Here is a 70,908-nt window from a genome sequence, read left to right on the forward strand (position 1 = left end):
ATAATGAGTAACATTACATGGACAGGGGGATCTGAACCTAGATCTGCACTACTACTCTGAGAGGATTTATGAATACAGGCCCTACTCTTTAAATATTGATGATGACGAGCAACACATGCCAGTAACGCTACACTAAGCTTCACAAGGCGCTTAGTGTCATTTTGTCATCAGATATGTTTTTCTCTTTCTCTCAATGGGGCTGTCCCACAATGAGTTTTCCAACAGGCAGAACAAGTATTACACAGTAGATAAAAGGACGTAAAGACAAAAGCAAGAAGGTGTTACAGTGGTGTAAAGATTTTTATTTAATTTTATTAACCTTTATTTAACTAGGCAAGTCAGTTAAGAACAAATTATTATTTACAATGACGGCCTACCAAAAGGCAAAAGGCCTCCTAAATACAATATAAATATAGGACAAAACACACATCACAACAAGAGAGACAACACAACACTACATAGAGACCTAAGACAACAACATAGCCAGGCAGCAACACATGACAACACAGCATGGTAGCAACACAACATCACAACAACATGGTAGCACCACAACATGGTAGCAGCACAAAACATGGTACAAACGTTATTGGGCACAGCAACAGCACAAAGGGCAAGAAGGTAGAGACAACAATACATCACACAAAGCAGCCACAACTGTCAGTAAGAGTGTCCATGATTGAGTCTTTGAATGAAGAGATTGAGATAAAACTGTCCAGTTTGAGTGTTTGCAGCTTGTTCTAGCCGCACGAACTGAAAAGAACTGCCACGAACTGAAAAGAGGAGTGACCCAGGAATGTGTGTGTTTTGGGGACCTTTAACAGAATGTGACTGGCAGAACAGGTGTTGTATGTGGAGGATGAGGGCTGCAGTAGATATCTCAGATAGGAGGGAGTGAGGCCTAAGAGGGTTTAATAAATAAGCATCAACCAGTGGGTTTTTTGACGGGTATACAGAGATGACGAGTTTACAGAGGAGTATAGCATGCAGTGATGTGTCCTATAAGGAGCATTGGTGGAGAATCTGATGGCCGAATGGTTAAGAACATCTAGCCGCTCAAGAGCACCCTTACCTGCCGATCTATAAATTACGTCTCCGTAGTCTAGCATGGGTATGATGGTCATCTGGATCAGGGTTAGTTTGGCAGCTGGGGTGAAAGAGGAGCGATTATGATAGAGGAAACCAAGTCTAGATTTAACTTTAGCAGCTTTGATATGTGCTTAGAGAAGGACAGTGCACCAACTAGCCATACTCCCAAGTACTTGTATGAGGTGACTACCTCAAGCTCTAAACCCTCATAGGTAGTAATAACACCTGTGGGTTCTTCTTACCAAACCACATGACCTTTGTTTTGGAGGTGTTCAGAACAAGGTTAAGGACAGAAAGCTTGTTGGACACTATGAAAGCTTTTTGTAGAGCATTTAACACCAAATCCGGGGAGGGGATAGCTGAGTATAAGACTTTATCATCTGCATATAAATGGATGAGAGAGCTTCCTACTGCTTGAGCTATGTTGTTGATGTAAATTGAGAAGAGTATGGGGCCTAGGATCGATCCTTGGGGTACTCCCTTGGTGACAGGCAGTGGCTGAGACAGCAGATTTTCTGACTTTATACACTGCAGAGGTGGTTAGCAAACCAGGCCAAAGACCCCTCAGAGACACCACAACTCCATAGCAGGCCCACAAGTATGGAATGGTCCACTGTATCAAATGCTTTGGCCAAGTCAATAGAAATAGCAGCACAATATTGCTTAGAATCAAGGGCAATGGTGACATCATTGAGGACCTTTAAGGTTGCAGTGACACATCCATAACCTGAGCGGAAACCAGATTGCATACCCGAGAGAATACTATAGACATCAAGAAACCCAGTCGGTTGATTATTGACAAGTTTTTCCAACACTTTTGATAAACAGGGCAAAATAGAAATTGACATCAGCTTGATCTCCCCCTTTAAATAAAGGGCGAACTGTGGCTGCCTTCCAATCAATGGGAACCTCCCCAGAAAGGAGAGACAGGTTAAAAAGGTTGTAGATAGGCTTGGCAATGATAGGGGGAAGCAAACTTAAAGAAGAAAGGGTCTAACCCATCTGACACAGATGTTTTTTTGGGGTCAAGTTTAAGGAGCTCCTTTAGTACCTCGGACTCAGTTACTGCCTGCAGGGAGAAACATTGTAACGGGGCGGTGGAAAAAGAGGGAGAAGCATCGGGGATAGTCGCATTAGAAGGAATGGGAGATGAGGAAATATTGGACGGGCAAGGAGGCATGGCTGAGTCAAATAGGAATCCTGACTTAATGAAGTGGTGATTAAAGAGCTCAGCCATGTGCTTCTTGTCAGTAACAACCACATCATCAACATTATTAAGGGACATGGGCAGCTGTGAGGAGTAGTGTTTATTCTCTAGGTATTTAACTATTTTCCAGAACTTCTTGGGCTTAGACCCACAGAGAGAGAACTGCTCCTTAAAGTAACTAACTTTGGCCTTCCGGATAGCCTGAGTGCACTTATTTCTCATTTGCCTGAACAATAGCCACTCAGCCTGATTATGCGTGTGCCGAGCATTTCGCCAAATGCAATTCTTGAGGTGGAGTAACTCTGCGAGATCATGGTCGAACCAGGGGCTGAACCTGTTGTTAATTCTCATTTTCTTTATTGGGGGCGTGTTTGTTAACAATATCACTGAAAATATTTAAAAAAAGAAGGTCCAAGCGTCTTCGACAGAGGGGATCCAGCTGATTCTATACCATTTTTAAAAAGTAACCCTTCCACAAGCTTCCCACTATGAGTTGGGTGAATTTTGGCCCATTTCTCCTGACAGAGCTGGTGCTGGTCAGAGCTTTATGATGGCCACTCAAATACCTTGACTTTGTTGTCCTGAAGCCATTTTGCCACAACTTTGGAAGCATGCTTGGGGTCATTGTCCATTTGGAAGACCCATTTGCGACCAAGCTTTCACTTCCTGACTGATGTCTTGAGATGTTGCTTCAATATATCCACATAATTTTCCTCCTCCCTCATGATGCCATCTATTTTGTGAAGTGCAACAGTCCCTCCTGCAGCAAAGCACCCCCACAACATGATGCTGCCACCCCCGTGCTTCACGGTTGGGATGGTGTTCTTCGGCTTGCAAGCCTCCCCCTTTTTCTTCCTAACATAACGATGGCCATTATTTCCAAACAGTTCCATTTTTGTTTCATCAGACCAGAGGACATTTCTCCAAAAAGTACAATCTTTGTCTCCATATGCTTCTTTATGGCGGTTTTGGAGCAGTGGCTTCTTCCTTGCTGAGCGGCCTGTCAGGTTATGTCGATATAGGACTCGTTTTACTGTGGATATAGATACTTTTGTATCTTTTTCCTCCAGCATCTTCACAAGTTCCTTTGCTGTTGTTCTGGGATTGCTTTGCACTTTTCGCACCGAAGTACGTTCATCTCTAAGAGACAGAACTCATCTCCTTCCTGAGCGGTATGACGGCTTCGTGGTCCCATGGTGTTTATACTTGCGTACCATTGTTTGTACAGGTGAATGTGGTACCTTCAGGTGTTTGGAAATTGCTCCCAAGGATGTACCAGACTTGTGGAGGTTTAAAAAAATTCTGAGGTCTTGGCTGATTTCTTTTGATTTTCCTTTGATGTCAAGCAAAGAGGCAGTGAGTTTGAAGGTAGGCCTTGAAATACATACACAGGTACACCTCCAATTGACTCAAATGATGTCAATTTGCCTATCAGAAGCTTCTAAAGCCATTACATAATTTTCTGGAATTTCTCAAGCTGTTTAAAGGCACAGTCAACTTAGTGTATGTAAACTTATGACCAACTGGAATTGTGATACAGTGAATTATAAGTGAAATAATCTGCCTGTAAACAATTGTTGGAAAAATTACTTGTGTCATGCACAAAGTAGATCTCTGAAACGACTTGCCAAAACTATAGTTTGTTAACAAGAAATTTGTGGAGTGGTTGAAAAATTAGTTTTAATGACTCCAACCTAAGTGCATGTAAACTTCCGACTTCAACTATAAATAACATTTCAAATATTTAGCAGGACAGGAAAATGGCCCAGTTCTCACACTTATCAGTGTGAGAGTACATGTGTGACATGGTGAGGTTAGACCCAGGTTCAGAGAAGAGTCCAGACAAGGAATCAGCGGTTAAGGATAAACATAACACTTTACTGAGAAACGGTAACGGAAGGATCACAGTATCACTGGGAAAACAACAAATATGAAGTTTCGAAAACTCACTCAGTAGACAAACGCACACGGCACACAATTCAAGCTTCAGCAAAGGACAACCGAAAACACACTTCTTTTAACAGGGAAATAATAACAAGTAAATAGGACACACCTGAGTGTCGTTAATGTCTCTAGGACGGTCTCTGGCGCCCTCTGGTGACATGTGGAACCATGACAACATGTGTTCATCCCTACTGCCTCTGATCTGGCGGACTCAATAACACAAATACTTTGTTTTTAAATGATGTCTGAGTGTTGGAGTATGCCCCTGGCTATCCGTCAATTGAAAAAACAAGAACACTGTGCCGTCTGGTTTGTTTAATATAGCATAAACTTTTGCTTTTGATACTTAAGTGTATTTGAGCAATTCAATGTAGTTTTTATACTTATCTTTAAAACCAAAATATTGTATTACTTTTACTCAAGTAGTATTTTACCGGGTGATTTTCACTTTTACTTGAGTCATTTTTTATTATTATTAATGTATCTTTACTTTTGCTCAGGTATGACAATTGGGTACTTATTCCACCACTAGCTAGTTACTATTTGGGTATTGTCTTCTAGTTGTGTCTACGCAAGGGGTACTTTAGGTTACTTGTGGGCAAGGGAAAATGATCACTATGTACATTCTATCTGGTCTATGTCAAGATAAAAAGCAAAGTCAATATAAGTCAATATAAGTCAATATAAGTCAATAGTTGGGGTTGTGATTCTTGCAATTTGAATGGTCTCAATACCACTCAACAGAACTTTGCCTAAGGGCTTGTTTGTTCACTGTTTTTCGAGACTACGTTAGTTTGATACATCCTAACATATGTGCCAATATTTGCCTTGCAATTACACAGCTCAAGGCAATGTCACTGTAACCCCAGGACCTGAACTGTCAGTGCATCCAGTTGGTCCAAGCACTCAGGTCTGTTGATAAATAAATATGTTGAGCACGTATGGTAGATATTGAATTATTTGTGCAAGGTTCATGCCACCATCATCATTTCAGTCTCCATCGCTCTGGTATATCTTAATCAAGACTAATGATGTTTCCTCCTGTCCAATTTATGCCAGGACAGAAATAACTTGCTGTAGTATAGCAACAAATTATGGAACATGTCTATAAGACCTCTCGCCTGCCTTATACTGTGTATGCAGCGTACATGACCAATGACATTTCTGCAGAAGCGCTGTAGTGACTGCAAAAATGTAACAATTGTGGTGGACTTTGTTACAGTATAAGTAGGAAACATTTTGCTAGTGTAACTATACTGAACAAAAATATATACGCAACATGTAGCAATTTCAAAGATTTTGCTGAGTTTTACAGTTCATGTAAGGAAATCAGTCAATTTAAATACTGTATATTCATTAGGCCCTAATCTATGGATTTCAAATGACTGGGAATACAGATATGCATCTTTTGGTCACATATATCTTTCAAAAAAGGTAGGGGCGTGGATCAGAAAACCAGTCAGTATCTGGTGTGACCACCATTTGCCTCATGCAGCACAACACATCTCCTTCGCATAGAGTTGATCAGGCTGTTAATTGTGGCCTGTGGAATATTGTCCCATTCCCTTTCAATGGATGTGCGAAGTTGGCGGGAACTGGAACATGCTGTCGTACACGTCGATCCAGAGCATCCCAAACGTGCTCAATGGGTGACATGTCTGGTGAGTATGCAGGCCATGGAAGAACTGGGACATTTGTGTACTGATCCTTACGACATGGGACCGTGCATTATTATGCTGAAACATGAGGTGATGGCGGCGGATGAATGGCACGACAATGGGCCTCAGCATCTTGTCACGGTATCTCTGTGCATTCAAATTTCCCACGATAAAATGCACTAGTTGTAACGCTCTTCTACTTCGTCCTCCTCCTCAGACGAGGAGAGGCGAGAAGGATCGGAGGACCAATTTGCAGCGTAGTAATTTGACATGATATTTATTAAAGAATAAAGACAAATACGAAAAACACTTGAGAATTTACAAAATAATAAACGGAGTCAACAGACCTGAACAAACGAACTTACATAACACGAAGAACGCACAAACAGGAAAATAGACTACACAAAAACCGAACGAACAAAACGAAACAGTCCCTGTGGTGCAAACAGACACAGACACAGACACAGACACAGACACAGACACAGACACAGACACAGACACAGACACAGACACAGACACAGACACAGACACAGACACAGACACAGACACAGACACAGACACAGACACAGAAGACAACCACCCACAACAAACAATGTGAAACCACCTACCTTAATATGGTTCTCAATCAGAGGAGATGAAAACCACCTGCCTCTAATTGAGAACCATATCAGGTCACCCATTAACCAACATAGAAACACATAACATAGAATGCCCACCCACACTCACACCCTGACCATAACCCCACCAGCCACCATGGGGCACTCTGTTCACAACGTTGACAACGGCAAACCACTCGCCCACACGACGCCATAAACGTGGTCTGCGGTTGTGAGGCCGGTTGGATGTACTGCCAAATTCTAAAATAACGTCTTATGGTAGAGAAATGAACATTCAATTATCTGGCAACAGCTCTGGTGGACATTCCTGCAGTCAGCATACCAATTGCACACTCCCTCAAAACTTGAGACATCTGTGGCATTGTGTCCCCAGCGAGAAGTGCACTTGTGTAATGCTCATGCTGTTTAATCAGCTTCTTGATATGCCACACCTGTCAAGTGGATGGATTATTTTGGCAACGGATAAATGCTCCCTAACAGGGATGTAAACAAATTTGTGCACAATATTTGAGTGAAAATAAGCTCTCTTTTTTTGCATACGGAACATTTCTGGAATATTTTATTTCAGCTCATGTAACATGGGACCAACACTTTACAAGTCGCATTTACATTTTTGTTCTGTGTACGTTTGACCGGGGGATACCAGGAAGGAAATTCGACCTGTGTGCGCACTGAGCACTAGTCACACCCCCTGCTGCGCTGCGAAGGAAGGCTCTACTGTAGCCAGTACTATAGCTTCAGATTGTATGCGTTCTCGGAGAATTTCTCCACTTTGAATTCATTCCTAGTGAGCGCACAGTGCAGTGTCGCGTTACAACTGCTCTAGCTATTTAATGTGACATGAATACGAAACGGACCTGATGAAAGGCTTGTTGAACGAGCTGATAAACGTCATTCCCGCACATTTTTCGGTCAATACGATGCTTGACACACAGTAGTCAAAGTTAGCTCAACTGGCCTGTTTATTCGGATTGCAACCTATCATCTAAAATTATTTGGTTGACAGTGTGACAGCAACGGATCCTCCGCCTGCTGTCACCCAAGAAGCTATACGACCCGGACCCGCCAGAGGAGCGTGAAAAAAAACAGAAACATCGGAGGTAAGCTATAGCCTGTCTGTCCTTGCTCTAGTATGTCCTTGTATCCCCACCAGCTACTATATATGCTATACTGTATCACATGTGAGGTTATTCTCATGGCATGATACAGTGTAGTTACTATTATATAGACTAACGTTTCGGTAGCAATGTTATGTTTGCATTTCTCTGGGATTTCTTTGGCACCATATCTCAAGCGACAGAAAGTCGAAAGCTCGATGTCACTTTAAATGCATTCCTTGTTGTCGATTGATTGATCAGCAATGCTCGAGCTTCAGTTCAGTCAGCCAGTGAGGTATCCAGCTTTCTTCATAAACGCATCAGTTACATAGTGCAAACCCCATTCATTGTTCACCCCTCCAATTATAATTTCAAAGGATTTATGAGCAAAAAAATGGGACAGGGTTGATTGTGCCTCCCTTTGCATAAATAATCATTACATCATATCATATATCCTGTTGCAGTGTGCTCTAGGATCCTGGCTTATTGTTCTCTTAGCGCAAATAATATCTGTTCAAATGTACACAGATAAGAAAGGCGTAACCACATTCCCACTGGTATCCTGGCACGGGTCCTTATAACAAAGAAGCTGTACTGTACTGTCACTTTTGTTTTTTTACTAAGAATAACTTTTCTATTTGCTGTTCATGGGGATCATTGTAAAGCAATGGGATTGACAGTAATCGGCCTTGTGGTCTTTCACAGTATGTATGCTCTGTTGTTGACTAGCCTACAGTTGATGCTGTGTACATTTGAGGATCCTGACACTCCAGTGTCAGGGTGTTGTATTTACAGGGTGTTGTATTTACAGGGTGTTGTATTTACAGGGTGTTGTATCTACAGGGTGTTGTATCTACAGTGTGTTGTATCAACACTTGTCTCTTCACAGGATTCACAATTTACGTGACATTTCTTTTCAGACAGTCCACAATGTTCACAGGAGAAGTCGACAATTTGATATGGAGTTTTTGACACTGCCAACTCTGGGGTAACGCCACTTGTGTGTGAATGTAACGACTTTGGCCCTGGTAGAATGGCTACCACTGAAAGTTGACCAAATACACCGGATATCTACAGCTTTAGCCTACATTCGAATGAAAATGTCTGTCAATAGGCAAGACCTAACATATACATAATCTCACCACATTGCTGAAATAAGGAACAATAGCTTGTCATTTGCCATGCTGTTCACAACGGACCAAAATAGAGAGGACCTTTAGCTGTTGAGTTCCATCTTGATAGCAGCAAGTTAAGACGCATATCCTCACGATTTGAGGATGCCTCAGTCATTTTCTACTATGTATTTTCAGGACAACAGTTGTTGTGTAAATCAAAAGCTCACATAGCTACATATGAACTTTTCACCTATTTACAGCAGTCCAAGAAATAAACATACTGATTCTAGTGCTGACTGATGAGGTTTTGAAGAAGTCTCAAGTAGCAACAAAGATTATATGTACCGCACATGGATCCTACTCCGATAGTGGGAGTGGATGTGAACTCGCTGTGGCGTTTGTACCCAACAGAGGGACTGTCTCACGTAGACAGACACTGAGCTTTTAGTGAGAACACTGCTATGGGGCGCTGTATTTTCTCACTCTGAGAAAATGAAGCACATTACTTTTCTCAGCCTTTCAGTTATCGAGTGAGGTTTTTTTGTTTGGTTTTAGTGATTTATTGTTTCATTGTCCAATTCAACGTTGGTTTTTCAGCTTTGGTCAGTGTTGAGTTTGCTGCAGAAAATCACAATGACGCAGTCATGGTTGAAAGAATTCTTATCTGAGAGTGACATTATTAATAGGCCTAAATCAAGTTACAGTGGGCTTATTTGGTAATAAGACAACTTTAAGAAACAATAATTATCCTATGATGTCCATGGAACTGTATGGAAGGAAGCTACGCAGTGTATCTGGACTCCAGCAGCAGAGTCCGCTTGGCAATCCATGAACTGCCTCTATAAAGCCACGTCTTGAGGGAAAACTCTGACACCCTGACAATGATGCCCACATTTCTGGTCCATTTTGGTAACCAAAGACAACATCAGTGACAGTTGCTATGGCGAGTGTTATCTCAGTGGTCCATATAGATGCCAAATGTGATTCCAGCTGCTTCTGAGGCATCCAGGTCTTAAGGATAGTGTAGTTGATTGAGCGGAGTGTGTCTGTTTATACTCTTGCTGCTGTATCGAGTTGCCCAACCATTGTTCGCAACAACTTTTGCCCTTAAATAAACAGGTGACCGGGCTTGAGCAGCTGTCACTCTTTGCACCAGGGGCCCTTTGGGTGTGTTTGTGTGTCTGTCAGTAGAGGGTACATAATTAGTGTAGATGCTTGTCACAGCCTTTTGGATGTTTAAATCCTAGTGATTAGGCTGGGGAGCACACTCTGTCAGGAGGAGACAGGCAGCTGCCTCTGGTTATCAGTTGGAAGTGGGTCACTGTTCTCTGACTGAATGGACCCACGATTCATCACACTTTACAGACACTTATTACTTATTAAGTTACAGTTAACTACAACTGGAGTGGGCTACACATATCCTTGCCGTTTTACCAGTAGGATAAACCAGTCACACACAATTCAGGAGAGCATCTATTTAAGTTTAAGATGATGATACATGATACAATAGTTACCTAGTGAATGCCCAGTTTGCCCAGTTTTGGCCCCTGCAATGCGCTACACGGTTTTACCAGTAAGATAAACCAGTCACACAAAATTAAGTGAAGGAAGTGATTATACTCTAGTTACCTAGTGGATGAATGCAAAGGTTGTGGCCCTCATCCTGTTTAGTTTCATTTGACAGGCATTTGAGAACTTTCAGAAAGGTTTATTCTCAGCCATGTGAAACCAGTCCCGAGAAAAACAGATGTTTTTTTTGTTTGCTTAATTAGTTTTAAACAGATTCTTGGTATTACAGTATATGCAGTTATACAGCTACACAGCTATAGTCTACAGCTATTAAATCAACTGTGTATGACTAGGTGATAAAGGTCTTCTGCAGAGAGTACTTTGAAAAATGTCTAATTTCGTAATATGCCATACCATCTGTTGACCAGGGTTTAGTTTCCCTTTATTTTTCCAAATGTGGATACGGGAGCACGCTCTGAATGCCAGTCATGAAATGTGCCCGGTAAGCGAAAAAGTATATTCCAGTGCCTTCAGGAAATTAGCCCTGGAAGCCAAAAATAACAAGCGCAGTCTGCAATGAAGAAAAGCGAGGGAAGGAGCACCATAGAGGAGTAGCAGGAGGAGGGATCCATTTCAATACTCACCAAAATAGTAGCAGGGATATACTCTGCGACTAGCATGTGCTGCTTGATGCCGGTGCACCGTTTTTGAAGTCCTCCCAATGTTTAGTCTGCAATTTCCTCCTCATGACATGCTCCTCATCCTTCCTCCTCATGATGCTTTTCAAAATTAAAAATAAATGTTTTGATCCCTGCCCACTTAGACCGAAGATCATATGCCATGGAGAGTGTCCATAGACTGAATAACCTCATCTGCTGGATCATATGAATCATTCTCAGAATATAGCCAGAATCCCCTTAAGGAATCGTATTTACCCTCCACAGGGGTAAGGAACATGTTAGGCACTGATTGTGCTATTGAAGAATGGACATTCTCTGGCCACTGATTGACAGTTGCATTAGGCCCAATAATCAGATAATCTTCTCAACTCTCACGAGCCAATCCACTTGCTGGTCTGGCACCATATGATGTTATCCTTTCAATTAGTTTATTTCGAAGAGTGTTTTTCACACATAGTTGACATTCAAGGTGAGCCAGAGTGACCTCTTCTTTATTGGCAGCCCAGTTGTTCAGTCTGTGAATCTTATAAAGCTCTCCAGTAATATCTTGTAACTTTGTATAATCAAATCGAAGTGTATTGGTCGCGTACACATATTTGCAGATGTTATCTTAGGTGCAGCTCCAACAGTGCAGTAATAATACCTAGCAATATGAAACTATACGCACATAATCCAAAAAGTAAAATATTCTTTTTTTCTTCAATATCAGAATGAGCAATGTCAGAGTTATTGGGTACGCCCATCTAGTACTGGGTTGGATCCCTCTTTGCCTCCAGAACAGACTGCATTCTTCGGGGTTCAGACCCAGGGCCCTGACCTTAGTGATGAGCTTGGAGGGAACCATAGTGTTGAAGGCTGAGCTGTAGTCTACAAACAGCATTCCTTACATAGGTATTTCTCTTGTCCAGGTGGGATAGGGCAGTGTGCAGTGTAATGGCGATTTCGTCAGCCGTGGATCTGTTGGGGCGGTATGCGACTTTGTAGTGGGTCTAGATTGTTGGGCAAGGTGGAGGTGATATGGTCTATAACTAGCCTCTCAATGCACTTCATGATGACAGAAGTGAGTGCTACGGGGCGATAGTCATTTAGTTCAGTTACCTTTGCTTTCTTGGGTACAGGAACAATGGCGGACGTCTTGATGCAAGTGGGAACAACTGACTGAGATATGGAGAGATTGAATATGTCTGTGAACACTCCAGCCAGCTGGTCTGAGTACGTGGCTTGGGATGCTACCTGGGCCGGCAGCCTTGCGAGGGTTAACACGCTTAAATGACTCAATCACGTTGGCCACGGAGAGCGAGAGCACACAGTTCTCATGAGTGGAGGGGGTCTGTGTCGGTGTCTCAATGTTGTTTTCCTCCAAGCGGGCTTAGAAGGTGTTTAGCTTATCCGGGAGTGAGACGTTGTGTTTGACGTGGCTAGATTTCCCTTTATTATCCGTGATTGTTTGGGGTCTCTTCCACATATGTCTTGTGTCTAAGCCATTGAATTGCAACTCCACTTTGTCCCTGTACTGTCGAATATACACTGCAGTTATGATGACCAAATAAAATTATCTTGGGAGGTAATGTGGTCTGCATTTGATGGGGAGGTATTCCAGATCAGGAGAGCAAAAGGACTTGAGTTCATGTACAGTATGTTACCACAATCACACCATGAGTTGTTAATCATGAAACAAATCCCTCCGCCTTTCTTTTCCCCTGAGAGTTTTTTCTTCCTGTCTGCGCGATGGATGGAGAACCCCGCTGGCTGAATGGACGGGGACAATATATCCGGAGAGAGCCATGATTCCGTAAAACAGAGTATGTTACAGTCCCTGGGACTGAACGTTAGCAAGTAATATACTCAGAAGCGGTGGATGGTATTCACGCCGCTTGAGTCTGACTAGGGCCCCACTTCTTCCTCCACTTCTCTGGACTTCTTCCTCTTCTCCGATGTCGGGATTTTGGTGCAGCCCCCAGGATGAATAGAGCTGCCTCGGAAAGTTCAAACAAAGGATCCAGGTCAGGGAAGCCAAATTTCTGCTGAAATGTATGGTTAGTGACCGCTGATCTAATGTCCAAAAGTTTATTTTTCAGCTGTAGGTAATAATACAACAAACGCTCTGAGCAAATAATGTAAGAGATAACACAACAACAACAAAAATTCTGCAAAGTTGTCTAGGATCTAGAAACAGGGCGACCGTGTCTGTCAGCGCCATCTTGTCCTGTCCTGTATAATGATGATATAGTAACGCCCCTGACCTGTAAATGTTGCCTGTCATTTTCTATTGCATTCCATTTAGCGCTGAGACTGATTTGAAAGTTATAAACGTGTTACAAACATCAGTCATGTATGTTATTATTTCTTCATTGGTCCACCGTGTCCATAAAGCCTTCGCTGTCACTCCTCATACTCCTTCTCTCTTTTTCTTTTCCACCTTTGCACGTAAAGTGGTTCTAAAATCGTCTACACGGGAACAAAAACAGGGTTGTAATACTATTAAATATTGGAATGATTAATGAGTTTTCTATTAACATAGAATTCTGTCCTAACAATGAGACTGATGGGTGTTTGGTAAGTTGTGAAACAACCCCTACACTTTCCTATTTTATCTTTGCTGAAAGCTGCCATTAGTCTATTTTTGAACAGCTGGCTATAAGGATTTCTCTCTTGAGAGAACAAGCATTCCCATCCACCATTCTTAGACTAGCACAATAATTAGGGACAATGTGACAGGCTAGTGGAATGTAAGGTGATTGTTCCATTTGTTACTGGATATATAAAGTGTGTATAGAGGCTCGAGCCTAGAATGCATCTATCCCATTAGAGTGAAGTCTATACTTAAGCAGACTTAGTGTAAGGTTCCTCATCTTTTCTTGGGACCAATACAAGTCAAAAGTTCAGTCCCATCACTGGAATGAAACTGATTCCTTAATGCAAATGACTGACTACATGAAACTGGTTTGACTGATTATGTTACTTGCACCTGCAGTATCCTCACTGTTCTCTATCAGTTTTTTTTGGGCAGCAATAGTTAGTGTACGCTAGTACATTTTTGCAAAGAAGCTTTTCTGAAGTATGGCGTCTCTTGAATGCCTCATGTCTCTTGGAGGCATTGTTGTCATGGTTTTCTCGAGTCACAGCTCTTTATCTTAATCCCTCTGTTTCTGCAGTGACTGTAGATAATCATTCAGCGGCCTAGCCGTCTGGTTGTAGTTTACCACCTGATACTTCGGTCACAGTGATGGACAGATTCGCCCACTTGTACTATTTGACAGTCGTTTTGCTCTACATCTTCAAATATGTGAAGAATCCTTTATCTTGTTAAGTTGTATTAAATTGTGGGTATCTCCTATGTAGTAGGCCTCTTTGAAGAATGTCCGTTTTTGTACGCAATGGCTTCAGATGACAAAAATTAAATAATAGTCAATCATTGTTATTAATCCTATGACCAGCACTTTAGCTGATTTCAAATGTTCCTCCTTCTACTTATTCAATGTTGCCAGTGTGGGCCGATGGAACCTGTGGGTGAAATGTTGAAATTGAGTAGATGCTCATGATCACTCATTACTCCCCTCTGTTTGTCTGACAGGCTGTCGTCTCAAAGAGGTTGCCTGCAGTGATGTCCAAGGCAACGAAGTCAGCGTCCAAGTCTCGGTCCCACTCTGGGTCCTGGTCCAGATCTCGCTCCAGAAGCAGCTCACGATCCAGATCTAGGAAACATCGCTACAGGTGGCTAACAACGTAACTTACTGTAACTTAGCTAACTTACTCAAAGTGAGTAACTCAAAGACCACCTCAAACTAGGACATTGTTATGAATTCGTATTATTTTGTCTGTAAATTGTCTATGAACAGGTTAAGAGGGATGAACCAACATATTCCACCTTATAAGGACTTATGAAGTATTTTTTTTCTGTAAAAGGTCATTACATGGGTAGAGAGCCTGAAGAAGATTTTGAGACAGAAACGAGGGGAGGTAACAGTTTTCGGAGAAAGATTTTTTCCGTCTTTCTGTCTATATGGAAAACAACAGGAGTGACAATTCGAAATGAGATAGGAGTTGCTGACCGCGCCTTGACAGATATGCTACACATAGATTGTAAGAAATGCTTTTGACCCAACAAAGGTTGTTGCTATGTAGATTAGTCAACGTTTTTAAATGCTCCTGATTGGTTGCTGATCTCCAAGTTATGTGTGGACTATACATGCTATGTTTGGGCCTCAATGAATGACATGTTTCATTTGTCATCACCAACATGTGAAGTTCATAGTAGCATGTCAAATGAAAGCTCAGTCATAAATGTGTTACAAAGTATCTATAACCATATATCATGCTTTATAGAGGGTCATAAATGTGGCATAACTATGTGACATAATCACCCATGTCAAATGTGACATAACCAACTATGTCGAATGTGATATAACCATGTGCTTTATAAGGGGTGACATGTTGGGTCGAAGGATTGGATTACGCTTTAAAGTAAAGTAATGTTAGTCACATTACACCTAATCTCATTCGCAGACCCTTCCACCCAAATGTGTGGAAGTTCTGGAGGACCAACACATCAAACTTGGCCTTTATTAGTTATGGTTAGATTTAAAATCTAATTTTAAGAAGATACATTGTGGAAGTGGGCCGGGTTTTAGCCATAATCATGAATTTTTGACTGTGTTATCTAGTGACAATGACAAATACTTCATTCAGTAAGGTCACTCCTTTAGAATGATATGGTCACTCCCACTAAGGACAACTTTGAATGGTTGATATCCCAGACTTATATGTGCTGTGTGTGTGCAGTAGCCTGGAGACAATGTTGCAACAAGAAACACTGACCTTGATGAAAGAAATTGAAAGTGCCTTTCTTCTGCAACCAAGTTACGTGTTCCTCAGTGCACAAACACACACACACACAACCAAAACGAGCCATACCATGTGGTGTTGGGTCCATCAGGTCTTTGACACATTTCACCCACTCCCCCACTGAAAGATCAGCCACAAAATGTTGGCACCCTTGTAACAGGTTGTAATCAAGCCCTGGTCTCCAGCATGGGAACAGAAGAGGAATACCTGTTGCGGTGGACTCAGGTTGGACTACTCCAAATCATCTTGGCTCTGACACACACAAAAGCTTTGCAGGTCCATCAACTTATTTAAATACCTCACACACCCTAACAGTAACCTGTGGATCACGAGAGAACCTTCATAAATCAGCAGAACGTTAATAACCTATTTATTGACACTCTATGTAGTGTCCTGTAGTACTTAGTTTGAAGTGAGACACCTTCGGTCATTCTCAACACATACATAAATACTCTATATCACATAGTTCTTTACTTAATTTAAAGTCAGAAACATTTTGAAATGTACAGCATATACATAAATGCCTTATATCATATGACGCTGTACTTACTATAAAGTCAGACACCTTTGGTCATTCCTAACACATACACTACCGGTCAAAAGTTTTCGAACACCTTACTCATGCAAGGGTTTTTCTTTATTTTTACTATTTTCTACATTGTAGAATAATAGTGAAGAGATCAAAAAAACTATGAAATAACACATATGGAATCATGTACTAACCAAAAAAGTGTTTAACAAATCAAAATATATTTTATATTTGAGATTCTTCAAATAGCCTTGACGACAGCTTTGCACACACTTGGAATTCTCTCAACCAGCTTCAAGACTGTTGCAAAAGCATTCCTCATGAAACTGGTTGAGAGATTGCCAAGAGTGTGCAAAGCTGTCATCAAGGCAAAGAGTGGCTAAATTGAAGAATCTCAAATATAAAATATATTTTGATTTATCTAACACTTTTTTGGTTACTACATGATGTTATTTCATAGTTTTTGTAACGGCGTTCCTCCTCCTCTTCATCCGAAGAGGAGGAGCAGGGATTAAACCAAGGTGCAGCGCGTTGAAATGACATACTGAAGTTTATTTCAACAAGAACAAAACGAACTATACTTGAAATGATACAAAATAACAAAACGAAAGTAGACAGACTTAGAACGACGAACTTACATGAAACACGAAGAACGAACGAACAAGTACTTACTACAAAACAAACGAACGAACGAACGAAACAGTCCCGTATGGTGCAAACATATACACAGACACAGGAGACAACCACCCACAAACAAACAGTGTGAACAGCTAACCTATATATGGTTCTCAATCAGAAGACAACGTCAAACACCTGTCTCTGATTGAGAACCATATAAGGCTGATTACAATAGACCTAAACATAGAAACACAAAACATAGAAATGCCCACCCACACTCACGCCCTGACCGACTAACACATACAAAACAACAGAAAATAGGTCAGGAACGTGACATAACCCCCCCCTCAAGGTGCAAACTCCGGGCGCACCAGCACAAAGTCTAGGGGAGGGTCTGGGTGGGCATCTGACCACGGTGGTGGCTCAGGCTCTGGACGAGGTCCCCACCCCACCATAGTCAATCCCAGCTTCCTTAGCCTCCTCAAAATGACCACCCTCCAAATAACCCCACCTAAATTAAGGGGCAACACCAGAATAAGGGACAGCTCCGGGACAAGGTAGCTCAGGACAGTGAGGTAGGTCGGGATAGAGAGGTAGCTCAGGATAGAGAGGTAGCTCAGGATAAAGAGGTAGCTCAGGATAGAGGGGCAACTCCGGACTGAAGGGCAGCTCTGGACAGAGAGACAGCTCTGGACTGAGGGGCAGTTCTGAATTACTAACAGCTTAGGGCTGAGGGGCAGCTCATGGCTGACTGACGGCTCTGGACGCTCATGGCAGGCTGACGGCTCTGGAAGCTCATGGCAGGCTGACGGCTCTGGACGCTCATGGCAGGCTGACGGCTCTGGACGCTCATGGCAGGCTGACGGCTCTGGACGCTCATGGCAGGCTGACGGCTCTGGAAGCTCATGGCAGGCTGACGGCTCTGGACGCTCATGGCAGGCTGACGGCTCTGGACGCTCATGGCAGGCTGACGGCTCTGGACGCTCATGGCTCACTGGCGGCTCTGGCAGATCCTGTCTGGCTGGCGGCTCTGGCAGATCCTGTCTGGTTGGCGGCTCTGGCAGATCCTGTCTGGTTGGCGGCTCTGGCAGATCCTGTCTGGTTGGCGGCTCTGGCAGATCCTGTCTGGTTGGCGGCTCTGGCAGATCCTGTCTGGTTGGCGGCTCTGGCAGATCCTGTCTGGTTGGCGGCTCTGGCAGATCCTGTCTGGTTGGCGGCTCTGGCAGATCCTGTCTGACGAATGGCTCTAGCGGCTCCTGACTGACTATCGGCTCTGACGGCTCGGGACAGACGGGCGGCTCTAATAGCTCGGGACAGACGGAGGGCTCAGACGGCACTGGGCAGACGGATGGCTCAGATGGCGCTGGGGAGACGGATGGCTCAGATGGCGCTGGGGAGACGGATGGCTCAGATGGCGCTGGGGAGACGGATGGCTCAGATGGCGCTGGGGAGACGGATGGCTCAGATGGCGCTGGGGAGACGGATGGCTCAGATGGCGCTGGGGAGACGGATGGCTCAGATGGCGCTGGGGAGACGGATGGCTCAGATGGCGCTGGGGAGACGGATGGCTCTGGCCGGATAAGGCGCACTGTAGACCTGGTGCGTGGTGCCGGAACTGGAGGCACCGGGCTAAGGACACGCACCTTCATGCTAGTGCGGGGAGCAGGGACAGGGCACACTGGACTCTCAAAGCGTACTCTGTGCCTGGTGCGTGGTACCGGCACTGGTGGCACCGGGCTGAGTGCACGCACATCAGGACTAGTACGGGAGAAGTAACAGTGTGTACCGGACTCAGGAGACGCACAGGTGGCTTAGTGCGTGGTGCCGGAACTGGAGGCACCGAACTGGATACACGCACCATAGGGAGAGTGCGTGGAGGAGGAACAGGGCTCTGGAAACGCACTGGAAGCCTGGTACGTGGTGTAGGCACTGTTGGTACTGGACTGGGGCGGGGAGGTGGCGCCGGAAATACCGGACCGTGCAGGCGTACTGGCTCTCTTGAGCATTGAGCCTGCCCAACCTTACCTGGTTGAATGCTCCCGGTCGCCTGACCAGTGCGGGGAGGTGGAATAACCCGCACCGGGCTATGTAGGCGAACCGGGGAAACCATGCGTAAGGCAGGTGCCATGTATGCCGGCCCGAGGAGACGCACTGGAGACCAGACGCGTTGAGCCGGCCTCATGACACCTGGCTCAATGCCCAATCTAGCCCTACCAGTGCGGGGAGGTGGAATAACCCGCACCGGGCTATGCACACGTACAGGAGACACCGTGCGCTCTACTGCGTAACACGGTGTCTGCCCGTACTCCCGCTCTCCACGGTTAGCCTGAGAAGTGGGCGCAGGTCTCCTACCTGCCCTTGGCCCACCATCTCTTAGCCCCCCCCCAAGAAATGTTTGGGTAGTACTCACGGGCTTTTCAGGCTTCCGTGCTAGACGCGTCCCCTCATAACGCCGGTTCCTCTCTTGCGTTTCCTCTGCTCTCCGAGCTGCCTCCAGCTGTTCCCATGGGCAGCGATTCACTCCAATTTTAGCCCATGGTCCTTCTCCGTTAAATATTTGCTCCCAACTCCACGAGTCCTGTATACTTGCCCGTTGCTCGAAATTACGCTGCTTGGTTCTGGATTGGTGGGTGGTTCTGTAACGGCGTTCCTCCTCCTCTTCATCCGAAGAGGAGGAGCAGGGATTAAACCAAGGTGCAGCGCGTTGAAATGACATACTGAAGTTTATTTCAACAAGAACAAAACGAACTATACTTGAAATGATACAAAATAACAAAACGAAAGTAGACAGACTTAGAACGACGAACTTACATGAAACACGAAGAACGAACGAACAAGTACTTACTACAAAACAAACGAACGAACGAACGAACGAACGAAACAGTCCCGTATGGTGCAAACATATACACAGACACAGGAGACAACCACCCACAAACAAACAGTGTGAACAGCTAACCTATATATGGTTCTCAATCAGAAGACAACGTCAAACACCTGTCTCTGATTGAGAACCATATAAGGCTGATTACAATAGACCTAAACATAGAAACACAAAACATAGAAATGCCCACCCACACTCACGCCCTGACCGACTAACACATACAAAACAACAGAAAATAGGTCAGGAACGTGACAGTTTTGATGTCTTCACTATTGTTCTACAACGTAGAAAATAGTAAAAGATTAAGAAAAACCCTTGAATGAGTAGGTGTGTCCAAACGTTTGACTGGCACTGTATATACGGTGTCATTTCATCGGGTTCTGAATAATACGGAGTGTTGGTGGCCTTTTACTCCACCCATTCCATTGGCGGTCACAATGCAAATCACTGTATATGGAATACATAATCCCTGATTTGGTTTGAGCATTGTTGTGGACACAGAAAATAAAAATTTGTTGTTTTTCTGTTAAAAATGTGTGAAAAACTAAGGGAAAACCTGAAGATATTGGGAAAATCCGAAACCTGGAAAGACTAAACTGAGAAAATGGAATTCGGCAAAAAAATCTAACTGATTTTAAAAGGCCACACCAATATTTTTTTGCTGTGACTGACTGCATTTAGTTAAGAAGTTGGGCCATCCTAGAAATGTTTTAGAAAAATGTAATATATTACATTTTGCAGATGATTTGAATGAAAACGACAGTCATGCGTGAATATATTTTTATGTATGGCTGGCCCCGGGAATCGAAACCGCTATCCTGACATTGCAGTGCTCTACCAAGATGCTTGACAGGGTTATAAATGCTTTGTGAAGCCTCAATTTAATACGATATACAAGTCCTTTATTAAGCTGTGCTTATGCCACCTTTTATAAAGCACAGGTTTATGTCATATTTGACATAGTGGGTTATGTCACATTTGACATTGGTGGTTATGTCACACAGTTATGCCACATTTATGAACCCTTTATAAAGCATGACATATAGTTATAGATCGGCAGGTATCCTAGTGGTTAGAGCGTTGGGCCAGTAACCGAAAGGTTGCTGGATCGAATCCCCGAACTGGCACGGTAAAATTCTGTTGTTCTGCCCCTGAGCAAGGCAGTTAACCCACTGTTCCCCGGGCGATGACGACGTGGATGTCGATTATGGTAGCCCCCCACACCTCTCTGATTCAGAGAGACACATTTCAATTGAAGGCATTCAGTTGTACAAATGACTATGTACCCCCCTTTCCCTTAGATGATTTGTTACACATTTATGTAGTGTTTATGAAGGCTTTATGAAGCCTTTATAAGCTGCATGTCATGTCAAGATGGAATAAGCAAAGGCTTTGATTTATTCTTATATAAAATCACAATAATGTTGAATTAAAGACCCCTGCCAAATAATATCAACACTTAACATTTTTTCTGCCTTCTGTAAGTTTAAGAAACATTGCCTTGTGCCGTGAAATTCTGTTACCAAAATCCCACATATCTTTAAGATATTTTCTAATTTCTGACCCTCATGAGGAGAGAGGATAATGAAAGTTCACAGAAGTTACAAGTAAAGGTACACCTATCAATTAGTTATAGTGTTTTTACTAATATACATTTTGTTTATGAATTATTAAGTGAATACAAATCGGTAACAAAATTTCATAAAGATCTGTAACGGGATTTCTGCTATTTAATAGGCTAAAATGGGAAATCATAGTACTCACAAACCACAAGTGGGTCACCTGCTACTGTCCTCCCTTCCACTGGAATATGTTCAGCTGATAACGGTTTCCTTTCTATTTCTGTCGTCTGGTGGTCAAAGCAAGAGTGTGAAGAGTCGGACAATCCTCCCTCTCTCTCCTTCTCTATCTCCAATTAATGTCACCTCTCACGGCTCTTACTGACACCTACCCATGAGCCCCCTCTCTTTCCATTTACTGTAACCAGCAGCATCCTCATCCACTGAGCACAGACCGATACCGGACGTCCATGGACGTTGAAAATTAGTTGACATTTGGTCAGTCCGCCCTAGCCTTGATTTCAACGTCTACAACCAATCATAGATATCTATGTTTCAAAAATTTGGAAAGCACAGTACATTACAGTACAGTAGAGCACAGTGGAGTACAGAACAGTAAAGTAAAGAAAAGCAGTGTATAGTTCTGTACTCTAGAATAGAGTGGAGTAGAGTTCAGTACAGTACACAGTAGACCACACTAGAGTTGAGTACACTATAATGTATTGTACTGGACTGTACAGTTCTGAATACTTTACGGAACTGAATTCTACTGTACTGTACTGATTTCTACTGTACTGTGCTGAATTCTATTCTAATTTAATATACTCTACTGTACTGAACTCTATTGTACTGCACTGAGTCCTACTCTATTGTGCTGTGCTGTACTGTACTGTACTCTACTGAGCTCTACTGTGCTGTACTTTGATGTCCAAACTTGTGAAACATAGACGTCTATAATTGGTTCAGATTTGGTCCGGTCCGAACCAACCAAACAGGGTCTTGTTTGGTGGCTGAGCTCATTAAAATAATAGCCAGTGTGTAAAATAATAACCAAATATGCAAAGGAGGATATTGCATATTTCTACCTTTGTGTACCTATTTAGAATACACCACCATGAAGAGAATGACATTCATATCCAGATCAGAGACCCATGATGCAATTCTGTTAATGAGTGTAAATCCACTTCGCTTACTGTAGTTCAATAACCAAAATAGATTTTTTTCAAAGTCGAGGTGTCATGTCATAGCTGACACCCCATTCTTTCTGCAGATGTCCGTGGCGTAATATTTGAGTGTGCAGTGGTGCTGAAGCATACATCTTTTGATTTCCTGCCTCAAAACCCATCCACTTCCTGTGGTTTATGGTGAGTTGGCGCTCATATTAACTGCAGAGCGACAACAGCTTTCTATTGGTTACGGGCCTTACCCAGGGTCTGGTGCACTTTATACAAAGGACATTGATGTATGTGGGAAAGAGCTCTGGTGCTGTGATGGCACACTTGCCTCAGTGAGACTTGGTACTTGGCCATTTGTAATGAGCTCTCCCACTACTACACAGGCCTTTGACTTGCACCAGAAACATTTCAGAATTATTTGCATCACCCGCACCTCTCTGATTCAGAAGGGGTTGGGTTAAATGCGGAAGACACATTTCAGTTGAATGCATTCAGTACAACTGACTAGGTATCACCTTTCCCTTACTACGATATTGGCATTCCTTAGTAGGCTACATGTCCAACATCTACCTAGTGCTTTTACTATGTTGCTTTGTAGTCCTAAATGGAAATTCCTTGGCAGGGGTGTGGGTTATCTGTCAGTCGGCTGCAATGTTGTTAATTTGCAAGGGAAACTGTGGTTTGAGTGTGACGCCACCGGCCACTCTTGCTGCTGGCAGAATTGTTTTGTGTCTATTAAAATGGAGTGCATGGCAGCTCTTTTCCGGGGAGTGGCACTGCATGGCATGGCACTATTAAGCCATGGTCTTGAGTTCTGTGAGTTCAGAAAAGAGATGGCTTGAACATGAAAGTCAACACTGACCCTGGATTGGCCTATCACTGTTTACAGTGTGTGAAATGTAACCCTCTCGCAATACAAGACGGCACACACGCACAAACATGACTTATTTTAGATGTAAGCATTCCATGAAATGTTCCTTCATCAAAAGTACTCCATGTAGACAGAAATCCTTAGCATTTCAAGTGAAATTGAAATCCAATGCAAAGATAGCCTACATTGTTTGGTTTGAAAATGCTGTAGATGCTGTATTATGTAATATTAGACCATTTCATTCATAAAACTGTGATTTTAGCTGTCCTAAATAGAGGTCGGACGATTATGATTTTTCAACGCCGATACCGATACCGATTATTGGAGGACCAAAAAAGCCGATACCGGTTAATCGGACAATTTTTTTTTTTTTTGTAATGACAATTACAACAATACTGAATGAACATGTATTTTAACTTAATATAATACATCAATAAAATACATTTAGCCTCAAATAAATAATGAAAAAAGTTCAATTTGGTTTAAATAATGCAAAAACAAAGTGTTGGAGAAGAAAGTAAAAGTGCAATATGTGCCATGTAAAAAAGCTAACGTTTAAGTTCCTTGCTCAGAACATGAGAACATATGAAAGCTGGTGGTTCCTTTTAACATGAGTCTTCAATATTCCCAGGTAAGAAGTTTTAGGTTGTAGTTATTATAGGAATTATAGGATTATTTCTCTCTATACCATTTGTATTTCATATACCTTTGACTATTGGATGTTCTTATAGGCACTTTAGTATTGCCAGTGTAACAGTATAGCTTCCGTCCCTCTCCTCGCCCCTACCTGGGCTCGAACCAGGAACACATCGACAACAGCCACCCTCGAAGCATCGTTACCCCCCGAGCTGACAAGGTAAAAATCTGTCGTTCTGCCCCTGAACAAGGCAGTTAACCCACCGTTCCTAGTCCGTCATTGAAAATATGAATGTGTTCTTAACTGACTTGCCTAGTTAAATAAAGGTGTAAAAAAAAAGAAACGGCCAAATCGGTGTCCATAAATACCGATTTCCGATTGTTATGAAAACTTGAAATCGGCCCTAATTAATCGGCCATTCCGATTAATCGGTCGACCTCTAGTCCTAAATCCCTGTATATAGTTGCTGTCTGACTGAATTGCTCCTTTTAGCCTAGGTTTCTGGGCAGGCTGGCCAGCCAGGGTAATTGGCAAGCCTAGCCCCCTCCTTTTGCTTTGAAGGATTAGAGTAGACATTTTTCCCATATGGCCCATGTGACCGCCTCTTTCCACTAGTGCTCAGCATAAGAGATGCAGATTGTCTTGCTCTCAATGTGAGTGTGCAATGCTGCTCGGTGCACTACTTTCTCTACTTACTCTTAATTCCAATGAAAAAACACACGGGGTGAGTAGTACAGCAGGGCTTTGTTATTTACTTCAAAGGTTTCCAGATGGGTCTTATTTAGAAGTACTAGATTGTTCTGTCAATGGTGGTTTTCTGTTTCGATTTTGTGTGCTTTTAGTCTAAGTGATGTCATATTAGGTATTTTTCTCTAATGCTGACTGTAGTTTTGATTTCTCATTGTTATTTGTGAAAGTTATCCATCTTTGCCTGCACAGGGCAATATTGACATCAGTGCATAGCTGCTGAGCAGTTTGAGATTTTAATGACTTTTAACTCATATGTTATTATCAAAGGATTCTGCTTATTTACCAGTCTATTTATTGTTGGATCGTGCGATAAGAAATTTCAGAGATGTATCCTCTTTAAAATGAGATTGTTTTCTTCACTAGCTAAGATGGACCATATGTGTCAACTAAATCTTAATACTTACAGAGGCGATAGATTGTTTTAGAAACTGGAGAAACTTGTCTAGTGGTACTGAAGGCTACCTCTGTTATGCTTTAGCGTCCATGGTGCTATGGAGCCACCATGTGGACTGGGTAAACCTCACAGCCATGTCTCTAGACGAATCGAGAAGTCTGTTTTTCTCCATTGCTCCATTGTGCACCCATGTATTTCCACTTCCCAGCAGTTAAATGTTAAGATGTGATTTGCTACCTCTGTTAATATATTTGTCAGATGCACACATATGCATCACAGTGTGCCATGTCATTACCTGTACATGGGATTATGATATACTTTACAAAAACACAACTGCTAAGTACATGAGTATCTGTCACTTTTTTTTTTTTTTATTTCCTGTAACCAGAAATCACTTGAATTTAAGCTGTAGACCCACTTGAAAACAAAATGTGTTGGCCTAATTGTTTCAAAGGTTTTGGAAGGAGGACAGCATCACTTTCATAAGCAACACAAACAAATAAATTGCTCATAATATAAGGTTGTTTATAGTCTTGAGAAAAACAGCATTGCACACCTTTTTCCTCAAAGCATTTTTTTCTAATGAGATTTATACAATGGAAGGTGTAATCAGTCATCTTTTCTTTGTCTTCCCTCCCTTTCATCTCTCTCTCCATTCTCCCTTCTCTCTTTCTCCCACTTTCAAAGCTCTAGGTCCCGCACTCGCTCGCGCTCCAGATCTCATTCTCCATCCCACAATAACCGAGAGCGGCACTACCCAAGGGAGTACCAGAATAATAACCGTGAGTTCCGGGGCTACCACCGAGGCTTCCGGAGGCCCTACTATTTCAGAGGCCGAGGGCGTGGTTACTTCCCACGGGGGCGCTTCCAGAGAGGTGGGGGAGGCGGCTACAACAACAACTACCGCCCCAATAACTGGCAGAACTACAGGCAGCACCCCCAACAGCAGCAGCAACAACAGCAGCAGCAACACCCCCACAGCCCGAGACGGGGACGATCCCGTACCCCTAAAAAGCGCTCGGGTAGCCCTCGTTCCCACAGCCACTCCAAGGTCTCGGACCGCTCTTCCTCGCCCCGATCCCGGCGCTCCCCCCACTCCTCTTCCTCACATTCCTCCTCTCCCACACGCAGGTCGGGCTCTGGGTCGGCCACGCAGAACTCTAAGGATGTCAAGGAGGAGCGCTCTGCCTCCAAGGAGGTCCAGAAGAAAGGAGGAGGAGGAGGAGATGGCGAGCCCGTGGAGATAACAGGGGGGTCTGCAGGGCCTGATGGGAGCGCTGGTGGGGACAATCCCAAGGCTAACTGGCAGGGCGTGACGGATCACAGCAACAGCACCAGCCCCAAGGAGTCAAGTCCTCAGGTGCGCTCAGCTGTTATCATTGGTCAGAGCGCCCCAGCTTCGACCCAGTCTAGTCCCTCTCCTAAAAGCACTAATGCTAATGGCTCCAATTCCAATGGTGCCCCCTCATGGCAGATACAGACAGTGGGCAGTTCACCTTCCACCAAAAGCCCTTCTCAGAAAAGCCCCACACCTGTGTTCTCTGGCTTTGGCTTCTTCTCTAAAGACGACAACCTGGCAGGAGATAAAGCAGCTATCTCCTCAGTGTTCAAAAGGTAATACACATATTTTTCTCCTTTTCTCTTTGCCACTTATGAAATATATTTAGAAATGAAAGGTTAACACACACACACTACCATGTTTTTCATTTTTCACATTTTTCACATTGTAGCACATGATTATTGTCAACATTTTGGTCAAAGACCCTTTTCAAGACTAGGAAATATCTGTCATATTTTTTGAAACCTTTTATTTAGTGTGGTTAGTGGATAGTTGCAACGTGCCAATTGTATGGGTCTAGGACTCTTTCTCTGAGAGTCTTTTATTTGTATTTAGAATTCATGGTTCTTTCCCAATGCGTCATGCACCACATAGAATCCACATAGAATAATTTGTCCCTGGTATTTTTCCTTGGACCTAAGCCCGTAGGGAAGTGGTGGTCGTCATAGCATGCTGAAACAGGAGTTTGTAAGTTGAGAAGGCTTTACGGACTCTTGGGAGTTTTGAGACGTGTGTGTTTTCTTGGCCAGTCAACGCTGCACTAACCATGACAAATCCCTCATGGCTTGGACCTTTGAAGAGGGGAGATCTTTTGCTGACCGTCATATTCTATGTTTATAGCTGTATCATCCATTACCCTAAGTCCTCCACAATCAATGGGATTTTTACCTACCTTTTACCTATTGACAAGCGTCCTTATTTCTTTCACATTGTTTTGTAATTAAGTTGCAGGGCACTCACCTGAACTGGTGTCCAAGATGCATTTTAACACAGTTGTTTCTCTTTCTCTCTTCGCCATTGTCTAGGTTCTTGGAAGAGCACAATCATAAGAAAAAGCAGCCTGGTTGGGAGAATGGCAGAGAGATGGAAACCAATGATGGGGATGTGGAGCGGGAGAAAGGGAATGGCATGAAGGCCTCTGTGGGCATCTTTGACAGAGAGCCCGACAAAGGGGAGAACGAGAAGTACAAGTACAGGGAAGACTTTGACGATGAGGGGAATGTGTCGTTGAACAGCTTCTTGAAAGCCTCCCCTTTCTTTTCCTGCGATGGCGAGGAAGAGGATGAGGAGATGATACCCAAGTCCCGTCCCAAGGTGCTCCGCAAAGAGCGTGACCGGGAGGACGACGGGTCGCCCAAGCCCAAGGTCAAAGTCACCCTCTCTGCCAGGGAGCTATTTGAGGAGCGCTTCGGCAAGTGGGAGGACCTGGCCTACTCGCAGGCGTCTGCCAAAGATGATGATCTTGATGCCATGGCGGAGGAGATTTACCGCAGCCAGAAGCAGGAGAAGGCCACGGCCATAGCTGCGGCCTTGGCCAAGAGAGAGGCCATAGCGGGCATGCTCAGAGGCTTCTCCCCGGAGAACGTCAGCAAAGACAGGAGGATGGAGAAAGCTGCCTCCAGCCGGTCCCCCATACCCGCACCACGGAGGAACTCTGACCGGGAGATGTTCATGGTCAGGGGGGAGGACTCTCCCCCAAGGGCCTCTGAGAAAAGAGGAGCGGAGTTCAGCGTCAGAATGGATTCCCTCAGAGATGACGTGGCAAGGTAAGCAGAATGCACCATCATCATATAGATTCACATAGAGACTCTGATGCCTTATCGCCTTAGGTAGGTTTCGATCTCCATTAGCAGGAAGCCATGAATCATGAGACACACTCTTTGGCTCAGGCCTGGACCATGTTTTATAGCCTCTTTGAGTCATAGTTCTATGAAACCATGAGCTTTATCAAAATGAATTAAGATGTGTGCTAAGACAACTGAGATAATGAAATGACCTCTCCCGATTAAATCTTTCAGGTGTTGTTTATAAAAGTCTCATGAGAAAGATCCCATTCTTTGTTCTCTGTTTATTTTTGCCAAAAAGGGCAAAGGTGAAACATCAAATGAAATGTTTTTGTTGTTGTTTTGTCTCTTCCCCAGCTCCTCTGGTGTTATGGTTGGTGAGCGAAGGTTATCACGGGATCTTGTGCATCCTACTAAAAAGGAGCAGGAGTTTCGCTCTATCTTCCAGCACGTTCAGGCCACACAGTTACAAAGGAGTCCCTCAGAGCTGTTTGCACAGCACATTGTCACCATTGTCCACTACATTAAAGGTGACTGACCTCTCTCACCTCTGATCCTTTGCAACTGACCAGTCTCGCTGCTAGCTGTGCTTTTACACAGTTGCAAGTTAAGGTGCAATTGCGATATCAAAAGGTTTATATAGCCTATACAGTATATCAGTTGATAGTTCAAACTGAAAAGGGTTGCCAAGTGCTTGTGAATCTAGCCCTGCAATGCAATCCTGTGTGGGAATGATTATGGAAAAATATTGCTGTACACCGGAAAAACATGGAATCGTTTTTCAGGCACAAATGTTATGTAATTTCATTTGGTTTCGAGAAGTTTTCCAAAAACGGTTTTCATTGCTATGACACATTTGCATAGTTATTATACCTTTTATGACCCTATGTGGCTGATAAAATCACATTTAAATATATATATAATCTTTGATGCAGTAGCTGAAAATATAGTTTTTATGGTCACACGGTAATACTGTATGTAACTTGTGAATTTAAAGTAATGGGAAAGTGCATTGGCACCGAACGTACGGTCATATTTGTTGTGTAACACAAGTTCTGGTTCCTGTTTGATTACAGCACAGCACTTTCCATCCAACGGAATGACTCTAAATGAGCGATTTGCCATGTACCAAAGAAGAGCTGCGCAAAAAGAAACGATGAAGCCAAGGAAGAGCCCCGAGATACACAGGTAGAGTCTCCTTCTGAGTGACCATCTCACCTTCAGTGTGCTGTGGCATCACCTCTAGTTTTATCAAAGCTTGCACAGGTATTTTTTCTTACCTTTTTGTCATTCAGTGCAGGTCCAATGGTGGTCTTGTTTGCTATGTGATATCCTGGAGTTACATCTATACATCGCTCGTAGACTATTCATTTTAGTCCTCATCTGATCATCACTGAAAATAAGAATAATTCATTGCAGTCATTTCAGTCCTCACCTGAGCAGCACAGACTTGAAACTAAGAGTAATTCATTGCAGTCATTTCAGTCCTCATCTTAACAGCACGGCCCTAAAATGTTTTAGAGTAATCCCTTCCTCATGTTATGTTTGCAACCTGAGCTGTGGAAAAGTTAGACCTTGTGTATTTCTCTCTTGCAGGAGAATTGATGTTTCTCCCAGTGCTTTTAAGAAACACTCTCACCTGTTTGAGGGGATGAAAAGCTCCGGGGATGGCAGTTACAAGGTGACTGAACATTTTTGAAATATGAAGTATTTTGGAAAACTGACAAAACAACAGCAAGCGAGCGAGTGAGCCAGCCATCCCCCTTTAGACTGCGTTCTCCGTCTAAGCCTGTGCTTGTCTTTGAAGGGAGATGCATAACGTCTAAAAGAAAAGCAAATGCAAAACGAGGCACATTGAATTTGTTGTGTGTTATATACTCCCCCTCCACGTATGATGATTTGGTTATACTGTGGGTACAAGCCACCATGAGACCATTGAGTCGAAAAACATGAGGGGTCAGAAATGGAAACGGCCAATTGCTCCTGTGTCCAAGCCATTCAAAGGACTCTAAACAAATGTCATAGTAAGTATTATTCTTCAACAAATAAGGGGAAATATAGTCAAAAGGAAAACCTGTTGTACTTATAGAGTGCTTATACAGTCTTTAGGCCTACTTATAACTTCGGTCGTTTGATGATATCGGACTGAGACCATTTTGCGGTATGGCTAAGTTGAACTCTCTTCAAAACGGAAACATTTTAGGGGAATGAAACAGCGTGAAAGTCAATGAACTCAACCTTCCGGAGTTTGTAACCTCATTATGTCCGGTTGTATCGCAGAGGTTCAACATTGTGTTGTGTAAACCTGGGAAAGTACACTGAACAAAAATATAAACGCAACATGCAACAATTTAGAAGATTTTACTGAGTTACAGTTCATATAAGGAAATCAGTCAATTGAAATAAATGTATTAGGCCCTAATCTATGAATTTCACATGACTGGGAATACAGATATGAATCTGTTGGTCACAGATACACTATACATCTCTGGGAATTGTTTTTTTTTAAAGACCACTGCAAAAGTATCAGTTTCTCAGGTTTGACTATATATAGGTGTTTGGGTAAAATTAACATTTTTGTTTCATTCTATTAACTACTGACAACATTTCTCTCAAATTCCAAATAAAAATATTGTAATTTAGAGCATTTATTTGCAGAAAATGACAACTGGTCAAAATAACAAAAAAGATGCAGTGTTGTCAGACCTCGAATAATGCAAAGAAAATAAGTTAAAATTAATTTTTAAACAACACAATACTAATGTTTTAACTTAGGAAGAGTTCAGAAAATCATCACCGATCCTCCATCAAATTTCACAGTGGGTGCGAGACACTGTGGCTTGGTAGGCCTCTCAAGATTTGTCATGGCCAGCCCAATCTCCAGACCTGAACCCCATTGAAAACCTCTGGAATGTGGTTGACTTTATGCCACTCCTGGCACAAAAATGCAAGCAGCTCAGCTTTGTTTTATGGCTTGTGACCATCCATCTTCCTCTTGATCACTTTCCAGAGGTTTTCAATGGGGTTCAGGTCTGGAGATTGGGCCGGCCATGACAGGGTCCATCACAAAGACAAATCTGCCCGATTCCAGCCTTGCTGAAGCACCCCCAGATCATCACCGATCCTCCACCAAATTTCACAGTGGGTGTGAGACCTGGAGAGGCCTACAGTGTCTCGCACCCACAATGAAATTTGGTGGAAAATTGGTGATGATCTGCGGGTGCTTCAGCAAGGCTGGAATCGGGCAGATTTGTCTTTGTGAAGGACGCATGAATCAAGCCACGTACAAGGTTGTCCTGGAAGAAAACTTGCTTCCTTCTGCTCTGACAATGTTGCCCAACTCTGAGGATTGGTTTTTCCAGCAGGACAATGTTCCATGCCACACAGCCAGGTCAATCAAGGTGTGGATGGAGGACCACCAGATCAAGACCCTGTCATGGCCAGCCCAATCTCCAGACCTGAACCCCATTGAAAACCTCTGGAATGTAATCAAGAGGAAGATGGAAGGTCACAAGCCATCAAACAAAGCCGAGCTGCTTGAATTTTTGCGCCAGGAGTGGCATAAAGTCACCCAACATCAATGTGAAAGACTGGTGGAGAGCATGCCAAGACGCATGAAAGTTGTGATTAAAAATCTGAGATATTCCACCAAATATATATTTCTGAACTCTTCCTAAGTTAAAACATTAGTATTGTGTTGTTTATAAATGAATATGAACTTATTTTCTTTGCATTATTCGAGGTCTGACATTATTCAAGGTCTTTTTTGTTATTTTGACCAGTTGTCATTTTCTGCAAATAAATGCTCTAAATTACAATATTTTTATTTGGAATTTGAGAGAAATGTTGTCAGTAGTTTATAGAATAAAACAAAAATGTTAATTTTACCCTAAAAACATACCCATAAATAGTAAAACCAGTGGTATCTTAATTTTTTCCAGTGCTGTATATACAATAGTATGTGGACACCCCTTCAAATTAGTTGATTCTGCTATTTCAGCCACACCAGTTGCTGACAGGTATATAAAATAGAGCACACAGCCATGCAATCAACATAGACAAACATTGGCAATATAATGGCCTTACTGAAGAGCTCAGTGACTTTCAACATGGCACCGTCATTGGATGCCACCTTTCAAAAAAGTCTGTTTGTCAAATTTCTGCCCTGGTAGAGCTGCCCCGGTCAACTGTAAGTACTGTTATTGTGAAATGGAAACATCTATTAGCAACAACGGCTCAGCTGCGAAGTGGTAGGCCACACAAGCTCACAGAACGGGACCGCCGAGTGCTGAAGCATGTAGCCCGTAAAAATTGTCTGTCCTAGGTTGCAACACTCACTCCCGAGTTCCAAACTGCCTCTGTAAGCAATGTCAGCACAATAACTGTTTGTCAGGAGCTTCATGAAATGGGTTTCCAGGGAAGACATTTTCAGCTTCCAGGAATTGTGTACAGATGCTTGCGACAGGAGGCTGTGCATTAATATGGTAAAAATGAGGTGATGGTGGCGGATGAATTGTACGACAATGGGCCTCAGGATCTCGTCAAGGTATCTCTGTGCATTCAAATTGCCATCAATAAAATGCAGTTGTGTTTTTAGTCCATAGCTTATGCCTGCCCATACCATAACCCCACCGTCACCATGGGGCACTCTGTTCACAACGTTGACATCAGCAAACCACTCGTCCACATGACGCCATACATGCCTTCTGCCATCTGCCCGGTACAGTTGAAACCGGGATTATTCTGTGAAGGGCACAATTTTCCAACGTGCCAGTGTCCATCGAAGGTGAGCATTTGCCCACCAAAGACAGTTACGACGCCGAACTGCAGTCAGGTCAAGTACCTGGTGAGAACAACGAGCACGCAGATGAACGTCCCTGAGATGGTTTCTGACCGTTTGTACAGAAATTCTTTGGTTGTGCAAACCAACAGTTTCATCAGCTGTCCAAGTGGCTGGTCTCAGACGATCCCGCAGGTGAAGAAGCCGGATGTGGAGGTCCTGGGCTGGCGTTGTTACATGTGGTCTGCGGTTGTGAGGCCGGTTGGATGTACTGCCAAATTCTCTAAAATGACGTTGTGGCTTATGGTAGAGAAATGAACATTCAACTCTCTGGCAATAGCCTGCCAATTGCACGTTCCTTCAAAACTTGAGACATCTGTGGCATTGTGTTGCGTGACATATTAGAGTGTCCTTTTATTGTCCCCAGCACAAGCACAAGTGTAATGATCATGCTGTTTAATCAGCTTCTTGATATGCCACACCTGTCAGGTGGATGGAGTATCTCAGCAATGGAGAAATGCTCACTAACATGGATGTAAACAAATGCGTGCACAATATTTGAGAGAAATAAGTTTTTTGTGCGTATGCAATATTTTTGGGATATTTTATTTCAGCTCTTGAAACATAGGACACACACTTTAAATGTTGCGTTTATATTTTTGTTCAGTGTAGTTCCAGAAAGGTCTGTTTTCACTTATGCCGGTCAACTGTAACACAGCAGCCGTTAAACGGGCAGTTCCCAGAATTAGTTGGTTATTTATGGTCTTGTAACAGTTCTCCCGGCCCCTCGCATGCAGTGTGCAAACAAGACTGACTGCAGACTGACATCACTTCTCCACACTAACCCATAGCATGTCCATATCCTTGTGTTCTTTTTCTTTTTACCTGCACAGGACGAAGGTAAAAAAATGAAGGGTGACTCAATGGACCTTCGTCTGGATATTGAGCGCCGTAAAAAATATTCCACCCGGGAGAGTGATTATAAACAGGATGGGGGGAGAGATTCAGGAGACTCCCCAGAGGCTAGCAGGGAGAGGTCCGCTGAGAAATCCTCCAAGCACCACAAGAAGTCCAAGTATGTTCAACCAACTCTATAACAGTGGTTCTCAAACTTCTCCTCGGGGCCCCCAGCCGTTCCACGTATTTGATTTATTGCATAGCTAGCACACCTGATTCAACGTGTCAACTAATCATCAGGCCTTTGACTAGGTGAATCAGGTGAGCTAGTTCAGAGCTACAACAAAATTGTGAAAGGTCTGAGGGTCCCTGAGGAGAGTTTTTAGAACCACTTCTCTATCACAAGTATCACAATTACTTTACTTTACTACATTCTATTTACTACATTTACTTTACAAGTCCTGTTCATATCTAAAACTAGCCAGGGTCTTACAAGACAAGCAATGGAGCCAAATGTCAATAACAATAAACTGACTTTTAAAAGGGGTTTTGGTCCCTCAACCTTCACCTCTTCCTCCAGGAAAAACAAGAAGAAGCAATCTCGCTCTCGATCCTCCTCTTCCTCTTCATCTGCCGAATCTCACAGGGGAGGAGACTATCCCCACGAGGAGCCTGAGCCCAAAGACGAAGGCTTTAACAAGGCCAGGCTGGGGCCTCGGGGGGACTATGGCGGCCCCATGGAGAGGGGACGAGGACGCGGAGGCTTTGTAAGTCTGCTCATGGACGTGCACTCATATTAATTTAGGAAAGTAAAGGGTCTAATAAAGAATAGAATCATCAAGAGAACAAGACAAAGTACAACCACAACTAACCTGAAACAAAACATTTAAAATAGAAAAATATGTCATGATGGCACGTTTGTTTTCTTCTTTGACTTTGCACTTGGAAAGATTTTTACCGGAAATCAAACTCAAGGATAGTTATTTTAATTTGTGCAATAATTATTGTCTTCTTGTTTTTATGATTTGGGTTCTTTGTGTCTGACTCATATTGCAGCAATTAAGAATAAGAGGAAGGGGCTGGAACAGGGAAAATTACCAGGGAAACAATTCCAACAGTAATACCGCTAACATGGGCATACCAGTTCACCCCAAGAATGAGGACTGGGACCCAGAGTACACCCCCAAGAGCCGAAAATACTACTTGGTAGGTTTGTACACATGCCATTATAAATTATATCTTTGTTTCCTCTTGCCTATATACAACATTCCATCCTCAAATGAATTCATTCCTCAAGTCTAATCGATGAATTCACCAAATTCACAACTCCTTTGAACTTGCTAAGAATGGTATTACCTTCAAGCTCACTTCAAGATATTAACTCTTTCTCTCTTTTCCTGTCTTTCCATTTCTCCTTCAGCATGATGACAGGGAGGGCGAGAGGAAGTGGGTGGACAACCGAGTACGGGGGAACTTCCTGCGTGGCAGCAGGGGCCGTTTCATTATCCGGAAGGCCAGCGTTGGCTTACCCAACAACCACACCAACAACAACAGCAGCCCCAAGTGGACACATGACAAGTTTCAGGTCAACGGGGGGAAGGAGGAGGGCGAGCCCCAGGAGGAGGACAAAGAGCAGGACCACAAAGACCAGGAGAAGTCTGAAGACATGGAAAACGCTGAGCAGTGAGGGAGCTCAGGGAGAGAGAAACATTGTACCAGCACAGTGGAAATGTTCTACTGTCTCAAGTCATCTAGGTCGTGTTGAAATGGATGAAAACGGACTGAAACGGAAGGAAAGGACTACCTAGACTTGTCCAATAACAAACACTGTCCAATAAGAAACTACCTGGACTTGTCCAATTAGAAAAGACCCTATATAGCCTATATCCATCACAATGGTTGAACATGGGAGAGCGTTGCCCATGCACAAATAAACACATTAGGAATCAATCAGGACTCACTTTGACACAATATCTTTACTTAACATTATGTTATACTTTTGTCAGGGTATAGCTAACTTGTGTTTTATCTGCTTATAGTAGAAACACTGTTAGACAGTGAACTGCTGTGTTGGAATAGGAAATCTACGTAACCAACCTCTGTGCTTGATAGGTTAGCGCTATGAACAGTGCATTGTGGGGTGTTATGCCTCTTAGTACAGGGCTGATGCAACATTGCATAACACTTTTAAAAAAATGTTTAGATCTTGACGCAAGAAAGTCACATTTTTACAGAGCATGACAGGAGGATATTTTTGTGCCTTAGACTTAATAAAATATGTCAGACACATATTTATCTAATTAAATTACATTTGAGGACAAACAGATGAATACTATGCTAGAAGATAAACATTTTATTTATTTATTACACAGTAGTGATAAATCGTACACTATTACACAGTAGATATCTTTTTAGACCAGTTTAGCCATCAACTGCAGAAAATACAGTATACTGTTGACTTTAGCAAGTTTTAGGATTCAACAATGTAACCTACGGATTCAAATACGTAACCTGCGGATTCTAATACGTAACATTCAACTACGTAACATGCAACTTTGTAGAATGTTTTTGGATTCTACCAGGCTAAAGTACAGCTAGAGGCAATCGAATCCCTGTTTTACATGACAACTGGGCCAGTGTCTAATGGTCTATATGGTTTAGACCGTATGGTTTATAGTGGGCTTGCTAGTCCAGCATCTTGCAAGTGACCCCTCTGACAATGGGACCAAATTGGGTCAAAGGTTATATTCTACAGACCTGCACTGTGGAGTGAAACAAGATGCTCACAGTCCCCCAGAAGAGCAAACAGCAGTGGTGGAAAAAGTACCCAATCTTCATACCCAATCGTCATCCCTTAAAAGAAAATGACTCAAGTAAAAGTTGAAAGTCACCCAGTAAAATTCTACTTGAGTAAAAGTCTAAGTATTTGATTTTAAATATACTTAAGTAACAAAAGTTAATAAAAAAGATATATACTTAAGTATCAAAAGTAAAAGGATACATTTTTAAATTCCTTATATTAATCAAACCAGACAGGACCCTTTTTTTGTTTTTTAAATGTATGGATAGCCAGGGGCACACTCCAACACTCAGACATAATTAACAAACAAAGCATGTGTTCTATGAGTCCGCCAGATCAGAGGCAGTAGGGTTGACCAGGGGCGTTCTCTTGATAAGTGCGTGAATTTTTCTGTCCGGCTAAGCATTCAAAATGTAAAGAGTACTTTTGGGTTTCAGGGAAAATGTGTGGAGTAAAAAGTACATTATTTTCTTTAGGAATGTAGTGAAGTCAAAATTATAAAGTGTAAAGTAAAGTATAGATACTCCAAAAAAACTACTTAGGTAGTACTTTAAAGTATTTCAATACTTTACACCACTGGGAAACAGAGACTGTAAAATAAAATGGCATACCCTATCTGCAAAGTCACAATGGGCTACCTGGACGTTTGTTATCTTGTCTAGTTTGTTTAGAATCCTGTATTGGATTGTTATATCTCGTACATTTCAAAACTGTTAACTTGGTTTTGGGTTGGGTGTGTGTACTACTTATTAATGGCTCACCATTGGAAGTCTGCGCCTCAGAAATAAGTTAATTTAACTTTTGATTAGGCGACACAATTTATAATTATTTGTAGCAATTAATGCTTCCTTTGTATATGAAGAAAAAATGGTGATTGATTATATCACAGCATTGATTAGATCATGACACACTCACTGCTTTGATGTGATAGGTTTTCTCATTGAATGGGGACTTTCCCCCGTGTGTAACGTCTATGTTAAATTTTGATTGCTGAGTTGTATGTGTGGGGTGCAACACAGTAAACTTTGGTTGAATTTAAAATAAAATAACTTCTAAGGTATTTGAATTTGATCCAAAATGATTTGTGCTGTTCAATAAAATATAGTTTGTATAAAAAAAAAAATGATAGAACAAGTAGACTGTTGCACTATTTGGATTTGTATGTCTTGCTGTGGGAGGCACTACTCTTTAATGTACATGATAAATGTTGTGGTTGACACTTTCATGTTAAATTTTATGTGGTTGGGGCAATAACTTTTTTAAATGGTTCCTGTAGCCAATGTTTTTCAGATGTAAATTAAAAAGAACTTTGGTTAATTTAACATCTGTTAAATTTACTTCTGTGTTGCTTATTTTACGTATCTTTATTCAATAAGGAGTTGAAAATCTAACATTTACATTATTGACACCTGTCTATACTGTACTGGAAAGGTGAGGTTGTAAGAGCCAGAGCATAGGCCACACAGTACATGCACTAGACACGGAAGAGCAGAGATTTATAAGTCGTTATACTGACTGTCAGTACTGTATTCTGTGTATAGGGAAGAGAAGTGGTGAATGCTTTGATTTACAGATGTAGGATCTTAATTTGATCAGTCTTTTGTTGTTGAGAATTTTACTGCACTGCAGGAAATGCAGATAAGCTTCATCCTTATTCCAAGATGGCGTAGCAGTCGGTGTGTGTTTTGTGTTGTCCTGTCTTGTCCCGTGTAAATAGTCGTCTTCCTTGTTTTTTCCACATATTTGGTATATATTTTAATCACTCTTTCCATCTAAGGACTAAATATACTTTCCTGCAATCCGCCTCACCCAATGTGGTACGGATCTGCTAAGTTTATACTTTAGAACCGGAACCCCCAGCAGCAGCTAGCCAGTTAACTAGCTACTAGCTAGTAGGCAGTTAGCCACTGCTAGCGGTCTTCAAATGACCAACCCTCATCACTGTCAAATGCTCGCTAAAACACTTCAGTGAGCACGCCTTTCTAATCGACCTGGCCTGGGTATCCTGGAAGGATATTGACCTCATCCCGTCAGTAGAGGATGACTGGTTGCTCTTTAAAAGTGCTTTCCTCACCATCTTAAATAAGCATGCCACGTTCAAAAAATGTAGAACTAAGAACAGATATAGCCCTTGGTTCACCCCAGACTTGACTTCCCTTGACCAGCACAAAAACATCCTGTGGCATTCTGCATTAGCATCGAATAGCCCCCGCAACTTTTCAGGGAAGTCAGGAACCAATATACACAGTCAGTTAGGAAGCTAAGGCTACCTTTTTCAAACAGAAATTTGCATCCTGTAGCACTAATTCCAAAAAGTTTTGGAACACTGTAAGAGCCCCTCCAGGAAACACTGTCACCACCGATAAATCTACGATAATCGATAATTTCAATAAGCATTTTTCTACGGCTGGCCATGCTTTCCACCTGGCTACCACAACCCCGGCCAACAGCTCTGCACCCCCGCAGAAACTTGCCCAAGTCCGCCCTGCTTCTCCTTCACCCAAATCAAGACAGCTGATGTTCTGAAAGAGCTGCAAAATCTGGATCCCTACAAAGCAGCTGGGCTAGACAATCTGGACCCTCTCTTTCCAAAATGTTCCACCAAAATTGTTGCAATCCCTATTACTAGCCTGTTCAACCTCTCTTTCGTGTCGTCTGAGATCCCCAAAGATTGGAAAGCTGCCGCAGTCATCCTCCTCTTCAAAGGTGGAGACACTCTAGACCTAAACTGTTATAGACCTATATCCATCCTGACCTGCCTTTCTAAAATCTTCGAAAGACAAGTTAACAAACAGACCACCGACCATTTCGAATCCTGGTCATGGGTGCACCTCAGCCACGCTCAACGTCCTAAACGATATCATAACCGTCATCGATAAAAGGCAGTACTGTGCAGCCGTCTTCATCGACCTGGCCAAGGCTTTCGACTCTGTCAATCACCGCATTCTTATCGGCAGACTCAATAGCCTTGGTTTCTCAAATGACTGCCTCGCCTGGTTCACCAACTACTTCTCAGATAGAGTTCAATGTGTCAAATTGGAGGGCCTGTTGTCCGGACCTCTGGCTGTCTCTATGGGGGTGCCACAGGGTTCAATTGGAGGGCCGACTCTTTTCTCTGTATATATCAATGATGTTGCTCTTGCTGCTGGTGATTCTCTGATCCACCTCTACGCCACCTCTAGAATATGTGGACAACTACAAATACCTAGGGGTTTGGTTAGACTGTAAACTCTCCTTCCAGACTCACATTAAGTGTCTCCAATCCAAAATTAAATCTAGAATCGGCTTCCTATTTCGCAACAAAGCCTCCTTCACTCATGCTGCCAAACATACCCTCGTAAAACTGACTATCCTACCGATCCTTGACTTCGGTGATGTCATTTACAAAATAGCCTCCAACACTCTACTCAGCAAATTGGATGTAGTCTATCACAGTGTCATCTGTTTTGTCACCAAAGCCCCATATACTACCCACCACTGCGACCTGTATGCTCTCGTTGGCTGGCCCTCGCTGGCTGGCCCTCGCTACATATTCGTCGCCAAACCCACTGGCTCCAGGTCATCTATAAGTCTTTGCTAGGTAAAGCCCCGCCTTATCTCATTTCACTGGTCACCATAGCAACACCTATCCGTAGCACACGCTCCAGCAGGTATATTTCACTGGTCATCCCCAAAGCCAACACCCCCTTTGGCTGCCTTTACTTCCAGTTCTCTGCCGCCAACGAATGGAACAAATTGCAAAAATCACTGAAGCTGGAGACTTATATCTCCCTCTCTAACTTTAAGCATCAGCTGTCAGAGAAGCTTACCAATCACTGTACCTGTACACAGCCCATCTGTAAATAGCACACCCAACTACCTCATCCCCATATTATTATTTATTTATTTATATTTTTGCTCTTTTGCACCCCTATATCCCTACTTGCACATCATCATCTGCACATCTATCACTCCAGTGTTAATGCTATATTGTAATTATTTCACCTCTATGGCCTATTTATTACCTTACCTCCCTAATCTTACTACATTGGCACACACTGTACAGAGATTTTTCTATTGTGTTATTGACTGTACGTTTGTTTATCCCATGTGAAACTGTGTTGTTGTTTTTGTCGCGCTGCTTTACTTTATCTTGGCCAGGTCGCAGTTGTAAATGAGAACTTGTTCTCAACTTGCTTACCTGGTTAAATAAAGGTGAAATATATTTTTTTTTACATAAATGCACTGAAACCCCACTCTCAAACACGGTTGGCACTCCAGTTTCCTTTTCACGTCATTTAACACCTGATTTTCATGACATGGCACAAGTGAGGCAGTGGACCTTTCCCCTTTTGCTCTCTATTGCTCCTCTATTATTCCTCAGGTGGCTGTTGACATCACAGATTCCCATCACACCAACTCATTGAATGCTCTTCTCCTTGAAGTTTGCAGTTGTGTAAAAATATATTATTTTAGCCTTTAGTGTGTGTACTTTACTGTATTTACGGTTGGCTATCACTCTTCAACAGTAAAAGTTCAAAATTGCTGTTAGGACGTCTTTAACAGTATTGCACGTTCATGTACAGTCGTGGCCAAACTTTTTGAGAATGACACAAATATTAATTTTCACAAAGTCTGCTGCCTCAGTTTGTATGATGGCAATTTGCATATACTCCAGATTGTTATGAGGGGTGATCAGATGATTTGCAATTAATTTCAAAGTCCCTCTTTGCCATGCAAATTAACTGAATCCCCAAAAAACATTTCCACTGCATTTCAGTCCTGCCACAAAAGGACCAACTGACATCATGTCAGTGATTCTCTCGTTAACACAGGTGTGAGTGTTGATGAGGACAAGGCTGGAGATCACTCTGTCATGCTGATTGAGTCAAATAACAGACTGGAAGCTTCAAAAGGAGGCTGGTGCTTGGAATCATTGTTCTTCCTCTGTCAACCATGGTTACCTGCAAGGAAACACGTGCCGTCATCATTGCTTTGCACAAAAAGGGCTTCACAGGCAAGGATATTGCTGCCAGTAAGATTGCACCTAAAATCAACCATTTATCAGATCATCAAGAACTCCAAGGAGAGCGGTTCAATTGTTGTGAAGAAGGCTTCAGGGTGCCCAAGAAAGTCCAGCAAGTGCCAGGACCGTCTCCTAAAGTTGATTCAGATGCGGGAATGGCAGCAGGCAGGTGTGAGTGCATCTGCACGCACAGTGAGGCAAAGACTTTTGGAGGATGGCCTGGTGTCAAGAAGGGCAGCAAAGAAGCCACTTCTCTCCAGGAAAAACATTAGGGACAGACTGATATTCCGCAAAAGGTACAGGGATTGGACTGCTGAGGACTGGGGTAAAGTCATTTTCTCTGACGAATCACCTTTCCGATTGTTCGGGGCATCCGGAAAAAAGCTTGTCCGGAGAAGACAAGGTGAGCGCTACCATCAGTCCTGTGTCATGCCAACAGTAAAGCATCCTGAGACCATTCATGTGTGGGGTTGCTTCTCAGCCAAGGGAGTGGGCTCACTCACAATTTTTTCTAAGAACACAGCCATGAATAAAGAATGGTACCAACACATCCTCTGAGAGCATCTTCTCCCAACCATCCAGGAACAGTTTGGTGATGAACAATGCCTTTTCCCGCATAATTGAGCACCTTGCCATAAGGCAAAAGTGATAATGAAGTGGCTCAGGGAACAAAACATCGATATGTTGGGTCCATGGCCAGGAAACTCCCCAGACCTTAATCCCATTGAGAACTTGTGGTCAATCCTCAAGAGGCGGGTGGACAAACAAAACCCCACAAATTCTGACAAACTCCAAGCATTGATTATGCAAGAACGGGCTGCCATCAGTCAGGATGTGGCCCAGAAGTTAATTGACAGCATGCCAGGGCGGATTGCAGAGGTCTTGAAAAAGAAGGGTCAACACTGCAAATATTGACTCTATGCATCAACTTGGTCCCGTGGTCCCGTGTGGCTCAGTTGGTAGAGCATGGCGCTTGCAACGCCAGGGTTGTGGGTTCATTCCCCACGGGGGGACCAGGATGAATATGTATGAACTTTCCAATTTGTAAGTCGCTCTGGATAAGAGCGTCTGCTAAATGACTTAAATGTAAATGTAAAACTTCATGTAATTGTCAATAAAAGCCTTTGACACTTATGAAATGCTTGTAATTATACTTCAGTATTCCATAGTAACATCTGACAAAAATATCTAAAGACACTGAAGCAGCAAACTTTGTGAAAATTAATATTTCCAGGTATGTTTCCCAGTCTGTCAAACATGAACCCTGTTTTGTACTGAAATATGGAAGTGTTTTGGTTCGTGCTCATCAAGATACACACACGTTGTCAGCAAGACAGGCTAAAACAAGTAATTAAAGGCCTTGTGTAGATATACAGCCTTGCCTGCTAGCACCAAGCTTAATTATAATGTACAAAGAAGGAACAGATAAAAACCATAGTCTACTGTTACAGCACAATCCCTCTGAGGGATTCAATTAGTTACAACACAAAGAAGCTTCGATTTTTCTAGTCATGCTCCGAGTCTGGAGTCTATAAGTTATCATATTGAGACTTCTGTATTTGTTTACTTCTGAATTTCTCTACTGAATTTCTATTCATCATTAGTTTTAACTATCATTTTACAATAATAAGAGCAGTCTTGACTAATTATGTGCTGGTACAATGCTTTGTTCATGCAGCAAGGATGATTAAACAAACAAGGAAGTGTGAGGTGGCCTTTGCATACAGTCCCTTGAATGAGGATGAGCTGGAGCTGGTTGTCGGGGAGACCATTGAGATCCTCAGAGAGGTAAAGTGCTGCTTTTATCATTACTGACACTAGATTATCAATAGATGGGAAAACACTTGCAAACATACTAGAGAAGGAATCTCAAACAAATATCCCACAAGACAATTTAACGAGGCCCTAGACCCAAATTAGTTTGAGACCCCTGCTATAGAGTATCAGTGTAAATTAGTTGTAGGTTCTTGGAGGGAACATTAGCTGCTCTATTTAGAAGGACACACACACACACACACACACACACACACACACACACACACACACACACACACACACACACACACACACACACACACACACACACACACACACACACACACACACACACACACACACACACACACACACACACACACACACACACACACACAATTATTGTGACTGTCTTGTTCTTTCCCCATACAATGTGTTACAGCTGACAATATGTGGTCATGTTCTTTTTCACCCTTGCCTTTTGTCTCTCTCCTTCAATTAGAAACCTGTCCCACCTGTTCTCTCTCTCTCTCTCCTTCTCTTACTCTCTCGCTTGCTCTCTTTGACCCGTGCTCCTCTTGGCTGGTGGCTTGTCATGACTAGCCCGAAGTAGATGTTAATGATTGACTAGAGGGAAGGAGGGCCCTGGCTAGCCATATATAGCTTTGCTTCTTGGGCAATTCACTCACTTTCTTTCAGTTCTCCTCCTGTAGCATATGAGGTGTCTGTCTGTCCTCTGAAGAGGAATTACCTAAAAGTCTAGAAGAGAGAGTAAAGCTTTCCTAAGAAGTCATGGGTAAGTGCGTTGTAACTGTGTTGTCCATTTAGTGGTGTTTACAAGGGTTTGGGGAATGTTTACAATGTCTGTCAATTAGTTACATTCAGGGCAATTGATAAGAACTCTAGCTTCGAAAATGTGTGGTCATTTTGTAATCCCAAATAATATTTGCGATTGGAGGTGATTTTAGTATACCAGATATGTAGGCCTGTTCATGTTTGTAGATTATACACCCTCTTTGTCAGAAAACAGATAACAGAGATAAGGATCTTGCTTCTTTATTATCCAGAAAACAAAGAGGTAGTACGCCTCTGGGTGTCCACTACACTTTTGTATTTGGTGTTGCAGGGTTTCTTCATAGCTAACATTGACATAAATGCCTAAAGCCAGGTAAACAGGTTAGCACTAGTACTAGCAGTGGGTAAGGTACATTTTTCATTATTTTCTTACTTGCAGGTTGGTTGTAGGCAATGGGTGTGTGTGGTACTGACATTTTGTTTTGTATAGTCCTTGCCTAAAAACTACTTGAACAGAAACTTTTTCACTATGCCAGGGCAAATTCCAAACTGTAATGTTTGGTATCCATTTTGCTGCCCAGGTACTGTACTGTAACCTTGCTTTACATATGTGTTGTTCAGGCACAAATATGCTACAGGAGACTGGTTTGGTTTACAAAGGCCTTGGTGTTTATTCAGAAAAAGTCAAGCTGAAATATCATTACTGACACTAGATTATCAATAGATGGGAAAACACTTGCAAACATACTAGAGAAGGAATCTCAAACAAATATCCCACAAGACAATTTAACGAGGCCCTAGACCCAAATTAGTTTGAGACCCCTGCTATAGAGTATCAGTGTAAATTAGTTGTAGGTTCTTGGAGGGAACATTAGCTGCTCTATTTAGAAGGATATGTTTATGTTTTTACTTCATAATTGGAGTGTCATATCATATCTACTTTCTTTGTATCATCTCTCTAATGGCAAATGCATGAGCATGAGGGAGCAACCACAAATCATTTATCTTGTTTGCCTAGCTAGATATGATACTAAAATATCACCCCTCCAAAAGCTCAGAAAACCAAATTGTCGCACAGACATTTCAGCAATGCATATTCGTTGTGATATTTCCCCAAGATTATGCTGAGAAATCACATTTCTCGCACACATTCCAACTTCACTTTGAGGTGTGTACAGATGTAGGATCTTAATTTGAGCCAGTTTGCTACAGCAGGAAAATAATCCTGCAACAGTAACAGGAAATTATAGATATTATGTGGATCACAGGAGGTGGGTGGCACCTTAATTGGGGAGCACGGGCTCGTGGTAATGGTTTCATCGTTCAAGACATTATTATGAGCCGTCCTCCCCTCATATAGCCTCCACTGATGTGGATTATAATTAATGGACATTTCATAGGGGAATTTACAAACTTCAGAAACCTTTTTAAACCTCAAATACACTCAGAGTTTTTCATTTCCTGGAAACAGGAAAGTTCTCCTGCAACAGGATGATCAAATGAAGAGCCTACATCTGTAGACATTATGCTGACCAAACCTGTTTTGAGAATTCCAATGCATGTGGATGATTGGTGAAATATGCTCTGCTACACTGTACTATTCTTAAATTTCTGTTTCTCTTTCTTTTTACTTCTCTCTCTTTTACCTCTCTCTTTTAACACCTGACAGATTGAAGATGGGTGGTGGATGGGAATGAAAAGTGGTAAAGTGGGAGCGTTTCCATCAAACTTCACCAAAGAGATATTTGTCTCTCCAAAAGGTGGGTTGGGCACATTTTTCACATGGCCTTTTTTTGTTCTGAGAGTGGACTTCAATATCAATATATCCTTATAGAACTTCCTCCTCAATCTTTTTCAGATGTTAAGCATAACGAGAGCAAAACCAGACCCAAACTCTCAGATACAATGTTCAGTAAAGAGGTATGGAATGCTGGATAAATCAAAATACAATACATATGGGACTTATTCTCTCCTGAAAAACTAGTTGTGAGATGCCATAATACATTTGTCTTTTTGTTAAGACAAAGCTACCTCAGAGGACGAGTGTGAGGAACAAAACAAAAAATGGTAAGTTTCTATAGTTCTAATTCCTACTTCATGTAGCTCGTATAAATGAGTGGACTGCATTTTGAAATACATTTTAAATTGTAAAATAAAAGGCCCATCCTTGTACCGCTCATCAAATTCATCCTCCTTGTGGGAGATACTTTTTGATACATTGAATGAAACTGCAAAGCAATGGCTCCACTGAATATAGACATGTTCTGATGTACTACAACAACAGTGAGACCTCTGCTTGTGACAAGTGTTCTATTTTTGGACCAAACTACCACTTAGGCAGGTGTCCACAAAGAACAGACAGCCACATCATTGGCATGTGACAGTCAGTAATTCCCGCAGTTTACCCAATAGGCTATGTGGGTGTGGGCCCACAGAAACTCTGACAGTAACTCTGGCTTGGTGTCACAGTTTAATGTGGTAAGAGATGAATGGTTCAAATAGGTTCCTGTCAATGCTTCACAGTTCATATCCTTCTCAGAAAAAATATATGGATGTATGGACTGATATTCTTCCTTGTCGATTGGTTAGTCATGATCAGTGGTGTAAAGTACTTCAGTAAAAATACTTTAAAATACTACTTAAATCGTTTTTGGGGGTATCTGTACTTTACTATTTATATTTTGGACAACTTTTACTTTTACTTCACTGCATTCCTAAAGACAATAATGTACTTTTTACTCCATACATATTTCCTGACACCCAAAAGTACTCGTTACATGTTGAGTGCTCAGTAGGACAGGAAAATGGTCCAATTCACACACTTATCAAGAGAACAAGTAGTCATCCCTACTGCCTCTGATCTGGCAAACTCACTAAACACAAATGCATTGTTTGTAAATGATGTCTGTTGGAGTGTACCCTGGCTATCCGTACATTTTAAAAACAAGACAAATTACTTATACTTTTACTTTTGATACTAAAGTATATTTAGAACCAAATACTTTTAGACTTTTACTTAAGCAGTATTTTACATGGTGACTTTCACATTTACTTGAGTAACTTTCTTTTTAGGTATCCATACTTTTACAACATAATTTTAAAACCAAACTATTCCAGCCATGCATTGCTTAGGTTCTCTTTATAACACTCCATTCTCTCTTTTATGTCTACTCAGTGAAAGAATGTTGTCAAGTCATGTTCGACTACGCAGCCTTGACCGAGGACGAGTTGAATCTAAAGAAGGGAGACATTGTTACAGTCATCACCAAGGTTTGGGTCTTTGTACTAATGTTGTCGTCCGTGTTCCCCCAATACAATATACTGTACCTTCATGACTTTATGCCTTTTGGGGCCAAAATCAAGAATATAATGCTCCAATTTTGGACTAGAATAAACCTGGTTATACAATTTCATCAATATTTTATCTCCTCTTCAACCAGACAAACCTGTTATGTGACTTGTGAGCAATTCCGTGAAAATATGTGCCACAATACATTCTACATTGTAGAAAATAGTAAAAATAAAGAAAAACCCTTGAATGAGTAGGTGTGTCCAAACTTTTGACTGGCACTGTTTATATAAAAGAGAGAATTGTGCCGTCTGGTTTGCTTCAAATAAGGAATTTGATGTCTAGCATTTACTTTAACTTTTAACTTTTACTCAAATATGACAATTGAATACTTTTTCCACCACTGTACTTAAGTATATTCAAAACCAAATACTTTTAGACTTTCACTCAAGTAGTATTTTACTGGGTGACCTTTTCTTTTACTTGAGTCATTTTCTATTAAGGTATCTTTACTTTTACTCAAGTATGATATTTGAGTACTTTTTTCCACCACTGCTAAATTATATAAGTGGAAAAGGGAGGTTTATGATAACTTTGAAGATCAAATAATAGTGTCCACTGTGAGCAATGACCATGCTTCCCCTGACCCTCTGTTAACCTCTCAGATGTTCAGATTACTTGTCCTCGTGGACATTGTCGTTTTATCAACTATGTGTAGTTCTTTGAGTTGCTCTTTACACAATCTCTTCTTCTGAAGGAAACAGAGGACGAGGGCTGGTGGGAGGGAGAGCTGAACGGACGCAGAGGTTTTTTCCCCGACAACTTCGTCATGGTGATACCGACGATAGACGGTCTCCAAGTGAGTTAGAGCAGGGAATGAGGGAAACATTCCCAGGAATAGTCTCGCTGTAGCCCTGTGAATGGGAATTTCCACCACACATTCCAGGGAGGTTTAGCCATTACATTACACTGACCTAAGCAGCTATGACACCAACCAGCAATAAACATGAGCTTTTTATTAGACCGCAACAGGTCAATAAAAACAAAGCCCTTTATCTACAGTTGGCTAACATAAAAATACATTCTCAGTCAAGTTTTTCTTATTTTCTATATAACCTTTGTTTAACTAATCAAATCAAATTTTATTTGTCAAATACACATGGTTAGCAGATGTTAATGCGAGTGTAGCGAAATGCTAACTAGGCAAGTCAGTTAAGAACAAATTCGTATTTACAATGACAGCCTAAGAACAATGGGTTAACTGCCTTGTTCAGGGGCAGAATAACAGATTTTGACCTTGTCAGCTCAGGGATCACGATCTAACAACCTTTCGGTTACTGGCCCAATGCTCTAACCACTAGGCTACCTGCCAACCTTTACTTAACTAACTTATAAAGGTTTCTGACTCAAAGATCTCTTCAACATCCGCAGTTTAGGAGTCAATGACTTTAAATTTCCGTCTGTGGAAAGAGTGTGTTAGTTTATTTTGAATTGTATTCATTTTATATATAAAAAATATTTAAAAAAACAGTAAAAGACAATACGAATGGCCGCTCGCATCAATGGGTGCTCTAATCAGTGGGTGTGTGTTGCTGCAAATAGGCAGCAAAGAGAGACTGATCCAACCTGTTGTGTTTTCCATTGCTTTTCCTCCAGTCTGGGAGCACCAGCCAACCACCTGCGCGCGGTGGCACGGAAAGACGCTCAGGTAAAGACAGCAACTTCCTGTTTTAACAGCGAGACCAGTGCAACGGCATATACTGTTACACCAGTTAGTCCATGACACCAATATGACAGTACAGAATGTCTTGTGATTTAGATGCTGACGATGGAGCTTATGAGGTGTAACATAATAACTGGTGCAACAAAATATACTGTGACACCCATAGAGATCCTATTAAATGACTATTCTAATTAGTATTAGTGTGTTAGTATTTTAATTCCTAATTCTATGGTGACACCAATCTGTGGCACACCAATATGAACACCAATATGACAACATAGATTGTCTTGTGATTTTGAGATGCTAATGGGAGCTGAATTAGAGAATTCTCACACAAGGAAATGGCTATGGTTGCTACTGTGTACATCTGCGGTGGTGCTTGTTCAGTCTGGCACGGTGTTCAGGTTTTAGGGTGTGTGAGGTTGTTGTTTTAGCAGCTGAATATGAGATTTTGTGTGGTCCAAATGGCTTCCTGAATATTTCAAGATCACGGTCTTTGCATTTTACAAATACTGTTCTTGTAGATGGAAAACTGACATTAACATAGGCATGTCACAAAAAATGTAATACTCAGGTTGAGGGAGTGTGGCGACCCTAAGGGTCAAATTAGCTTTTAAAATTGAGTGACAACGGCACATCCACTCTGTCTGTCTGTCTGTCAGCTGTCTGTAACCGAACTACAATGAGGTTTTTATTAGCAAACCAGGCCACAGACACACTCACATTTCCTCAGTCCAGGCTACATAGGCAAATCTTATGTAAGTGAAACCCCCCCCCCCCCTAAAGACCAATTTAACGCAGGAAAGCCCCAGAATACTCAGCGATTTCGGCGTCAAATTCACACAACCACAGCTATATTAACGGATGTCACTGGTAACAGGTTAGATACTTCAACAATCTAAAATGTGGTTTGTATGATGTAAATGGAAGCTCCCGATCGTCCCTATTTCGGATGCTAGTTTTTTTATTGCCTCTCAATTATCTATAGCATATTCAATGAAGTTGGGTAGCATAAATGATTGTTCATTGTTGAAGTTTCAAAGCTGTTTCAATTTGACCTCTCTTGACCTGCTATCTATGTGGTATATCTCGAAGACACAGTTCCCTTTTGAGTTTTTAATGACTGTATGTTGTTCAATAAAGGAATAGACCCACTGGGCACACCACGTCATTTCAATGTGGATAATAAGTTGTCAATGCCGTTCAAAATTCTGAACCGATTATTACAGCAATTGTGAAGCTCTCCACAGACCTGCGACAACCTATGCGTGCTATCTTGAACATATGATTACATAAGAAGACATGTATAGTTACAGTAACCTCACAGCGGCCATGGATGTGTTAATCATTTTAAGGATGAATGCTACATTAGTTTGTAAGATAGACTTTTACTGTATTACAAAGGTCATATTGCATTATGCTGGGTTGATATATAAAAGAGAGAATCGTGCCGTCTGGTTTGCTTAAAATATGTAATTTGATGTCTAGCATTTACTTTTGTTTTTACTTTTACTCAAATATGACAATTGAATACTTTTTCCACCACTGTACTTAAGTTATATTCAAAACCAGATACTTTTAGACTTTTACTCAAGTAGTATTTTACTGGAGTCATTTTCTATTAAGGTATTTTTACTTCCACGCATGTATGACAATTTAGTACGTTTTCCACCACTGCATTGTAGAATAATAGTGGAGACATCAAAACTATGAAATAACACATATGGAATCATGTAGTAACCCAAAAAGTGTTAAACAAATCAAAATATATTTTATATTTGAGATTCTTCAAAGTAGCCACCCTTTGCCTTGATGACAGCTTTGCACACTCTTGGCATGACTAGCTTAATGAGGTAGTCACTTGGAATGCTTTTCAATTAACAGGTGTGCCTTGTTAATAAAAGATCATTTCGGGAATTTCTTTCCTTCTTAATGCGTTTGAGCCAATCAGTTGTTTTGTGACAAGGTAGGGGTGGTATACAGAAGTTAGCCCTATTCGGTAAAAGACCAAGTCCATATTATGGCAAGAACAGCTCAAATAAGCAAAAAGAAACGACAGTCCATCATTACTTTAAGACATGGCGGTCAGTCAATCCATAACATTTCAAGAACTTTGAACATTTCTTCAAGTGCAGTCGCAAAAACCATCAAGTGCAATGATGAAACTGGCTCTCATGAGGAAAGGAAAGGAAGGTCCAGAGTTACCTCTGCTGCAGAGGGTATGTTGATTAGAGTTATCAGCCTCAGATTGCAGCCCCAAAAATGCTTCACAGAGTTCAAGTAACAGACACATCTCAACATCAACTGTTCAGAGGCGAAGGTGTGAATCAGGCCTTCATGGTGGAATTGCTGCAAAGAATCCAATACTAAAGGACACCAATAATAAGAAGAGACTTGCTTGGGCCAAGAAACACGAGCAATGGACATTAGACCGGTGGAAATCTGTCCTTTGGTCTGATGAGTCAAAATTTGCGATTTTTGGTTTCAACCGCCGTGTCTTTGTGAGACGCAGAGTAGGTGAACGAATGATCTCTGCATGTGTGGTTCCCACCGTGAAGCATGGAGGAGGAGGTGTGATGGTGTGGGGGTGCTTTGCTGGTGACACTGTCTGTGATTTATTTAGAATTCAAGGCTCACTTAACCAGCATGTCTACCACAGCATTCTGCAGCGATACGCCATCCCATCTGGTTTGCACTTAGTGGGGCTATCATTTGTTTTGCAACGGGACAGTGACCCAACACACACCTCCAGGCTGTGTATGGGCTATTTGACCAAGAAGGAGAGTGATGGAGTGCTGCATCAGATGACCTGGCCTCCACAATCACCCGACCTCAACCAAATTGAGATGGTTTGGGATGAGTTGGACCGCAGAGTGAAGGAAAAGCAGTGAACAAGTGCTCAGAATATGTGGGAACTCCTTCAAGACTGTTAGAAAAGCATTCCTCATGAAGCTGGTTGAGAGAATGCCAAGAGTGTGCAAAGCTGTCATCAAGGCAAAGGGTGGCTACTTCGAAGAATCTCAAATCTAAAATATATTTTTGGGATACTACATGATTGCATGTGTGTTATTTCATAGTTTTGATGTCTTCAGTATTATTATACAATGTAGAAAATAGTCCAAATAAAGAAAAACCCTTGAATGAGAAGGAGTGTCCAAACTTTTGACTGGTACTGTAAGCAGAGCTTCGTTAAAACCCTGGACGGGAGACCAAGGTATAAATAAGTTATCCAGTAGGAGGTGCTGCCTAGCCTAATGATCTGACATTGTTTAAAAGTTACAAATTGAACTTATTTTATGTTGAGATTTGGTGATAACATAATCCTGTGATTGTAACTTCACCCTCAGAACAACAGTTGACGTGGATTACTTTTTTCAAATCCAATGTCGTTTCCATGTAGATTCCGTCTCACAATACGCTGACAAACGACATTGAAACAACATTGATTCAACCAGTTTGTTCCCAGTGGGGAGGGATAGACAGCATGTGACACATGTTTTGCCTTAAACAGTGAAGAGGATGTGAGAGTCCAATCTTGAGACTGTCAGTGCCACACATAGCAGGATGTGGTTCACAGGCAGGTTTTCTCTGAGGGCACCAGATCTTGTTTCAAACACACACTTCTGCTGAAGGTGCAACTTGTGTTTAAGACACTACCTGTTAGTTAGCTGTTAGGCTGGATGTTTCTTCCCAGCTTTAAATATATAAAGCCTTTCTAATTGAATATGAAGGGTACACAACATTAAGATGCAATATTTCAATCACATCATTTCTTTTTGATGATAAAATCAGTGCACAAATACTCAAAGAAAGCTTGTTATTGCCACATGACCCCTTTGACTGACATTTTGAGGCACTCGCTCTCGCTGAACATTCACAAACGTTCATATCTTGCTGTTTGAGTTCAAACATTAAGAGGCCTAACAGTCATTTGGAGATAATATCATCCCAACTCCAAACAATCTCAGCCAGAGTCAAGCCTCTGCACTTTGAGTCCCTGCACCCCACCCCATCGCTCCCACTACTCCATTGGCGTCTAGTGTCACTGGGGGGTTGCAGCTATGTCACAGGAAGTCCTACACCATGATGGAGAGGGGGATGTAATACAGTACGTCACATGACCTGGCTGAGATGCCTTGGAGGAAGCCAGAGGGTGGGGGACCGTAGAGAGCTCTGTCTGTCACAGTAGCTTTCCACAAGCGGCCCAAGCAGCAACTCTGCAACAACTCTAGTGCTTCACATTGGTGGAAGGGTCAGGGAGTTTTACATGTGCTTTGAACTGAGAAGGTAGGCTCTGTTCTCATTGATTTGCTATTGGTACTCTTAGTCTGTGGAATTCATCATCACCAGTCACTTTTGGTGGTTTATTGTCTTACATGTCAGCATGACACTCGGCATGTTCTTCCTCTGTATCTTGAGAGCTGTGCTAAAAGCTAGAACGCAGATTCATGTTATTGACTTAGCTGTTTTGTGGTCAGTTCCCTTCACTGCACTCTCGTTGATCATTTCTTGTTTTTATTAAACACTATAATTGCTCGGTTAACTCTTAATGGTAATTGAGAGGCAGAATATTGTGCTTTGTCAAAAGACACTCCCATAAGTCTATTATACATGCTGTAGCTGTTCACACTTGAGGGATCTCCTTTGTGATAAATAAGTTATTTCCACCCCCAAGCCAAGGCCTTCTCAAGGGAGACTCTTGGGAACAGTAACTACAGTATTTTGGATTCTGTAGGATTCTATTGGACACAGCTGTGACCTAGCCTGCTCCTATGACATGCAGCATCTTGGCTTCCCATGCCACTATACTGGTTGGAATTTCTTCAAACTCAAATGGAAGAAAATGAACAACGTTTCTGCGCTACATGAATATTAAATTGCATTTGAATGAAATTATGCTAAATTGATTTTTGCAGAGAATGATTAGGTCTGGGTCTTGATGCTGTTGTACACTCACCGTTCTCATAGCAAAGAGAACAACACACCAGTAGCAAGATAGATAGCTGTGGCCGTGTATAATATGGTGGGTATTTTGTGCTCTAATGTTCTTCTAGTCAAAGCAGAGGGTTCAGCGATGGAGAAGAGCAGCCCCGCAAAAGCAAAAGGTAAGATACAGCATGTTGATCCTGTTCAATTAAAGTACAGTTTTACTGTATCTGCAGTCTCATTTAACCAGATGTTGTATTACATTATACTTCAAAAAAAAGAGGAGATGACGCTTCACAATTGCAACAAGGTGTGTGTTGTTAATAAGTTCTTACGAGTACAGTTTGCTTACTAGCAGCAATGCTTAAATGTGCACATGTGCATACAGATGAGAAACCAGAGACTAAAGACCTGAGGAGCAACCCCCCAACCAAAGTCAAGCTCCCTGCTCCAAGTAGACCTGCACTACCACCTCCAGTGAAGCACAAGCCTCAGAAGTTCGGTTGTAGCAAGTGAGTGACTCTAGAACATCAATTTTTTTCTCTCAGTCAACACCAACCATTTAGGTAGAGTACGGAGGTATAGTAGTGCCAACATAAATGCAATCTTAATCCAATGTTGACACTAATATCACTCCATAGTATCAAGTATGAATGTTAATAGTGAGACTTGTAAAATAAGGATTTCTTCATGAAGCATCGCTTTCAGACTTTGTTACTGATCAGAATGGACAAATAGGGCACTCGTATGGAAGCCTTAGTAGTTATATATTTGCAAAAGCCAATAATAAGAAAGCAAAAGGTCTCTGTCAAGACAGGAACTGTTTGTTCTCTTTAAACTGGCAAGGAAGGAGAGTGTGGAGGAGAGTTTTGGTCGGTGCCTAGGTTACTATAGCACATAGTCTCCATGTCTTAACGCCGAATGCCAGGATTCCCAAACCTTGAGCGATGCACTAGAAACTCTGGGATGAGTCAGTGTGGGCCTAAACAGACGAGAGCAGCCCATTTCCTTCTTCCTGAACAAACACGCATGCACTCACACACAAACACACACGACTGGGAAAACAAAAAGGCCGTCTTTACCGAGGGGAAATTGACGAATAAAAAGACTTTCGGATTGTTCTTTCTAAATAAACTGTCACATGTTGTAGGCAATGCAATGACAGTGTGGCCTTGGCTAAAAGCATATTGCTTATTTGTACAATTAATGTGAGATTATACATGCAAATGTCAAACAAGTTTGTATATTAAAAGCTATGGCGTCTTTTTTGTTGTTGTTCTAGTGAGGTTGTGGACGATGAAAGGGGAAGTCTTAATGCTTGGCTAAACATAAACTCACTGAGGTTTCAATATGCAGTGCATCAGCACCTGCCTCTAAGACCCTGCAAGAGGAAACAGGATACCACTTTTTCCACACTGAACCACAGCAATTTTCATCAACTGATAATCTCACCGTAGAAAATGAAGCACCTCTTTCAGTTTTCTCTCTCGACATCAGAGCAATTTGGGTCAAGTTAACCTGATGAATCAATCAGTGTAGGCCTGAAAGAATGAATGTTTCATTTCTCTGAAATGATTTTCTCCCATTAGAGACAATGGCGATCTCCCTCCACTTTCCCCAAAATGTACAGAGGAGAGCAACGCGGACCAGTTTGACGGAGTGGAGGTGTCCCCTGAGAAACTGAGTCACCCCACAGCCAACAGAGCCAAACCCCCACAGAGACGACTCCCATCAGCCCTCGTCACCGGTCCACAGGTATGGCAACAATATACCATACTGTATTATTATCAATATTATTATGGTACAGAATGCACCTCTGTACAGTGTACATATTATGACTAGGAACAGAAGCGTTTCGCTAAACCCACAATGACATTTACTAAATATGTGTATGCGACCAATAAAATTGTATTTGACTTGATTTAGGACAGATCGCATATTAGGACAGAGTCACACATCCATGGTTAGTGTCGTTTTCATATGTGTGTCCTAACATGGACACCACACACAGTTATGTTTCCTTCTGAAACCACAGGGAGACAATGTGGCTTAATCACATGACACATGACACATCACATGACAGTAGACCCACAACCCCTAGGTTATCATAGCGAGGATGCAAATCCCTGATTTGTCTAGTGTCATGACTCCACCAGTCTATATCTGCCCAAACGTGCACGTTGTACTCCACATCCCCTCTGAAACCACAGGGGGGCAGTGTGGCCCAACACTCATCATGCCACTCATCATGACATCAGTGACATTATGAACCGACAACCCCAGGTTGACATAGAGATGATGATACATTCTCTGGTTAGTCTGATGTCATTTTCTAATGTCACGCCACAAGTACATATCTGCCTAGAGGAATCACTGTCATCACAGTCATAGGGGCATATCAGTGGAGAATAGTGGCCCTTGTTAGATTTCATTGCTCCAGAGTATCCCTGAAGACTGTTTGTTCGTATGACGTGGCCCATCTGGCCCACTAAGTCTTAACTCACCCGCCCAGAGAGAGAGAGAGAGATGGCCTGTTCATAAGTGGCTTGACAAGTTGCATGCCATAAAGGGTTAGTGAGGCCATGATGTGAGGAATGACTCTTAAAAAGGAATCGTCATTAAGGTCATGGTTGTTGTTCTAACCCTAGGCTCTGAGTGGCAGGGACCAGACAGATGCAGAAAAATCGCCTAAACTGCTGAAGGTTTGCAAAATTGACTTTGATTCCATATACATGAATACTCTATCATCATGTTAGGCCTTGTTGGCAAGTACGTAGAACACAAAATGAACATAACGTCAATGTATCTCTCTCAAAGTATCAATTAGCCACAAAGTAACAACTGACTTTAAATAAAATTACTGAGATTGAATAGATTTCATTCAAAAGTCTTTGAATCCTGGACCTGTCAACCCTTGACAAAACATTGAGATACCTTGCCTAAACATTGCAGGTTGCAGAAAGTCATTCACCACCATCCAAGCCTGAACATCCTCCCAAGAATCCGGTAGGCTCTGGTAATCCGGTAATCTCCAGGCTAGCGCTACCCAAGGCTATAGTGGAGGCCAGAGCAGCCCAGGAGGAGAAGCCTTGTCTGGACAGCCTACAAGCTGAGGTCAGGGAGCTGAAGATTGCTCTGGAGCTGCTGCAAAACAGACACGAGTAAGTAGTATTACCCATTTATTCAGACTTCCAGATAACCAGGGGAAAAACTTGAGGAATCAGGTACATTAACCCATTTGTTCAGTTGTTCCACCAAGCTATTTTCAACTATTTTCAACTATGATAAAAGGCAGAATCTACCGCACACTTAAAAACGATTAGGGAAGGTGCTGGAGGCAAAATGTAAAACTGGAAAGACAGGAAAAAGTCCCTGCACACTTCCAGTCAGATTCTCCTAGCCTGGTTAAACCAGACTGAATGCTGGGCTCACCATTGTTGAAACACTTCAGTATGGGTTAACCAGGGTACATCTCTCCTGCCAAAAATGTAAACCATTCCTTAATTTTCCGACTCTTCTTTGACATCTATTGATATATATATATATATTTGTTATTTCCTTCTAGACAAGACATACAGGAACTGAAAGAGGAACTGAGAGACGAGAGAAACAAACGTGTGGCTCTGCAGGTATGTGGAATATTTACAGTGAGCTCCAAAAGTATTGGGAAAGTGACACATTTTTTGTTGTTTTGGCTCTGTACTCCAGCACTTTGAATTTGAAATGATACCATGACTATGAGATTAAAGTGCAAACCTGTCGAATGTCGAGTGGAACATACAATGTTTGGAGCATAACACAAGCTTTTGATTTAACTGAATATTAACACAATGTTTCCCCTGTGCAGGAGGAAGTAGATGGTCTTAGGACTAAACATTCATCCTAACTGACACCATGACCGGGCAGTACATCTACATAAGGCTCTGCTATGTCATTCCCTTGAACACAAACTTGAAAGGAAATTAAAATGTTCCTGACGTTGGAGTGCAAGAGGGGATGGAAACGATGCATGTCTGCTTCCTCTGCAGACATACCAGTTGAGGCCACATTAAGGCCTGGAATCAATCCGTATCCCTGAAGTATCTTGGAAGTTCTCCTTTATAGCTTGATAAAAAATTTGAAGGCAATGTTCCTGCATTTGTGTTTACGGTAAACACTCCATCGGAAATTACCTTTAAAGGGATACTTTGGGATTTTGGAAAGTCTACTTCCCCGGATTCAGATGAACCCTTGGATACCATTTTCATGTCTCTGCGTGCAGTTAGAAGGAATTTGCTAACTAGCGTTGGTGCAATGACGTGAAGTATCTACTAGCATGCTAGTAGACACCATAGACTTCCAGCCATTGCCCTAACTCTAGTTAGCATTGGCTCGCAAAACTACCTCTAACCTTGAGTTTATCTGACTCTGGGGAAATACACAAAGGTCTTCATTGTGAAAATCCCGAAGTATAACTTCACATTTTAACTTCCGCGATACTTTCGCGATAACGATTGAATCCAGCCCTAGATTGTGATCAGCCATTTTGTTTGAGGGCATTGTGGACTTGATTGGCAAGAGACCAAGTGAATTGACCAAAATGCTTTGTATACATCTACCAAAATACTTTGTAGCTGGGATTTAACTTAAGGTGGGTTATAGCGTAGTGCACAATACAACTGACAATGTGTCTCTTAAGGGACTTTTCCCCAACGTTTAAATGGTAAATGCTGCACACGTTGGACCTAAATCACGTTTAAAAGTATGTTATAGTGTGGTGTGCATTAACACGTTGCATTGAATCCCGGCCTTTGGGTAGAAAATGCGTTTTATTTTTATATTGATGATATTGTATATTCATTGAAAGAACAACATCACCCAACAATACAGAGGACTGGTTTTATACATCGAATGTGGGCCATGTTTCTCAGTGCTTATTTTTCTCTAAAAGCATATTTCTTGTTTTTTGGGGTATGTTTGGGAATATTTTGAAGCATAGTGTTTGGGGAACATGAGTCAACTGAACAAACTACTTGTATCTTTTGTGCAAACTGCCATTGTATATAAGAGTAACTATTTTATGTATTTTTTAAAATATTAAATATTACTTGTCCATAATACTCCAGTGATTTAGCAAGCAATATTTTGCAACTATTCTGCAATGCAGCATGTGTCCATTGGGAGGCACTTTTGTTCTACTGTTGTTAATTCAGTGCTGCATTGTAGTTGACTTTCAGTCCACAAAAACAAAACTATATTAGTTAATTCTGTATAAATGTACCCTTTTCTCATTTTTGGATATGTCTTTTAGATTCGGTGCTAAAGTGAATCTAATTAAAACCTTGAAAATACAAACACACTGAAATGAAGTGATCCGCAGTGAAGCATGTCAGTATTATACTTTTGCAGCTGGATAAAAGTGCGTCAGTCACACCAGAACATTAACTTATAGCATACTGAAACTGAAAACAAGTTGACTTATCACAAGTAACAAAAAAATAGAGGATGAAGGAAGAAAAACAAGGAGATATTTACTATCGGATATTTGATGAGATTTGATGATCAGTATTTGTTGTTTAGGGCTTTGGCTTCTCTTGAGTGAGCCCAATAGATCTGTTCCCCCCATCTCAGCATTGGCGACATGCTTCTGGCATGGTCCGGGAAGTCTGTGAGCTGGAAAGCACATCTGGAGAGCATCTGGAACACATTACAGAGAGTGGGCTTCTGAAACTGCCATGGGAACAAACTATTTTTAAAAATGGCATTGAATACGTGTGATGGAGCGCATATTCCCTCTCCGGCTAAAACTGCTAGTGTAACGTGAAATAAACTAAAGTAAATAAATAGGGTTTGTTGGTACGGCAGTATTTTCATAATTTATTTCACATAAGGCCTATTGAAAGTGATCCTTCATCCATATGAATCTGCAAAGACAACTGAAAACTGAACTTCATAAAACATATTTGATAATCATAACTGTTACAGCACAGGCATTTCCATTAAACACATCCATTGTGCAACTTCATGAAACTCCATAATCATCCAAAGAGAGAATAGACAGCCTTTTCATTAGTCCAGAGCAATCTTTTTTAGAGGGAAACAGTTACTGTAAAAGAGGAGAGATTTGAGAGAAGAGAAATGGTATCGGCGCGAGGCACGGAGCCAGAAATAAGATATGGAGGAGGGTCAAAGGTAAACTAAAATTAGCCTTAATAAAAAAGGGTCTGATACAGACAGAAAGAGAACAGTTTTCCTCGCTTCTGTGAAGAGGAAATTATGGATGAGTAGAGGGCACGAGCTACATAGATAAGCGGGTTAACCTCCAGGAAATGACAACAAAGCCCTTTTTTTAAATGTGTCCATTTGTCCATAAGGAGCCACAAGTCACAAACAGTACATTTGTCACTGACATATCATTCAAAAGACATGGGCCCATTTTGAATGACTTTATCAATCATTCCTTCCTCATATAGGTTCAGAACTTTAGTGAAACAGCACAGTTCAAAATATACAGTTGAAATCTACAATAGTGGATGGAAATGTGAACACACATAACCTAAGATGTTATTATTTCATAGAATGATACATTGTAAAAAAGAAGAAAAAAAATACATTGTTATTAGCATGTCAGCATCTCTACTGAAGAAAAATATAAATACAACATGTAATGTGTTGGTCCCCTGATTCATGATCAGAAAAAAAGATCCCTGAAATGTTCCGAACACACAAAAAGCTTACAGTTGAAGTCGGACGTTTACATACACCTTAGCCAAATACATTTAAACTCAGTTTGTCACAATTCCTGACATTTAATTCCAGTAAAAATTCCCTGTTTTAGGTCAGTTAGGATCACCACTTTATTTTAAGAATGTGAAATGTCAGAATAATAGTGTAGAGAATGATTTATTTCAGCTTTTATTTCTTTCATCACATTCCCAGTGGGTCAGAAGTTTACATACAGTCAATTAGTATTTGGTAGCATTGCCTTTAAATTGTTTAACTTGGGTCAAATGTTTCGGGTAGCCTTCCACAAGCTTCCCACAATAAGTTGGGTGAATTTTGGCCCATTCCTCCTGACAGAGCTGGTGTAACTGAGTCAGGTTTGTAGGCCTCCTTGCTCGCACACGCTTTTTCAGTTCTGCCCACAAAACTATGGGCTTGAGGTCAGGGCTTTGTGATGGCCACTCCAATACCTTGACTTTGTTGTCCTTAAGCCATCCTTAAGTCCATTTGGAAGACCCATTTGTGACCAAGCTTTAACTTCCTGACTGATGTCTTGAAATGTTGCTTCAATATATCCACATAATTTTCCTCTTCCCTCATGATGCCATCTATTTTGTGAAGTGCACCAGTCCCTCCTGCAGCAAAGCACCCCCACAACATGATGCTGCCACCCCCGTGCTTCACGATTGGGATGGTGTTCTTCAGCTTGCAAGCATCCCACTTTTTCCTCCAAACAAAATGATGTTCATTATGGCCAAACAGTTCTATTTTTGTTTCATCAGACCAGAGGACATTTCTCCAAAAAGTACGATCTTTGTCCCCATGTTCAGTTGCAAACCGGTTTTTTTTATGGCAGTTTTGGAGAAGTGGCTTCTTTCTTGCTGAGCGGCCTTTCAGGTTATATAGTAGATGTTCCTAACCGACTTGCCAAAACTATAGTTTGTTAACAAGAAATTTGTGGAGTGGTTGAAAAACGAGTTTTAATGACTCCAACCTAAGTGTATGTAAACTTCCAAATTCAACTGTATGTCAAACAGAAAACACACTGGATGGACACCAGAAATAGATGGGAGAGGTTGAGGGTTGAAGTAGAACAGGACTAAAAACAAACAAAATATAAAGTATTGTGAAATAGATTGTGTCCGTAAAATGTATGTATAATGTATGTAGTATGCATAAGCTGGAAGTAGAAGCCTAAGTGTTGTTGTCCATTAGTTTACTCCAATTAGGGGAGGGGTGGTAGGGTTGGCAAAAAACAATACAGGAAAATACATTTAAAAAATATGTGTATATCTATATATATATCTATATATATATATATATATGTAAGTGTATTTATATGTATGTATGTATGTATGTATGTATGTATGTATGTATGTATGTATGTATGTATGTATGTATGTATGTATGTATGTATGTATGTTTGGACACATACTCATTCAAGGGTTTTTCTTATTTTTTAAAAACTATTTTCTACATTGTAGAATGATAGTGAAGACATCAAAACTATGAAATAACACAAATGGAATCATGAAGTAACCAAAATAGTGTTAAACAAATCAAAATATATTTTAGATTCTTCAAAGCAGCCACCCTTTGCCTTGATGACCCTTGAATGAGTAGCTGTGTCCAAATGTCATTTTTATTTTATTTAACCAGGCAAGTCAGTTAAGAAAAAAATCTTATTTACAATGACGACCTAGGAACAGTGGGTTAAGTGCTTTGTTCAAATCAAATCAAATCAAATCAAATTTTATTAGTCACATACACATGGTTAGCAGATGTTAATGCGAGTGTAGCGAAATGCTTGTGCTTCTAGTTCCGACAATGCAGTAATAACCAACAAGTAATCTAACCTAACAATTCCACAACTACTACCTTATACACACACAAGTGTAAAGGGATAAAGAATATGTACATAAAGATATATGAATGAGTGGTGGTACAGAACGGCATAGGCAAGATGCAGTAGATGGTATAGAGTACGGTATATACATATGAGATGAGTACTGTAGGGTATGTAAACATAAAGTGGCATAGTTTAAAGTGGCTAGTGGTACATGTATTACATAAAGATGGCAAGATGCAGTAGATGATATAGAGTACAGTATATACATATGAGATGGGTAATGTAGGGTATGTAAACATTATATTAAGTGGCATTGTTTAAAGTGGCTAGTGGTACATTTTTACATAATTTCCATCAATTCCCATTTTTAAAGTGGCTGGAGTTGAGTCAGTATGTTGGCAGCGGCCGCTAAATGTTAGTGGTGGCTGTTTAACAGTCTGATGGCCTTGAGATAGAAGCTGTTTTTCAGTCTCTCGGTCCCTGCTTTGATGCACCTGTACTGACCTCGCCTTCTGGATGGTAGCGGGGTGAACAGGCAGTGGCTTGGGTGGTTGTTGTCCTTGATGATCTTTATGGCCTTCCTGTGACATCGGGTGGTGTAGGTGTCCTGGAGGGCAGGTAGTTTGCCCCCGGTGATGCGTTCTGCAGACCTCACTACCCTCTGGAGAGCCTTACGGTTGTGGGCGGAGCAGTTGCCGTACCAGGCGGTGATACAGCCCGACAGGATGCTCTCGATTGTGCATCTGTAGAAGTTTGTGAGTGCTTTTGGTGACAAGCCGAATTTCTTCAGCCTCCTGAGGTTGAAGAGGCGCTGCTGCGCCTTCTTCACGACGCTGTCTGTGTGGGTGGACCAATTCAGTTTGTCCGTGATGTGTACACCGAGGAACTTAAAACTTTCCACCTTCTCCACTACTGACCCGTCGATGTGGATAGGGGGGTGCTCCCTCTGCTGTTTCCTGAAGTCCACAATCATCTCCTTTGTTTTGTTGACGTTGAGTGTGAGGTTATTTTCCTGACACCACACTCCGAGGGCCCTCACCTCCTCCCTGTAGGCCGTCTCGTCGTTGTTGGTAATCAAGCCTACCACTGTAGTGTCATCCGCAAACTTGATGATTGAGTTGGAGGCGTGCATGGCCACGCAGTCGTGGGTGAACAGGGAGTACAGGAGAGGGCTCAGAACGCACCCTTGTGGGGCCCCAGTGTTGAGGATCAACGGGGTGGAGATGTTGTTACCTACCCTCACCACCTGGGGGCGGCCCGTCAGGAAGTCCAGGACCCAGTTGCACAGGGCGGGGTCGAGACCCAGGGTCTCGAGCTTGATGACGAGTTTGGAGGGTAATATGGTGTTAAATGCTGAGCTGTAATCGATGAACAGCATTCTCACATGGGTATTCCTCTTGTCCAGATGGGTTAGGGCAGTGTGCAGTGTGGTTGCGATTGCGTCGTCTGTGGACCTATTGGGTCGGTAAGCAAATTGGAGTGGGTCTAGGGTGTCCGGTAGGGTGGAGGTGATATGGTCCTTGACTAGTCTCTCAAAGCACTTCATGATGACGGAAGTGAGTGCTACGGGGCGGTAGTCGTTTAGCTCAGTTACCTTAGCTTTCTTGGGAACAGGAACAATGGTGGCCCTCTTGAAGCATGTGGGAACAGCAGACTGGGATAAGGATTGATTGAATATGTCCGTAAACACACCAGCCAGCTGGTCTGCGCATGCTCTGAGGACGCGGCTGGGAATGCCGTCTGGGCCTGCAGCCTTGCGAGGGTTAACACGTTTAAATGTTTTACTCACCTCGGCTGCAGTGAAGGAGAGCCCGCAGGTTTTGGTAGGGGGCCGTGTCAGTGGCACTGTATTGTCCTCAAAGCGGGCAAAAAAGTTGTTTAGCCTGTCTGGGAGCAAGACATCCTGGTCCGCGACGGGGCTGGTTTTCTTTTTGTAATCCGTGATTGACTGTAGACCCTGCCACATACCTCTTGTGTCTGAGCTGTTGAATTGCGACTCGATTTTGTCTCTGTACTGGGACTTAGCCTGTTTGATTGCCTTGCGGAGAGAATAGCTACACTGTTTGTATTCGGTCATGCTTCCGGTCACCTTGCCCTGGTTAAAAGCAGTGGTTCGCGCTTTCAGTTTCACGCGAATGCTGCCGTCAATCCACGGTTTCTGGTTTGGGAATGTTTTAATCGTTGCTGTGGGTACGACATCGTCAATGCACTTCCTAATGAACTCGCTCACCGAATCAGCATATTCGTCAATATTGTTGTTGGACGCAATGTGGAACATATTCCAATCCGCGTGATCGAAGCAGTCTTGAAGCGTGGAATCAGATTGGTCGGACCAGCGTTGAACAGACCTGAGCGCGGGAGCTTGTTGTTTTAGTTTCTGTTTGTAGGCTGGAATCAACAAAATGGAGTCGTGGTCAGCTTTTCCGAAAGGGGGGCGGGGGAGGGCCTTATATGCGTCGCGGAAATTAGTATAACAATGATCTAGGGGTTTTCCAGCCCTGGTAGCACAATCGATATGCTGATAGAATTTAGGGAGTTTTGTTTTTAGATTAGCCTTGTTAAAATCCCCAGCTACGATGAATGCAGCCTCAGGGTGTGTGGTTTCCAGTTTACAAAGAGTCAGATAAAGTTCGTTCAGGGCCATCGATGTGTCTGCTTGGGGGGGAATATATACGGCTGTGATTATGATTGAAGAGAATTCCCTTGGTAGATAATGCGGTCGACATTTTATTGTGAGGAGTTCTAGATCAGGTGAACAGAATGACTTGAGTTCCTGTGTGTTGTTATGATGATCACACCACGTCTCGTTAATCATAAGGCATACCCCCCCGCCCCTCTTCTTACCAGAAAGATGTTTGTTTCTGTCGGCGTGATGCATGAAGAAACCAGCTGGCTGCACCGACTCCGTTAGCGTCTCTTGAGTTAGCCATGTTTCCGTGAAGCAGAGCACGTTGCAATCCCTGATGTCTCTCTGGAATGCTACCCGTGCTCGGATTTCATCAACCTTATTGTCAAGAGACTGGACATTGGCGAGTAGTATGCTAGGGAGTGGAGCGCGATGTGCCCGTCTCCGAAGCCTGGCCAGGAGACCGCCTCGTTTGCCCCTTTTACGGCGTCGCACAGGGTCGCCGGCTGGGATCAGATCCATTGTATTGGGTGGAAGGCAAAACACTGGATCCGTTTCGGGAAAGTCATATTCCTGGTAGGAACGATGATGAGTTGACGTTAATCGTATATTCAGTAGTTCCTCCCGACTGTATGTAATGAAACCTAAGATTACCTGGGGTACCGATGTAAGAAATAACACATAAAAAAACAAAATACTGCATATTTTCCAAGGAACGCGAAGCGAGGCGGCCATCTCGTTTCGGCGCCGGATGTAGCTTCAGGGGCAGAACGGCAGATTTTTACCTTGTCAGCTCAGGGATTTGATCTAGCAACCTTTCGGTTACTGGCCCACTGCTCTAACCACTAGGTTACCTGCCACCCCAAACTGGTAGTTAGATAAAGATATATATATATTTCACCTTTATTTAACCAGGTAGGCTAGTTGAGAACAAGTTCTCATTTGCAACTGCGACCTGGCCAAGATAAAGCAAAGCAGTTCGACACATACAACAACACAGAGTGTCACATGGAATAAACAAACATACAATCAATAATACAGTAGAAAAGTCTATATACAGTGTGTGCAAGTGAGGTAGGATAAGAGAGGTAAGGCAATAAATAGGCCATGGTGGCGAAGTAATTACAATATAGCAATTAAACACTGGAATGGTAGAATGTGCAGAAGATGAATGTGCAAGTAGATATACTGGGGTGCAAAGGAGCAAGATAAATAAATAAATACAGTATGGGGATGAGGTAGATTGGATGGGCTAGTTTACAGATGAGCTATGTACAGTTGCAGTGATCTGTGAGCTGCTTTGACAGCTGGTGCTTAAAGCTAGTGAGGGAGGTAAGAGTCTCCAGCTTTAGTGATTTTTGCAGTTTGTTCCAGTCATTGGCAGCAGAGAACTGGAAGGAGAAGCAGCCAAAGGAAGAATTGGCTTTGGGGGTGACCAGTGAGATATACCTGCTGGAGCGCATGCTACGGGTGGGTGCTGCTATGGTGACCAGTGAGCTGAGATAAGGCGGAGCTTTACCTAGCAGAGACTTGTAGATGACCTGGAGCCAGTGGGTTTGGCGACGAGTATGAAGCGAGGGCCAGCCAACGAGAGCGTACAGGTCGCAGTGGTGGGTAGTATATGGGGCTTTGGTGACAAAACGGATGGCACTGTGATAGACTGCATCCAATTTGTTGAGTAGAGTGTTGGAGGCTATTTTGTAAATGACATCGCTGAAGTCGAGGATCGGTAGGATGGCCAGTTTTACGAGGGTATGTTTGGCAGCATGAGTGAAGGAGGCTTTGTTGCGAAATAGGAAGCCGATTCTAGATTTAATTTTGGAATGGAGATGTTTAAAATGTGAGTCTGGAAGGAGAGTTTGCAGTCTAACCAGACACCAAGGTATTTGTAGTTGTCCACATATTTATTCTAAGTCAGAACCGTCCAGAATAGTGATGCTGGACGGGCGTAGTGTATGTATATATGTATATATGTATGTATATATGTATATATATATATGTGTATGTATATATGTATGTATATATGTATATGTGGGATATGTACAGTATTCAGATCCCTTGACGTTTTCTAAATTTTGCTAGGTTACAGCTTTATTCTAAAATGTATTACATTTTTTATAAAAACATTTTTTCCCTCATCAAACTACACACAACACTCCATAATGACAAAGCGAAAACAGGTTTTTAGAAATGTTTGCTAATTACAAAATAGAAATATCACATTTACATAAGTATTCAGACTCTTTACTCAGTACATTGTTGAAACACCTTTGGCAGCAATTACAGCCTCGAGTCTTCTTCGGTATGACGCTACAAGCTTGGCACACCTATATTTGGGGAGTTTCTCCCATTCTTCTCTGCAGATCCTCTCAAGCTCTGTCAGGTTGGATGGGGAGCGTTGCTGCACAGCTATTTTCAGGTCTCTCCAGAGATGTTTGATCGGAGTCCAGGCTCTGGCTGGGCCACTCAAGGACATTCAGAGACATGTCCTGAAGTGTTGTCTTGGCTGTTCTGCTTAGGATCATTGTCCTGTTGGAAGGTGAACCTTCGCCCCACTCTGAGGTCCTGAGCGCTCTGGAGCAGGTTTTCATTAAGGATCTCTCTGTACTTTGCTCCGTTCATCTTTGCCTCGATCCTGACTAGTCTCTCAGTCCCTGCCGCTGAAAAACATCCCCACAGCATGATGCTGCCACCACCATGTAGGGATGGTACCAGGTTTCCTCCAGGCGTGATGCTTGGCATTCAGGTCAAAGAGTTCAATCTTGGTTTCATCAGACCACTTCTGTCCACTCTACCGTAAAGGCCTGGTTGGTGGGGTGCTGCAGAGATGGTCGTTCTTCTGGAAGTTTCTCCCATCTCCACAGAGGAACTCTGGAGCTCTGTCAGAGTGACCATCGGGTTCTTGATCACCTCCCTGACCAAGGCCCTTTTCCCTCGATTTATCAGTTTGGCCGGGCGACCAGCTCTATGAAGAGTCTTGGTGGTTCCTTACTTCTTCCATTTAACAATGATGGAGGCCATTATGTTCTTGGCGACCTTCAATGCTGCAGATATTTTTGATACCCTTCCCCAGATCTGTGCCTCGACACAATCCTGTCTCGGAGCTCTACGGACAATTCCTTCGACCTCATGGCTTGGTTTTTGCTCTGACATGCACTATCAACTGTGTGACCTTATATAGACAGATGTGTGCCTTTCCAAATCATGTCCAATCAATTGAATTTACCACAGCTGGACTCCAATCAAGTTGTCGAAACATCTCAAGGATGATCAATGGAAACAGGATGCACCTGAGCTCAATTTCGAGTCTCATAGCAAAGGGTCTGAATACTTATGTAATTAAGTTATTTCTGTTATATATATGTAATTAAGTTAGAACATTTGCTAAATAAATCAAAAAACTTGCTTTTGCTTCGTCATTATGGGGTATTGTGTGTAGATTGCTGAGGGTTCTTTAGAATAAGGCTGTAACGTAACAAAATGTGGAAAAGGTCAAGGGCTCTATATACACTGCTCAAAAAAATAAAGGGAACAAAAAAATAACACATCCTAGATCTGAATGAATGAAATATTCTTATTAAATACTTTTTTCTTTACATAGTTGAATGTGCTGACAACAAAATCACACAAAAAGTATCAATGGAAATCAAATTTATCAACCCATGGAGGTCTGGATTTGGAGTCACACTCAAAATTAAAGTGGAAAACCACACTACAGGCTGATCCAACTTTGATGTAATGTCCTTAAAACAAGTCAAAATGAGGCTCAGTAGTGTGTGTGGCCTCCACGTGCCTGTATGACCTCCCTACAACGCCTGGGCATGCTCCTGATGAGGTGGCGGATGGTCTCCTGAGGGATCTCCTCCCAGACCTGGACTAAAGCATCCGCCAACTCCTGGACAGTCTGTGGTGCAACGTGGCGTTGGTGGATGGAGCGAGACATGATGTCCCAGATGTGCTCAATTGGATTCAGGTCAGGGGAACGGGCCAGTCCATAGCATCAATGCCTTCCTCTTGCAGGAACTGCTGACACACTCCAGCCACATGAGGTCTAGCATTGTCTTGCATTAGGAGGAACCCAGGGCCAACCGCACCAGTATATGGTCTCACAAGGGGTCGATTTGATTCTCAATTGCAAATGTGCCTATTATGCTAGTCTATAGAATCATCTGTGGTTCGGTGAACAATATGAAGGGCTTAACCAGTTACATTGGGGAGGAATAGAGCTTGTGTGCTGCTGTCGCGGTAATTCTTTTTGAAGTGGTGTTTTCCCAAATCAATCACTGAACCACAAATGACAGTTTACCCTTTGTAAATGTTCAGATCCTCTCAGTGGGCGAGTCAGAAACTTTTCCCACTCAGTGTTGTGGTTCTCTGTGTGGTCCATCCTAATTGGAGTGTCCTCATCTTAACATTTTGGAACTCATCTTTGTCTCATTCATTGATTATAATTTTTTTCATGTGTTTTTCCTTCACAGTTGTATAATCGGTATTAGTCAAACCCAGCAAACAGTTAACGTTGCTACAATGTTAGAGACATTAATGGAGAAAACGTTATAGCTATGTCCTGGGAACATCCCTGGGAACCTCTGTCAAACGTTGCCATTTTAACATTCTCAAAACATCCCTGCTAATGTTCTGGTAATAAGAAGGGAACCAGAAATTGTCAGCTGGGAAGATTTGCTGTGAAGATCCTCTACTCTCAATTACTACTACTGAGATTGATAACATGTCCGATGGAAAACAAAAGCAATTTACTCACATTTAGTCACACTGTAACTTATACAGCTTAAAGACGCTTTCATAAGCACTATGTAGATGCTTCACAAATCATTTACAAACAAATGTCACCATATAAAGTTGATGATCTAATTGGTACTTTGAGAATTGTGGCATGACCCTTTTGCCACCCCTTATATGGTATGACATTCGTTTATACATTATTTGTCAGCATTCATATATTTCCAGATGAATTGCCATACTATTTCATCGAATTGAATGTTCTCTAATGTACTGACATACGTCATTGAATTGTAGTTACAGTAAACGCTAGTCAACATCATTGAACAAAAAATGTCTAGAAACCTTGCAAATTCAGTAACGAAGTCTGACACCTGAAAGGCCATTACCACTACAACCATAAAACAATGCAATGCCCATTTGTTCTAACCGTTATGCGACTATTAAATAGCCCGTTCCTGCAGTCAAATGACCTAGTGGCCTCATGGGAGGAATGTTACATGTTTATAATTTCATAATTAATAAGCATGAATTGTTTTTAAACGCCTGAAAATCCAGTGTTTCTATGTTAACAGTTTTGTTATATTTCAGTCTTCTGTGATGTATATAAAGTGTAATATCGCGACGCAAACTCAACGTTGAATATATTTCACCGCCATATCTGACATGGTACACATGTCTTCTTTTGTTTTAAGCCCATAACCACGTGTGCGAGGTGTATACTTT

The 70,908-nt window shown here is 42.1% G+C and overlaps 2 protein-coding genes across 9 annotated transcripts; both read left to right on the plus strand.

Annotated features, from left to right (window-relative positions):
• Positions 1–7,202: 7,202 nt before the first annotated feature.
• Positions 7,203–38,094, plus strand: LOC139564613 (thyroid hormone receptor-associated protein 3-like). 7 transcript variants are annotated; one of them, XM_071384286.1, is made up of 11 exons: positions 7,207–7,612; positions 14,488–14,627; positions 25,860–26,786; positions 27,537–28,277; positions 28,653–28,825; positions 29,372–29,483; positions 29,892–29,976; positions 33,969–34,150; positions 34,517–34,739; positions 35,029–35,182; positions 35,393–35,531. In XM_071384286.1, exons 2-11 carry the CDS (start codon positions 14,518–14,520, stop codon positions 35,395–35,397), a joined length of 2,712 nt encoding a protein of 903 aa, XP_071240387.1. In that variant the 5' UTR covers positions 7,207–7,612; positions 14,488–14,517; the 3' UTR covers positions 35,398–35,531. The 7 variants fall into 7 exon arrangements, with proteins under 7 accessions (XP_071240388.1, XP_071240387.1, XP_071240383.1 ...); XM_071384282.1 differs by having other exon boundaries at positions 7,208–7,612; positions 25,866–26,786; positions 35,029–35,178; positions 35,393–38,094; XM_071384281.1 differs by having other exon boundaries at positions 7,209–7,612; positions 35,029–35,178; positions 35,393–38,094.
• A 5,343-nt stretch (positions 38,095–43,437) lies between these two features.
• Positions 43,438–59,364, plus strand: LOC139564181 (SH3 domain-containing kinase-binding protein 1-like). 2 transcript variants are annotated; one of them, XM_071383441.1, is made up of 14 exons: positions 43,438–43,565; positions 45,997–46,087; positions 46,162–46,247; positions 46,349–46,394; positions 47,503–47,597; positions 48,374–48,475; positions 49,273–49,324; positions 54,394–54,444; positions 54,654–54,777; positions 55,855–56,020; positions 56,914–56,967; positions 57,218–57,426; positions 57,831–57,894; positions 58,113–59,364. In XM_071383441.1, exons 1-14 carry the CDS (start codon positions 43,461–43,463, stop codon positions 58,149–58,151), a joined length of 1,284 nt encoding a protein of 427 aa, XP_071239542.1. In that variant the 5' UTR covers positions 43,438–43,460; the 3' UTR covers positions 58,152–59,364. The 2 variants fall into 2 exon arrangements, with proteins under 2 accessions (XP_071239542.1, XP_071239543.1); XM_071383442.1 differs by having other exon boundaries at positions 46,186–46,247.
• The last annotated feature ends 11,544 nt before the right edge of the window (positions 59,365–70,908 follow it).

Source organism: Salvelinus alpinus, chromosome 35 (genome assembly GCF_045679555.1).
Source record: "Salvelinus alpinus chromosome 35, SLU_Salpinus.1, whole genome shotgun sequence".
Taxonomy (NCBI): domain Eukaryota; kingdom Metazoa; phylum Chordata; class Actinopteri; order Salmoniformes; family Salmonidae; genus Salvelinus; species Salvelinus alpinus.

Coding starts and splice junctions, on each gene's coding strand:
- LOC139564613 (XM_071384281.1), top strand. CDS start 14,518: ATGTCCAAGGCAACGAAGTCAGCGTCCAAGTCTCGGTCCCACTCTGGG. Junction 28,826..29,371: donor CATTGTCCACTACATTAAAG/GTGACTGACCTC, acceptor GTTTGATTACAG/CACAGCACTTTCCATCCAAC. Junction 35,179..35,392: donor AGAGCCGAAAATACTACTTG/GTAGGTTTGTAC, acceptor TTTCTCCTTCAG/CATGATGACAGGGAGGGCGA.
- LOC139564181 (XM_071383441.1), top strand. CDS start 43,461: ATGATTAAACAAACAAGGAAGTGTGAGGTGGCCTTTGCATACAGTCCC. Junction 43,566..45,996: donor CCATTGAGATCCTCAGAGAG/GTAAAGTGCTGC, acceptor AACACCTGACAG/ATTGAAGATGGGTGGTGGAT. Junction 56,021..56,913: donor CCCTCGTCACCGGTCCACAG/GTATGGCAACAA, acceptor TTCTAACCCTAG/GCTCTGAGTGGCAGGGACCA.